General features: G+C 43.6%; 5 protein-coding genes, 2 long non-coding RNA genes and 1 pseudogene across 9 annotated transcripts; 5 read left to right on the plus strand and 3 right to left on the minus strand.

The window, feature by feature from the left end:
• Nucleotides 1-5298: 5298 nt before the first annotated feature.
• On the plus strand, nt 5299-10608 carry LOC109759693 (putative hydrolase C777.06c). Its single transcript, XM_020318523.4, has 10 exons — nt 5299-5634; nt 6908-7043; nt 7209-7336; nt 7579-7726; nt 7802-7907; nt 8393-8451; nt 9398-9433; nt 9534-9643; nt 9850-9917; nt 10127-10608. Exons 1-9 carry the CDS (start codon nt 5417-5419, stop codon nt 9905-9907), a joined length of 999 nt encoding a protein of 332 aa, XP_020174112.3. The 5' UTR covers nt 5299-5416; the 3' UTR covers nt 9908-9917; nt 10127-10608.
• An 11424-nt stretch (nt 10609-22032) lies between these two features.
• On the plus strand, nt 22033-24122 carry LOC109759692 (2-methyl-6-phytyl-1,4-hydroquinone methyltransferase 1, chloroplastic). Its single transcript, XM_020318522.4, has 3 exons — nt 22033-22741; nt 22905-23211; nt 23651-24122. The coding sequence occupies exons 1-3, from the start codon at nt 22152-22154 to the stop codon at nt 23804-23806; spliced, it is 1053 nt and encodes a 350-aa protein (XP_020174111.1). The 5' UTR covers nt 22033-22151; the 3' UTR covers nt 23807-24122.
• An 853-nt stretch (nt 24123-24975) lies between these two features.
• LOC109759690 (wall-associated receptor kinase 2-like) lies at nt 24976-28450 on the minus strand. The gene is made up of 2 exons (XM_073499722.1): nt 27535-28450; nt 24976-27349 (listed from the first exon to the last, which is right to left on the minus strand). The coding sequence occupies exons 1-2, from the start codon at nt 28448-28450 to the stop codon at nt 25902-25904; spliced, it is 2364 nt and encodes a 787-aa protein (XP_073355823.1). The 3' UTR covers nt 24976-25901.
• Nucleotides 27045-33092, plus strand: LOC109759691 (wall-associated receptor kinase 5). 3 transcript variants are annotated; one of them, XM_073499721.1, is made up of 5 exons: nt 27045-27153; nt 29298-29500; nt 30495-31340; nt 31426-31608; nt 31736-33092. In XM_073499721.1, exons 3-5 carry the CDS (start codon nt 30713-30715, stop codon nt 32887-32889), a joined length of 1965 nt encoding a protein of 654 aa, XP_073355822.1. In that variant the 5' UTR covers nt 27045-27153; nt 29298-29500; nt 30495-30712; the 3' UTR covers nt 32890-33092. The 3 variants fall into 3 exon arrangements, with proteins under 3 accessions (XP_073355822.1, XP_020174110.1, XP_020174109.1); XM_020318521.4 differs by lacking the exon at nt 27045-27153 and having other exon boundaries at nt 28693-29500; XM_020318520.4 differs by lacking the exons at nt 27045-27153; nt 29298-29500 and having other exon boundaries at nt 29510-31340.
• Nucleotides 33093-44286: 11194 nt separating this feature from the next.
• On the plus strand, nt 44287-50525 carry LOC109759687 (wall-associated receptor kinase 5-like; annotated as a pseudogene).
• A 3717-nt stretch (nt 50526-54242) lies between these two features.
• LOC123493847 (uncharacterized) lies at nt 54243-54756 on the plus strand. The gene is made up of 2 exons (XR_006663239.2): nt 54243-54479; nt 54559-54756. It is a non-coding gene; the product is annotated as an uncharacterized lncRNA (long non-coding RNA).
• A 110-nt stretch (nt 54757-54866) lies between these two features.
• Nucleotides 54867-56137, minus strand: LOC123493848 (uncharacterized). Its single transcript, XR_006663241.2, has 3 exons — nt 55906-56137; nt 55624-55827; nt 54867-55552 (listed from the first exon to the last, which is right to left on the minus strand). It is a non-coding gene; the product is annotated as an uncharacterized lncRNA (long non-coding RNA).
• Nucleotides 56138-59553: 3416 nt separating this feature from the next.
• On the minus strand, nt 59554-64845 carry LOC109759685 (protein FAR1-RELATED SEQUENCE 5-like). Its single transcript, XM_073499720.1, has 5 exons — nt 64563-64845; nt 62005-64115; nt 61747-61923; nt 61536-61637; nt 59554-61460 (listed from the first exon to the last, which is right to left on the minus strand). Exons 2-5 carry the CDS (start codon nt 64104-64106, stop codon nt 61436-61438), a joined length of 2406 nt encoding a protein of 801 aa, XP_073355821.1. The 5' UTR covers nt 64107-64115; nt 64563-64845; the 3' UTR covers nt 59554-61435.
• Nucleotides 64846-70302: the final 5457 nt, after the last annotated feature.

The raw sequence follows: 70302 nt of genomic DNA on the forward strand, positions 1-70302 counted from the left end.
TGTCACCTTAAGTATCCGTGGGTATGATTATACGATATGCATCACACAATCTCAGATTCATCTATTCAACCACACAAAGAACTTCAAAGAGTGCCCAAAGTTTCTACCGGAGAGTCAAGACAAAAACGTGTGCCAACCCCTATGCATAAGTTCACAATGTTACGGAACCCGCAAGTTGATCACCAAAACATACATCAAGTAGATCACGTGAATATCCCATTGTCATCATAGATAAGCACATGCAAGACATACATCAAGTGTTCTCAAATCCTTAAAGACTCAATCCGATAAGAGAACTTCAAAGGGAAAACTCAATCCATTACAAGAGAGTAGAGGGGGAGAAACATCATAAGATCCAACTATAATAGCAAAGCTCGCGATACATCAAGATCGTGCCAAATCAAGAACACAAGAGAGAGAGAGAGAGAGAGAGAGAGAGATCAAACACATAGCTACTGGTACATACCCTCAGCCCCGATGGTGAACTACTCCCTACTCGTCATGGAGAGCGCCGGGATGATGAAGATGGCCACCGGTGATGGATCCCCCCTCCGGCAGGGTGCCGGAACAGGGTCCCGATTGGTTTTTGGTGGCTACAGAGGCTTGCGGCGACGGAACTCCCGATCTATGTTATGTTTTGGGGGTTTCTGTATATATAAGAGGTTTTGGCGTCGGGAACAAGTCAGGGGGGTCTCCGAGGCGGCCACGAGGTAGGGGGCGCGCGCCCCACCCTCTTGGGTGCCTCGGGACTCTTCTGGCCCATCTCCGATACTCCGTGGGCTTCTTTTGGTCAAAAAATAATCTCCGTCTAGTTTCAGGTCAATTGGACTCCGTTTGGTATTCCTTTTCTGCAATACTCAAAAATAAGGAAAAAACAGAAACTGGCACTGGGCTCTAGGTTAATAGGTTAGTCCCAAAAATCATATAAAATAGCACATAAATGCATATAAAATATTCTAGATGGATAATGTAATAGCATGGAACAATCAAAAATTATAGATACGTTGGAGACGTATCAATCACCTTAATTTTGCTATGAAATATTAGTAAAAAATTATAGCATGGAACAATCAAATATTACAGTGAGAGAAAGAGAGAACTTTGCTATGAAATACAGCATAAGCCCATCGTTACGTGTTTGAAATTCAAAGTGCGTGTTGATGGAGGTGGAAGGGGATTGGGAGTACTAACCATATATATTGCTTGTGCACAATGGTTATGAGTTGATAAATAAGTTTGTATTGTACTTGCTGAAGTAGTGTGCAAATGAAGCTAAAGACAATATTCCGATTTTACATTGCAGGTGAAGTGAATTTCAATTATTTCAAATATTGCAGGCCATCTCTTTCTATACTGCGAAATATGATATAAATTATATGCATAATTAGAAGAAAAAAGTTTACATATGAAATTTGATATGAATTGTATTTGTAGGTGTAATCGAAAGAAATAAATCAAAAGCCCGTGGCAACGCACGGGCGTTCTACTAATGTACTTAATGACATAAGGAAAAGACTCAAGAGTTCACTCCATTTGGCATGCCTTTTATTCAACTTGGTTTGACCTTTAAGGTATTTAAGCGTCTCATGGTCGTCGTGTATGAAAAACTCACATGGTCAAAGGTAATGCTCCCAAACATGCTAGGCTCGAACCAAAGCATATAATTCTTTATCATAGATGAGGTAATTAAGTTGCGCCCCGGAAAGTTTCTCACTAAAATATGCAATTGGCGCTTTTCTTGCATCAATACGCCACCTATGCCATTACCACTTGCATAACAATGCACTTCAAAGGTTTCTCAAAATTTGGTAATCCAAGAATTGGGGCATGTGTAAGCAAAGATTTTAGCTCATGAAATGCGATATCTTGGCAGGGTTCCAAAAAAATGGTATGTTCTTTTTACTCAAAGCATGTAATGGTGAAGCAATAGTGCTAAAGTCTTTAACAAAGCGGCGATAAAATCCGGCTAGACCAAGGAAACTACGCGCTTAAGCTAAGTTGGTTAGTTGTGGCCAAGTTTTTGTAACATCAGCTTTAGAATCGTCAACTTCAACACCCTTAGAGCGGATGACAAAACCCAAGAAAACAAGCTTATCAACACCAAAAGTGCATTTTTCCATGTTCACATAAAGTCGCTCATTTCTAAGAATTTGCAATACTTTTCTAAGATGGGTGATATGATCTTCAAGAGATTGACTAAAGACAAGTATATCTAAAAGTATATCACAACAGAAATGCCAATGAGTTTCCGAAGAACATAGTGCATGACTCTCATAAAAGTGCAGGCGCTTGAGATAATCCTATAGGCATGACCAACCATTCATATAGACCAATTTTTTTTGAAAGCCGTTTTCATTCATCACCTTCTTGCATGCGAATTTGATAGTAGCCACTTTTAAGGTCAATTTTTTTAAAATGGTGGCTCCACTAAGTTCACCTAGCATGTCATCTAGGCGTGGACTTGGGTGACGATAACGAACAATGATAGCATTAATGGGACGACAATCAAAACACGTGCGATAACTATACCATCTTTCTTGGGCACAAGTATGACCGGAACATCACATGGACTTAAACTCTTGCGTACATACATGTTTCTATGAGGTGTTGCACTAGCCTTTGAATCTATTTGGTCTCGTCGGGGTTGACACAGTAAGGTGCCTTGTTCGTGAGGGGTGCATCGGGAATGAGGTCGATGCGGCATTCAATTCCGCGCAAAGGAGGTAGGCCCAGGGGTAGCTTGTCGGGGAACACATGCGCGAATTCCTGCAGTAGATGAGACAAAACCAAAGGAAGATGTTGTGAAGTATTAGTCCGCACCACGTACATCATCTTTCACGCAAATACAAAGTGAAGAACACTCGATGGGTGCTACTTGTGAGTTGCGTTGAGATTTTCCCCAAAGATGAAGGGTGGAGTAATATATAAAGCTCAACTCTTACTCGTTAGCCATCGAGTTCGAGCCGAGTCACAAGCTACTCGTTTAACTCATGAATTTAAAGTTTTAATTCTAGCCCAACCCTATCCTAACCATTATGGCGAAGATTTTCTTCCTTGGTTCTATACCACTTTTCATTTTGACCGTGTGACTGACAACTCCATCTCATAATTCACTAGTGCTTGAGGTTGGCTTCAACTATGAATTCTAGGAAAAGGAGTCATCATGTGCTACCAGGGACGGAGCCAGGAACCATTGAGGGGGGGGGGGGGGCAAACACTAATTTGAAGGGTGTATATGCATTTTTTTCCAGGAAATTTGAAGGGTATATTGGCAAAATTTTCAACCATGGGGTGGCCCCATCGCCCCTGGATCCTTTGCTGTGTACTATAAAAACGCCAAAAAAAGGACCGCAATATCTACAAACAAATGCTTAAATTGACATGCAATTTGAAAAGAAGTTGCCATGATTGAAAGTAAAAAATTGCCGTGTATCTAAAAAAAGCAAGCGATCTTTTTTGTTTTTGCCATCCACGTGATCCGAATCCAATGCCTGTGGGGATGTTTCCTAGAACCTCCTAACAAGAGAACACTCGTCGGTAATCATTTTCTAAAAAAATGTTGGAGATGCTTAGTTAGGTACCAAAAGTTGGCTCGCCAACGTTTCGACATGCCAGTGTTTAAAGCTTGTCAGAATTTCCCTAACATTTTGAGAGGTTGGCATAAGAGTATCTTCAGTCGCGCCTCCAACAGGCCCTACAGGCGATTTTTCCGTGCCGGCGACCAAAAATCGGCCCAGTCGCGTCCCATGAGCCCGTTTTTCGTCGGTTTGGGCCGAAATTGGCGCCGGCGGACCCAGGCCGAACCCGACACGCTGGGGGCGCCCGGGGGCACCGGGGCGAGCGATTTTGGTGCGAACGAGGATGGGCCCGCCAAGTCAGCGAGACGCAGCTTCGTCGTCCTCATCGCCTTGGTTCCTGCGGGAATCAATGCGAAGGCTGCCGCGCTGCCGCACCGGTCATTCTCCATTGATGCCTCACGGGTAGCACAGTGAAGGCGCCGCGACGCGCGTCCCGCCCTCTTCCGCCATGCGTCGCCCGGCATGCGGCCTCTCGCCGCCCCACTGCGGCTATAAAAGGCGACCTCCCCGCCGGTGGGCGCCACAGCTCGCATTTTCCCACTCTCCGGCGCACAAAGCAGCACTCTCCCCCCTTCCCGCCGATGAACAAATGGCCGAGAGGTTTCCAGGCAACGGCGCGGTGGCGAACGGCTTCGGCCGCCGCCATCTCCAAGAGCCGGAGGCGCACCTCCTCTACGAGGCCGAGTATCCGGCGCCCCCAGACATGTGAGTGTCGGGGGCGTGGAGGCTGAGCGCCGGTGGCGTCCCGGTGCCCAAAGGGGTGGCACGGCGGGCCGAGATCGCCCGCATCCGCTCGTCCCTGACGGAGGAGCAGCGGAACGAGCCGCGGTACGCCGCCGACAGCCACACGATGTGGTCCATGTACTTCGCGCGCCGCCGCGAGGAACAGATCGCCCTCGTCATCAACGAGGGTGCCCGGCCCTCCCCGCGTTCCCTCCGCCTGGTCCGACCGAAGCCCGAGCCGGGGCTGCTCCCCGTGAAGCCGGAGCATGTCGACATGGTGGCCCCCAACGACGAGTCCGCCCTCAGGTGGGCGAAGGAGGACTACGTCCGCGAGTAGGTGCGCCGCCAGCGCCGGGGTGTACGCGGAGGTCCAGGCCCGGCGCCGCGGGCGCGAGGAGGGCGGCGTCATCGTCCTCGACGGCGACGAGAAGGACGAGGCCGGGCCGTCCAGCGCCCCACCGCGTGTTGGCGACCCTGGCCAGGGCTGCAGCAGGGACGGTGGCGACACCGGCGAGGCGCACGACGACGACGACGGCGGCGGCGACGACGATTACACCCGCTTCTACAGGCTTCTCGGCACGTAGATGGCGGGCGGCGGACACGGGCGCAGTGGCTAGGCGTGGTTGGCGTAGTTTTAGGCGTAGTTTGCATGATTTTATGTTTTTTTTTACAAATTTCAATGAAATTTCGCCGACTTCGTGCCAAAATCGACGAGTTTGCAATAAATTGTACGGAATATCGCTGACCCCGCGGCGACCTGTGGGCCGACGACTGGGAACGAAGTCGCCCCACGCGCCAATCTGGCGCCGGTTCGCCTCCAGGCGGCTCTTTTTGGCGCCCTGGGGGGCCGAACGGCTGAAGATGCTCTAATAATTTGGTAACCAAATTGTTGGCTTTGCCCGAAACAATGGCAAAGCCAAAATTGATGTCAACCCAAACATATGCCCCAAATCCTTTCGTTAGGCGTTAAACCATCACTTTACAGGTGCTTTAGTGTAAAAAACCACTTACTAGCGTCCAAAGCAACTCCGCACCTCGTTCCCTTTCGCTCCCAGCCTTCCACACACCTTTCGTCTCGCCGCCGGCCGGGGTCCCGCTCCGGCTAACCCAGCCAAATGGCCGCCGCCGTCCCCAACGGCCACCCCTCCGCCGACGGCGACGATAGTCCCCCGTCCCCACCGCCGTCCTCGTCCTCGTCCTCGCTGGTGTTCCTGGGCACTGGCTGCTCCAGCGCCGTCCCCAACGCGCGGTGCCTGATCCAGCCCTCCGACCCGCCCTGCGCCGTCTGCTCCCAGTCCCTCTCCGTGCCCCCGGAGGTAAACCCCAACTACAGGTACCGCCCCCCCCCCCCCCCCCCCCCCCCCTCTTCCCCACTCTGCGCGTCGGCGGTGTCGAGATGCTGCTGCCGCCGTTCGGCGACGCGAGGGTGCCTGTGGTTTCTCGCCGATCGGCGCGAATCCGAAGGCTGGGTCGTTTCCGTCAATCTCGTACAGGATCAATCAATCATGCATTTCTCCGGGCGAGTAGGGTAGTTGTCGCCTGGATCTGGAACTTCTGCTAGTTTGGCGCCATCCGTAGGAAGCTGTGTTCCGTGCTTCAGTGCCGGACACCTCTGCTCTGCGTGATGTTTGTTCCCTATAAGCGGTGCATTCTCGTGGTATGTATTGGCAATTTTGAGGCATAGGAGCATTTTAGCAGTAACTGTTATCATGTGATTGAGAAAAAATGTTGGGATGTGCTGGACTCTATACATGGTAATGCTCTGAACTGTTTTCAGTTTGAATGGGACTGAGACTGAAGTATTGCCCTGTTGTGGTCCAATAACACTTGGCCTAGCCGAGGGGAAATATATGTTAGGATTTATGAACAAGTGGACTCGCAGGTTTACGACTTTGCATGCCAACATATAGTTATTTACCTGGTATTGTGTGTTTCATTCAAAGCTAGTAGTGAGTACAGCCTTTTCTTTCATACAGGGAATACATAAATTCGGTAGCATGGTACTAGATCAATGCTGTATTTAATGCTGGGAAATTAGTAACTTCAAAAATCAACTTACGTGGTAACATGATCTACTGATGAGATATGTTCAGCACCTAGAACAAGGGACACAAGTTCTACATGCTGCTTCGTGATGTCATGGAAGTAGGATCAGTGATTGGTCTGTTTGGTTTGGTGATATCTTGAAGAAATTTGTACTGTATATTCAAGATGCTACCTATCTCATGCAACAACCTCTAGTTTAAAATGTTTTTTTGGGAGATGAGGCACTTTGGTAGGATTATAAGCTAGCATTGCACAATCAGGCTCAATTGCTCATATACGCAATTTGATGTTCTTGTTCAATACGTTCTCTGTGACTAGATATATCGTCCTGGTTGATCTAGGCAGGATGCTACCAAAGTTATTTATGTATATTTGGAGCAAAGTCGATTCAACTTCTTTCGTTTGCCTTTCGAGATGAATGTAGCTGCTTTAATATACAATTGCTTGGCACACTTCTTTCCAAATATTTCCAAGTATTAATGCACTCGTGATAGTTCGTAGCTATAATCATGCTTATGTATGCATTTTCTGGGACTACATTGTCACTTGGTTTTGTGCAGGTGTAATACTTCTCTTCTGATTGATTATTGCCAAGATGAAGGTGCACACAAGTATATTATAATTGATGTTGGGAAGACATTCCGAGAACAAGTTCTGCGGTGGTTTGTTTGCCACAAAATCCCTTGCGTTGATTCTGTGAGTTCTTATTGTATTCTTGTTTCCTTTAGCTTATCTAATATGGTTTATTGGATGACCAAACTGCCAACTGTTAGATATCTGCAATAGTAAACAAAAAACTGCCATGGTTGTGTATGCATTGACATTTGACACCTTTAATTTACTATAATTTATTTATTACAGATTATTCTGACTCATGAGCACGCAGATGCAATCTTGGGACTTGATGATATTCGGGTTGTACAGCCATTTAGTCCTACAAATGATATTGATCCAACCCCTATTTATCTCTCACAATATGCCATGGACAGGTACTTAGCTCTTGCTGACATTTTAGACTTTCATGTTTGTCTATTGTTAGAGAGCCTTATCAATGGTACAAGCCATGTACTCTTTTAGTTCTGACACGCCATAATATATTACGCTGTGATTTATGCTACATTAACTATTTAGCTCTGTGTACTCTTTATACCATTTACCTTGATTTGTACTATCTAGTAGGGTCTTAAGTGAGAATTTGTACTATCAAACTCACATGCTTTGTTTGAAACAGCATTTCCCAAAAGTTTCCATACTTGGTCAAAAAGAAACTAAAGGAAGGCGAGGAGGTCAGGCGGGTTGCTCAACTTGACTGGAGAATAATTGAGAGTGATCTTCAGAAACCGTTTACTGCCTCGGGCCTACAGTTTGTTCCCTTGCCGGTAAGAAGTGCATTTTTCTATCTACTTTGTGTTTTCTTGCTTCGTCCCTCTCTCTTAGTTTTGTATATCTCTCAGGTGATCCATGGAGAGGACTACATATGTCTGGGTTTCCTTTTCGGAAGAAAATCTAAAGTTGCTTATATATCCGATGTTTCACGGTTTCCTCCTAGCACAGAAGATGGTATACTTTCCCCTCCTAATGCTACTCGACCAACTGTATTTTATAATCAGCTCTGTGCTGTCACAGTGCATGTGCTGATTGTTTGCATTTTGGAACAAAATTTTATCTCAACATGAGACCATTTGCACTATTCACTTAATATATATTTTTGAAATGAAATCCACTACAACCAACCTTTTTCGGGTGATCAGTAAATTCTCTTTGTGTGGTGTTCGCCATAACACATAAGTACCCATTATAGTGCAATCTTGATTTATGGACCTGTATATTTAAGCATGGAGTCTGTCAATTAAATATTTATCCATAAGTTTGGCATGAATGAATTGTGAGCTCTTTCTTTGCTATTTCGTCCTTCTTCCTCTGTTAGGGATGCATTATTTTCTTTGATGAAAGCTGTAATCTGGTGGATCCATTTGTGCCCTCTCTTACTTGTTTTCACTATCTAGAAACCTTCATTAAGGTGTTTATGTACACACGCTTTTCAGCAATTTCAAAGTCTGGAGGGGGTCAGCTAGATTTGCTCATCTTGGACTGCCTATACAGGGTTAGTTTCTTGAGTTCCTCAGTTATATACACATACTTTTTTCCTTTGGGTTGCTTATGTAATTTGGTTCTGGGCAAGAGATATGTTCTATCTTATTTCTCATTCTTGGCTGCTGAGTTTGTTAACCAATTCCTTCAATTTAACTGGCTTTGCTTGTTACACATTTCCCTTTTCATTTCTGTAAAACAAGGGAACTTTTATTAAATCCATCTTACTAGGGAGGCTGAGTAGTAAAGCAAGTATATCAATGCTGCTCATGTACCACCAGCTCAAAAATACCTAGTCAAAACTTTGCTGCCCCAAAAACAGAATATTGAGAGGCCATACATGATAACATGTATATATCAAGGATCTAACACCGTAAACTACCACGCCTTTTTCCTGATGCTTGAATTAACAAATATACGCGGGAAATCTCTGTTCTCTGACTCTAATGGGTGAGACCTATTTCATGGGCTACATAACTGTGTTTCAGATGTTGCAAACATGTAGTCAAATTGTTTGAAGTATGGCGCTAAATGTGCAACATGCTGATACTATTTGTATATTAAAAATAAAAAAAAAGTTTTGGTGCCCATAGGGGCGTGCACCCTTGTTTACGGAAAGAGTTTGTGTTGTTCTAAATGTTTCCAAAAGCATGTATTCATAAGATGCAAATGCCAAGGCTTGGACAATACCGTGATGCTGCTTTTATACGATAAGTAAAAATATACCACTGCTTCTCCTTGTGATTCATAATCTTTAGTTACTGTTGGAAGCAATCCTTCTCTCAATGATTAACTGTCAGTAATTGTAAAACCAGAGGTTGCTTAAGAGCATGTAATATGGTAAAACATCGTGCATTTGTTTACAAAGGGAGTATTACTTAGCCATTTGGTTTTTTCCTTCCAATGGATGACGTATGCACTGGTCTTGGGCTCTGACATTCTTCTCTCTGTGTGAACAGACTGGTTCTCATAACGTGCATCTTTGTTGGGATCAGGTTAGCTTCCTCTTGCGCAACTCAAGGAATTTGAATGTTCTCCTCCTTTTTCTTCTCAAATTTCTTGCTCTCCCTTTTTGGCTAATACTGTGCCATGCAGACACTAGATGCTATTAAGAGGATATGCCCCAAGAAGGCATTGCTCATTGGGTTGACTCATGAGATGGACCATCACAAGGACAACCAGACATTGGAAGAATGGTCGAGAAGGTAGGCATTCCTGCAGGATTGTTTCAGCCATTACATCCACAAGCTCATACCTCAAATAATGCGGCATGAACGACACAACTGTACTTGCACACTTTCATGAATATTACAAGCAATGCTGTCGTAAAACGTTCACTGCTCATTTCACTTTGCTGCACCTGTAAGTTCCTAAAGTGCATGCATGCTCATGGACTGTACTCTGCATGCAGAGAGGGGATTGATGTGCAGTTAGCTCGTGATGGCTTGCGTGTCTACATTGATCTGTAAACGTCTTAAGGTACGATTCTACGTACGTGTTTACTCAACACTTTCTTGAGATGTTTATTGACACATTGAGTATAAGTTTATAGGAATCGAACAGATTGCATGTTCATTATTACCCGCTTGTGGGACTCGCTTCTTTTCTGCTTACTGTACCTGCACAATTGTGTTACTGCTTTTTGTTCCACTTCACCCTCATGATTTTCCTCCTCATTTTTAATTCAGGACCATCGTCGAAGCGACCTGTACCATCAAGTTTGCAGTTGCTGTTACAGTTCAGCCCCTATTGAGAAGAAAATGGAGGAGACATCAAATGTTCGTGCATTCAAAATGATTGAATCATTTACAGACCGATTCTAAATTAATAACAAGCGAAGAAATCCCTTGCAGATTCTGTTTCCTTTTTTTTGGGTCGTCCCACGTTTGAATGTTCTCATTATATAGAGGCTTCCTACACCGGACACATCCTAGTGCAGACAGTACAACAAACAGTCGACCCATTCAAAGTTTAGAACACAGGAAAATAGAAAATCATAGGAATGTATCTTGGTTTCTCGTAGGAACCAAGACCATAGGTGGAGTTGTGAGACACAAAGAAAGGAAAAAAACATGAGGTAAGACCTCATGTTTGGTTCCCTCTGAAATTCAATTAATCTAAGGAAGAAGACGACCAATATGGGTTTTGATGCAGTATGTTTTTTCTGGTAGTTTTGTGTCCTGCTATGTTTTCATTGTACTTACTACTGCACCATTTTACTTGTTAACTACGTATCAGATATAAGATGACTTTTTGGTGTCTTTTCTCAAAAAGAAGTTTTTGTTGTTGTTTTATTTTATTTTTTCGAAACGATTTGTTGTTGTTTTATATAATAATCATTTCTTGAAAAAAATTACGCTCCCCCATTTGTTCCAAATGGGGCATCTATGTTCCTGGTTATCCTTTTGACCACATCAGCTGCGACATCAAAATTTCGAGAGTTGATTTTGTGGTTGTTCGGGCAGTTGGCCGTTTAATCTGTGTCTGATCCCAAGGGCATACCATACTGCCTCTTTCCATCTGGATTTCCTTTTTCTCGACCAACTCCGCCTCTTTCGAAACCGACCGTAGATGTCATTTGAAACAGAGAATTCGAATGAGGCGGTTCAATCTCTAACACGACGGCCTGTATATAAGTAATTGTACATTTTTCTTTTCTTTCAAAAATGCTCCAAAACTTTTAACCAAACCAACAATACAGACAGATGGTGTATTGCTGCCGCCGCGTCCCCATCGCCTGAGCTAGCCGGTTCTTTTTTACTGCGCATGGGAAGTCATCAAGGATGCGGTACTGTCAGACCATCGTCGTGGAGAAGAAACCTCAAAGTCATCGCCACTGAAAGATCCATAAATCCAAAATCATAATCTAAAAAGAAAAACTCACAAACCTTAGGGCGGCAGTAGAGGCCGGCAGGCCGCATCATTGTGAATTTGTGATGGAGAGGTGGATAGATGACCATTTTCATACGTCTATTGGAGCATTTCTTGAAGTTACAGTCAATCCTTGATACTTTCGGTTTTTTTTATTACCAATTGAGGGGAGGGTTGCCTTTGCATGGGAATTCTGGTGGGGGCCCATTTCTATAAACACCGACAAGCGACACGTACAATACCTGTATGTGTCGCCTGAGATGGGTGCCCCTATATCTCGCCTTCAGCGAGTCTAGGTTCTGACCCGCTAAAGGGGGCGATCGAGATGGACCGGCCCACGCTCGCAGGAGGCCACAACCTCTTCTTCTATCTTATTTTTACCTTTTTTTTGTTTTTTGGTTTATTTTTTGCACTTTTGTTTATAGTTTAAAATATATACAAAAAAACACTCTACAAAAGACATTTGGAAAATGTTGAACAAGTATTTAAAAAATGTTAATCAAGCATTCAGAAAATATTGAACATATATTTGAAAAATTTCGAATAACTATTTGAAATTTTTTGAACATCTATTTCCAAAAATGTTAATCAAGCATTTAGAAAATATTGAACAAATATTTGAAAAGTGTCGAACAAGTATTTGAAAAAAAAATTAATCAAGCATTCGGAAAATTGAACATGTATAGAAAAATTGTTAATCGTGTATTAAAAAATGATGAATTTTTTTATCATGTATATAAAAGTGTTGCTCAATATTTTGATTAAAATGTTGAACAAGTATTTGAAAAATGTTAATCAAATGTTTGGAAAATGTTAAATGTATATTGAAAAAATGTTGACCATGTATTAAAAAATGATAGAATTTTTTTATCATGTATATAAAAATGTTAATCATGCATTTGAAAAAATGTTGAACAAGTGTTTGAATAATGTTAAGCAGGTGTTTGGAAAACGTTAAATGTGCGTAGAAAAAATGTTGACCATGTATTCAAAATAAGTTAATCAAGCATTTAAAAAAATGTATAAAAAACTGTTGACCATGTGTTAAAAAATTGTTAATCTTGTATATAAAAATATTAATCAAGCATTTGGAAATTGTTAAAAATATGTAAAGAAACAATGTTTACCATGTATTGAAAAAATGTTAAACTTGTATTAGAAAAATGTTGTTGACATATACAAAAAATGCAGAATCAAAACCGAAAGAAACAGAGAAAACCAAAACAAAAAAGAAAAAAGAAAACAAATAAACCAAAGAAAGAAGGAAATGAAATAAAAACCGAAGAAACAAATGCAAAAAAATAAAAAGAAACGAGAAGAAAAAGGAAAATGAACAAAAGAAAATGAAAAGAAGAATATTTTTTTGGAAAAGAACCGAATAAAACAGAAAAACGGTGGAGAAATCGGCTCTTTTACCTTAAAGGAGATCGTGCCCTACAGTTCATCATGAACCAGACCCAGTGTCTATGGCAGTGTTGCTAGCTCCTGTCAAGGAGACCTGAAAATCTTTCAGCGAGAGCTGCTACCGTCTCGCTTAATGTGAGACATAGCTCTCGTGGACCGAGACACCACAAGGGATCAAACCCATCTGCCCGTTACCTTGCTCACCAATTTAAGTGTCATTGTTATGTTAATAGCTCAATTGGACAAAATGCTTAGTATCTCGCTTATCAAAGTTTTGTGGGCTGATCCGATAGACCGCCTCTAGTCCGACCACCCTATATATTCATTGCCCGGCAAGAATCCCATCACAGCCACCCATCACAACTCAACTCAATGCATGACCACTAGAGAGCATTGTCACTGAATTGAGGATTCCCACAGTCAATCCATTTTTTCCATTCAACGTTATGGAAGATACGACCTCCCTCATGATTAACCGTATGGTAGAACTATTTAGAAACATGCATGGGAGAAGCACTCAGGGCAAACTCCTTTTTTTTGCAGTGTTGGCATGTGTCATTCCATATTTCCGAATATCATTTATTATGAATATAATTTATTTAGACTAAACTTTTTTACTTATTTATAATCATATTTTTGAAACATAATCTTAATCACTACAACTTTGTATTATACTTCCACTATGTATGGTACATCCAAATATTAGGATTAATCATTTCTTCTATATCACTTTAATATAGTTAATGAAAAAATAATTATTTTGCTAAATTTGAAGAATATACTGCAAGGATTTTGACAGAACTATTTTCTTTTCGAGGCACACCTCTTTATCTATTTTTTGACTTAAATAAATTCTTCTAAATAAGAGAAAAAAATAACAAATACATAGGCTTTCACACTTTTTTTGTCTCACTTAGATGAATCACAAATATGTCTTGGTGTTTGTATCCATTAGAGTTTCCTTGAATATCATGCCAAATAGGTATAAATGTGACCGAGGTTTTTATAATGCATGATTGCCTAGTTTGTGCGCAAGTAAATAAAAGGGATAATTATCTACGCACTAAATAGAAAAATCTAGAATATGAAAAATATCTTTGAGTGGTTCTGTTGTGTTGCTTGTTTACTAGTTCTTCCACTGTTAAGTATGTCTTCCATGTTCTTGGGTCAACAATCAACTGGGATTCCATGCATACTTTGCACTTGGTAGATAGACAACATTTTGATGTGGAAAATCATGTGTGGCTAGACAACATTTTTGTATTTGTTGGCCCATCTACGATACATTTGAGTACCTTTGACACACAAAAGTTGGGTCCCATTAATGAGAGTTCGTAGCTGAGCATCCTTATTGTATTTCTCTAGAGTTGGCATTGTGTTGGAGGCTAGTCCATGTGCATTGGACCCAAGTATTGATGAATAAGTTTTCAATAGAGATTGTGTTTTCCATTGCGGATATAAGGCACACTATTCTCTTTTGGTCGTTTTCAAGTCCATATGTATATACCACTGTGTCTTATGTTAAGGACCGTGATAAACGTGTGACTGCATAAGTTGGGTGCAGATTTAATTTGGTACATATTGAAGGACCAACTATGTCAAGAATGGGGGGGGGGGGTAGATAAAGAAAATAGCTCCGAAGTAGCACTCAAACATGTGAATAAGCTCAGAAGTAACCAATGGCATAATGATGCGATGATGTGTCCTGAAGTTCACGCCCTTGGGAAAACGCTAATCCCTCCTTTAGCCTCTGCTAACAAAGTCTGAGATCAATCACTAGAGGTAGGTTTTTGAGGTGATTTCCAAACCTTGAGAAACTTCCCAGATAAAATCCACACCAGGGAGTTTTGAAAACTCTAATCTTTTAGGGCTCCCCACAAATTCAAGAGTAACAAGATGAGCAAGTTAATCAATTTTGTTTGGCTCAGTGGGATCATAGATCGGCTTCTCCTATTTCTTTCCCGAACTTTGTTTGAAGTCTAGGGCCATGGGGAAGGAGATCTCAAGATTTTTCAAGTTTTAATAACGGTGTATAGAGTAATAGTTAGTTCCTCCTCCATGAGGGAAGAAGGGTCCTTGTATGGGTGCTGTTGAAAGCACACCCATTATCCCTCAGTACGCACTGTTAGAAGGCTTTGGAATCCAACCAGAAGGGAAAATTAAACGACAAACTAAACATAACTAAAAAGGCTTAACACAAGAATCAAGAGAGCGACGACCAAGTGAAAAGCCTATTGTAAATCTGAACATCATCCAAACCGTGGCCTCTAATCCATGAATTAAAACTTTTCATCATGCTCCAATTGATCTGACCTCGAGATTTCTCATGCGCATACCTATACATGTTGAAGTCGCCCAGGTCCACCAATGGAAGATCAGGTGGTCCAGCAACATTGCTGACAGCCTCAAAGAAACTTGATCTCTCATGATTCAAATACGGAGCATAAACAACCGTACGTAGAAAGGAGCTGTTTGTTGATGTAGAGGTCATCTTCAGAGTGACATGAAACTTGTGCAGCGCTACCACTTGGCCGAGTACCACCCCAGGATCCCAGGCTACCAAAATACCCCCGGGCGCGCCTTCAGAGAGGGTGACAGCATGTTCCTTGAGGTTCAATGGCAAGAAAGTTCGCAGTTTGAAGGTAGAGACAGAAGGCAGCTTTGTTTCCTACAAGCAAACAACACTAGGGCAGCAAGAGATTATAGTATCGCGGACCAACGAGCACTTATCATCCTCGCCGAGTCCACGGACATTCCAATTCAGAATCTTCATATTAATGCAGTAAAGAACACACAGCCCAAAACAAGAGGACTAAAGAACATATTTAGAAACGGTGGCATGATCATGAAAATGCAGGCAATGCAAGACACTAAGATAGATATTCTGAAAGAGGAACATACAGACTCTTGACTGACTGACTGACCATAAGAACAGACCGACGCTGGAGAAGGACAGAACTGGCCTAACTAGTTGCCCAAGATAAAGCAAGTACAAAGGAGAACTGCAGAACACTAACCAACTCCGAAAGCTGGATCTCCTCTGCCACATTGAGATCGAAGGCCGCGGGGATGGCCACAGCCGCCACTCCCGTGCCCAAAGTGGGGGGAAGAGCTGCAGCGTGGCCTTGGGCAGGAGCTCGCCGGCTAGGGGCTCGCGCGGCGGCTCGCGGCAACTGCAGAGGACAGTGGCCACCTGGGGGAGCGCAGCACAGGCCCCGTGCTGGAGATCAGTGGAGACGACTGGTGAAGGTTGACTGCACAACAGGATCCCAGGCTCGGGTCATGGGATGCGGTGAAAAGGCCTGGAGCAGATGGGCCGGGCCACGAGGATCTGATGGGCTCGGTAGTGTTGCTGGGCTGGGAACTGGGCTTCCGCTGGGGAGACACCCGCTGTGAAAACAAGCGCGGGCCCAACTGCAGGAAGCAGCCCAACAGGCACATTTGCCTTGGGCGGGTGCCTGCACTCAACAGAAGGAAGCAATGGATGCGTGCGGGAGCAGAGCCCACCATCCAGCATTTTGGGCCAGAAGTTGAAGAAGAGGGAGCGAGAACTTTCCGCGTAAACACCCCCTTGGTGTAGTCGAAGCAAGGGAAGAAACCATCATCCATCGAGAGCAGGCAGACCGGGATCACACCCGTAGCCACCCTGCTGTTGTTGAGCTCCAGCTTGAAGGAGAAACTCAGGTCTTCTTCGTCGAAGGAGACCGAGACCCGCGGCGTGCGCACGTCCACCGCCCACAGCGACGAGTTGAGGCAGATCCGGACCTCATCTTCGTGCATGATTTGAACCTCAGTGGGCAAGGAAAAGGCGGCGCCTCTGATGAGCTTGGGCTTGGCCGCCAGCTTGAGCATGGCCACAAAGTCGCCCGGCAAAGCCATCTCTGGATGCAGGAAAGCACGGAAAGTGCGATCCGCCATGCCCTCCCCACCATCCACACGCCCGCGAGCCGAAGAGGACCCAGGATGGGACGGCATGCCCCCGCCGAGGTGGGAGAGGGGCAGGAGGGCGGGGATCGGTGGCGTCCCCGTCATGCTGACCAGGCGGGCGCGGCGTGACCGTGGGGGCACCAAGGGAGCGGGCAACGTCCCAGATTTCATTGATAATGACGTCAGCGTAGATGCCGTTGCCATCGACGTGGTGGAAAGTGATGTGGTGCAGGGCCTCCACTTTGACAAGGACGAAGATGCTAGAGAACTCGCTGCCATGGAGGCAGGCGTGCTCCAAACGGAAGAGGCTGGCGAAGCCGGCAATGCTCGCCGCCACCCCCCTCCGGTTCCACAACTCCAGGGGCACCTTCTCGAGCGAGAGGCTGACGACATGGCGGTAGGCGAAGCGGAAAGCGTTATGCCCCGTGTTATGCGGCAGGATCCAAACGGTGCGATCGCCCACCTCCAACGGGCTAGCACGCAAGGCAGCGACTTGCTTGGACTCACGCTGGAACATGACGAATGCCGTGCCAACAGTGGAGCCGGCAAACTGTATCGCGGTGATGCCAAGATGGTGCCGAAAAGACCTACGGAGCCAGGGTAGGAAGGAAGCCTTTGGAGGTGAGATAGTGACGAGGCACACGAGGGAGTTTTGGTCTAACACTAGGGGGTAGTGGACATCCAGGGAGGATGGGCGGCCATGCACAACCGGCTCCATGGCAGGGAAAGGTTGGAGAGCTAAGCTCGGAGGGGATGGATGAGATGTGAAAGGAGAGGAACAGGTTTGTGTGAGAGAGGACGCCTCCCCAGTACCCGTACTTAAAGGCGCAGGGGCATGGCGAAGCGGAGAGCGAAGGAACCTATTGCTGCATCGAAAACGAGTGTGGCCAACCAAACAGCATAGCCAACAGACCACCGGATCCCTGCAATCCCGTCGCCGGTGGCTATAGGAAAGGCATCGGAAGCAGCGACGGTGCAGGTCTTTAGGCTTTCCAAACCGCAGGCGGGGATACGGTTCAGCTTTCGAGAGATTAGCGGCAGCAGAAACAGTGCAGGGAGAGAGAAACACATCTCTGTAGGGGGTGTAGCTAGGAGCGGGCAGCGGCGTAGGCTGGGAGCCACAACAGGCAGCTGGAGCGTCGCCAACATTAACAGGGGAAACCGCGTGCAGACCGGCTAACGGTTGGCCAACAGCAGGCGGCATCAGCGTAATGCAAGGGGCTGAGGGGGATAAGCGCGGGGCTAATTGATTGCTGGATGGCGCGACCCCGCATGCGGCAGAGCGTCCGTCATGCAAACGGATCGCGAGATCCCCGGAATCCAGGGCACGCGGGTCCGTGGCAGTCCCGTCATGTTCGTCTGGATCGGGTACTTGTTAATGCAGCCTGGAATCTCAGTTTCTTGCAATCAACTGCTTCTTGCATACCCACAACGACATCTGATCATGCACCTATTCTTGTGTCCTTCTCTACGGACATGGTCAAAAGCAAGTTGTTCCGCATGGAGAATCACTGGCTGGAAATGGAAGAAACTAGGAATATCATCACTGAGGCCTGGGCTAGAGGTACACGAGATATCTGCTCCTCCGCCTCTCTCATCAGCTTTAAAATGAGGCGAGTACGTGCTGCCTTGCGACATTGGTGTCGTACGAAACCTAGCCTGCGGGTTCTTTTGGATAACAACAAGCATGTCGTCTCTTATATAAATGCTGTCAAAGAGAGGAGGTCACTCTCTGCTGTTGAGGCTGTGCTCAGAGTTTTTGCTTCTGCCAAGGCCGAGCAGTTGATCCTCTGGCAGACTGCGGTTTGGCAGCATAGAGCCAAGGTACAGTGGTGCGTCTCTGGGGACGAGAACACCTAGTTCTTTCACGCAGCGGCCAATTGTCAAGCTCATCGCAATAAGGTTAAAGTCATCGTTCAGGATGGTGTGGAGCATTTTGAGAATAGTCAGAAATTAAGTTTGGCTACGGATTACTTTAAGGCAATCTTGGGTCAGCCTGCTTCCTCTGTGAGCACTGTTGATGTTAGCTCTCTATATACTCCGCTTGACCTGTCTGAGCTTGCAGAAGAGTTTTCCTGGGCAGAAATACTGCAGGCCGTCAACTGCTCACTAAATAACAGAAGTCCGGGCCCCGATGGCTTTACCAATGAGTTTTACAAAGCTTTTAAGCTGCTGCGAAAGGATGATCTTCTCAGGTTTTTTGGTGATTTCCATAGAAATGAGGTGGATCTTGCTGGCATCAATTCTGCTTTCATCACTTTGCTGCCTAAAAAGGACACGCCCCTGGAACTGCGAGGCTTCAGTCCCATTTCTCTTGTGCATAGTATGCCAAAGCTGGTCTCTAAGGTTCTGGCAAGTCGGCTGAAAATATGGATTCCCACCTTGATCCATTCCCTGCAGTCTGGCTTCTTGTGGGGCCGATCGATCATCGAGAACTTTGCTTTAGCCGCCAAAATGATTCAATATGCCCATAAAAGAAAACTGCCAGTCATTGCTCTAAAGTTGGATTTTCACAAAGCTTTTGACAGTGCCAGCTGGTGCTGCTTACGGAAAATTCTTGAAGCTAGAGGATTTCCTCAAGTGTGGATGAGCTGGATTCACACGCTCTTGTCAACTGGAAGCTCTAGGGTTCTTCTCAATGGTGAGCTGGGTGCCCCCATTCTGGCAAAGAGAGGTTTTCGGCAAGGGGATTCTCTATCCCCGTACCTCTTCATCCTTGTCGCTGATGTGCTTCAGAGGATGTGTTGCCAACTATTTCAAGATGGCTCTTTGTTGCACCCCCTTGGTTCAGACAATTTTTCCCGGTTCTGCAATATGCGGATGACACACTGATACTTTTTCAAGGCAATACACAGCAAGCGGCAGTAATCAAGTCAGCCCTCACGACTTTCTCCGAGTTTTCTGGGCTCACTATAAATTTTCACAAGAGCACTCTCGTACCTGTCTCCATGGACCCGAGCACAGCCTCCGCTATTGCCCAGATCATAGGCTGCCTCTCTCTCTGCACAAAATCACACATGGTATGCTACTGCCAGTCATTCACAAGGTTGATCGTCGTCTTTCCGGCTGGTTAGCTACTTTCTTATCCTTAGGGGGGAAGGTTGACCCTCATTAACTCGGTGCTTGCTGGCATTCCAAGTTATTTCATGTCTTGCCTTGCCTGGCCCATGGAGTCTCTTGGAAAGTTGGAAAGTCTCTTGCGAGCTTTCTTCTGGCAGGGCAAGAACAAGGTTAAAGGTGGCCAATGCTTAGTAGCTTGGGATAAGGTTTCATTACCTCGTATTAATGGTGGTTTGGGTATACGCCAGCTTCAAGCTCACAACCAAGCTATGACGTGCAAATTTGTCTCCAAGGTCCTAGAAAGCTCTGATATACCATGTTATAAATGGTTCGCCACACATTACTGCCGGGCTGCTCTTCCTCAGGGTGCCAGTAGCAGAGACACGGTCATTTGGAAAGGCTCCAAGGATCTCATTCCTACGATCATTAATTCCTCTAGGTGTGTATTGGGATCTGGAACAATGGTCTCCTTCTGGAAGGATCAGTGGCTTGGAGAGGGCCGTTTATATCTGATGTTCCCCGTGATGTATTCCTTCACGATATATCCAACTTGCTCAGTGTGCTCGCAGCATTCCAATGGCTCGTGGGCAGTACAGCTCCATCTGAACCTCTCCCAAACTGCTTCGGCTGAGTTGATGGCCCTGCATGAACTGCTGTCAGATGTGGCTTCGAATTTACTGCATGAAGACAAGCGCATCTCTTCTTTGGGCTCCTGTCAGCTTAGTACAATATATTTCTACAGTCTGCTCACCTTCTGCGGGGTTTTGACAACTCTTGACACCTGGGTTTGGGATTCTTTGACCCCCCTCAAATATAGGATCTTCCTTTGGCTTGCTTTCCGAGGGCGTCTCAACACTAGAGATAATATGGTAAAGAAGGGATGGTCTGTGGTTGCTCCGTTTGCACATTGCGATGCCTGCCCTGCTGTTGAGTCGGTCGACCACCTGGTGCTACGATGTGCTTCAACCTCCGTTTTATGGGGCAAATTAGCGCTCGACACTTTGGCTTGCTCAACTCCTGACATTCTAACTTTTGTAGAGCAAGCACAACATCAACTTAGCTTCAAACGCCAATGGAACGTTGCTTTCGCGGCTTGTACTTCTCCCCCCTCTTTTCTTCTCTTCCTGTACTGAAAATGCTTGTGCCTTGCACCTTGGTGCACCGGCCAAGTCTCGCTTTGTAACGGTTACCTCATCAGGCTTTAGCCTGTTTTGAAATATAAGGTCGGCAGTCAGCCACCTTCTTTGTTTCAAAAAAAAAAGAAAGAGCGACGATAGCTCCTTGGTCTAGGCTTCACTAGTACTGTTTTGGTGATAGATTGCGTCATTCTATTAACACGCACAATGACGTTCCAAAAATCTTCACCTCCCATCGTACAATTGGTATTAAGTGTAGGACCATAGCTCTATTTATACTCGCGAGATTAAGCCATTTGGTCATGATCCTTGGTTTTTATTACAAAAAACTAGTGTAAGAGCTCCAGCGGTTTTCTTTCTCTTTCAAAGGCGTTTTAGTTCCTCAAATTATTTTAGCGTATTTTACAGACAAATCATATGTTGGGTGTGACTGGAGTTTTTTTTAACACAGTACGGACGCAAGAACTTATACGTACGCGTATACACTCACCCTATGAACACACACGTACACCCTATCCCTATGAGCACCTTCGAGAAAATGAGCCAACATATCATCTTGAGATTTACGAAGCCACTGTAAGCGCCTCGTCGTTGACGGGAACGTCTCCTCCCACCGAAAGTGTATCGTCGAAAATCCTGAAATAAATCCAAAAAAAACGCGAAGGACTTGAATCCTGACGGAACTGAGGATAGCACTGTCCCTCTAACCATCCAACCATAGGTTGGTTCGCGGCGTATCTTGAGTTTAACTCTACACATACAAAAGCCAACATTAAGAACACGATCCCGAACCCCTCAAAAAAAAAAAAAACATGATCCCGACATAAGATTTCGAAAACCTAGGTCTAGATCGGTGCTTGACCTGGATCGGCTCGCCCACGGTTCAAACCAAACACATCCTAAATGGGATGACTACAGAGAGAATGATTTTGACTTCTAAAGTTTGCTATTCATAGATTTTCTCTTTGCGACTTCCTCTCTTGACACCGGAGTAACTATCATGAGCGACTGATTTTCCAAAAAAGAAACTATCACGAGCGACTGAAGATCAGTTCATGTCATGTCATAGATTTCTGGATGAGTTTGGGTTTTGACGTGGACCCACTTTCATAGACACTGGCCTGCACATCTGGCGCACGTGTCGCCACGAGGGACGAAGGACGCCGCGTCCACCCACCACTCATCCCCCCCGTGACCTCGCTCGCCAATCGCCACTCCCCCACCGCCCCATCATCCGTTTCCTTCTGCTCCCCTCCACTCCTCGACGCGGCGGCGGCGGCGGCGGCGTCTCACCTCCACCCCACTCCCTCCCGCAATGGCGATGGCCTCCGCGCACGCGCCGAGCGGCGCCGGGAGCCTGGCGCCGCGCGGGGCGCCGAGGCTGCGCGCGCCGGCCGGGCTGGGCTACCTCGGCCTCGGCCCCTCCAGGCCGGCCCTCCGCCCCGTCGCCCTCGCGAGGCGCGCCGCCCCCTCGGGCGCGCGGTCCCCGCTGCTCAGGTGCGCCGCGGCCTCCTCGCCCCCGGTCGCGCGGCCCGCCTCGGCGCCGCGCTTCATCCAGCACAAGAAGGAGGCCTTCTGGTTCTACCGCTTCCTCTCCATCGTCTACGACCACGTCATCAACCCGGGCCACTGGACCGAGGACATGCGCGACGACGCGCTCGAGCCCGCCGACCTCCACAGCCGCAAGCTCAAGGTCGTCGACGTCGGCGGCGGCACCGGCTTCACCACGCTCGGCATCGTCAGGCACGTCGACCCCGCCAACGTCACGCTGCTCGACCAGTCGCCCCACCAGCTCGACAAGGCCAGGCAGAAGGAGGCGCTCAAGGGGGTCCAGATCATGGAGGGCGACGCCGAGGACCTCCCCTTCCCCACTGACACCTTCGACCGATACGTCTCCGCCGGCAGGTAATCTTACCAAGCTCCTCTTCCTCTGCTCTGCTATGCCATGCTTATACCAACGCTGTTTGTTAATTGTTGTGGTAGCGCAACTCTATCTGACAAATTACTCTGTACTATGATATGCTGAATTTTGTGTCCTGTCATGACCGGCGATTTTTCTGGCATCCAGCATTGAGTACTGGCCTGACCCGCAGCGAGGAATCAAGGAGGCCTACAGGGTCCTCAGGCTCGGCGGGAAAGCTTGTTTGATCGGCCCTGTGCATCCAACCTTTTGGCTGTCTCGCTTTTTCGCTGATATGTGGATGCTGTTCCCCACTGAAGAGGAGTACATCGAATGGTTCACAAAGGCAGGGTTCAAGGATGTTCAGCTGAAGAGGATTGGACCAAAATGGTACCGTGGTGTCCGTAGGCATGGCCTGATCATGGGGTGCTCTGTGACGGGCGTCAAGAGAGAAAGCGGGGACTCCCCTTTACAGGCAAGTTTTTTTGCTAAAAATGGCTTGCAGATTCACATTTTCAAGTCTCCCTACATTTTGATATGCTTTGTCAAGATGGGTCTGGTCGCGGCAACTTCTACTTCCCCTGCAGTAGACTGGACCTCTAAGTAGTTAAACTAGATTAAGCATTTTTTATCAAACAGTTACTACTGTTTCCTTTTCATAGATAAATCATATGCAAAGACATGATAGTTTTTTTTTTTTTGCATTTCATAATTTTTTGGACCTTCTTATGACTACTCACGTGTTGCCACCTGGTTATCCACAAGTATACAAAGTAGCAGTCAGAAAGGGATAACTTTCTGCATGTTTGAGAGTGGATACTGGACCTTCGTATTGTTTGCATTTAGATACTTTTCTTCATGTTTTTGTATGGTTCTATATTAAGAGGTTTTCATCTCTTTTTCATTTCTCACAGCTTGGTCCGAAGGCTGAAGACGTCAGCAAGCCCGTGAATCCTATCACCTTTTTCTTCCGCTTCCTCATGGGAACAATATGTGCCGCGTACTATGTTCTGGTGCCTATTTACATGTGGATAAAGGACCAGATTGTGCCCAAAGGCATGCCGATCTAAGGGAGGGGAATTGAGCTGCAGCGAAGAGAGGATAGCCAATATCTGAATTAGGCTTCTCTATATTAGGCACTTCACATCTGTTTTTGTTTACCTTTTATATTTCCTGTTGTCGTGTATTTACTTTACTTTGGGTCTTGTTATGTGGAGAAATAATATTTATGACTTGGATTAAACGCGTCAGAGCTCTTGAGCGTGAAATGGCTCATTTGTAGCAGGTCATTGTTTCACAAATAGAATGTATCTGTAATATTTCTCCACCGTATGCTGACTTGCTAAGTGGTAGACAAAAATGATACATAAGCTGAATTCCTATTTATTTGTTGCATCTCGCCATCTGCTATGTCGTCGATATGTGCATGTATACCTGATTTCTCTGGTAACTCAGGTGTATAAGGACGATGGTTTTGTTGATCATGTGCTCTCTAATATTTACTTGACCAATATATTACGTCATCCACTCAAGTTGTGAATAGCCTCACCATACACATGTTTGATCAGGTTGGTTGCTTTTCCGCAGTTCAAGCAATCCTTTCCATTTCCCGAAATGTCATTCTTTTGCTTTATGCTAATGTTATGATGTTATGACTTATAACACTTGTTGTCAGGAGGATATTCCTAAGAAAATTTAGATGCTAACATTTGAGAGCATATTTGAATATTTGAATAGCTTGACATGGAGCTAATGCCGTCTTAGGATAATCATGATATATTTGGCACATGCTGACTTATCTGAGGGGTACCTGTACTCACTCACGTGTTATAATTTGTATGTGCAGGGAGTTGATACCTGTTCAGTTGGCTCTTCATGACTTGCACATCTACATTTGATCTATATATGTAATAAGGTACGTGATCAAATAAGCTATGTGACCCTGTGCATTTTTTCATTTATCAAAATAGATACATGGATTGCCCTCTGCATAATTGACCCTAGTTAGTCTTAGAAACAGCTGTACCATATTGGAGTATGATTCTAGAACCTTTCTCTGTTTGCTTTTTTTTTGGCTTTGTTATATTTCCTTCAGTCGAGATGCCTGGGTAGGCTAGATGCGTGTAGTTGTTTTCCTGCAGTCTAGATGGCAGTAGTCTATTAGGCGCCTTATTAGGTATGCCGGGTTTTCTCTTCCTTGAGTTATTGTGATTCTATCATCGATGAAAAAGATGAGCTCCCTGTGAAGATTTGTGTTCAGTTGTTATCTTCTTCAGCCCCAGTCCTCGACCCAAAACTGTACGTGATATATGCCGCATCAACGAAGTCCACTTACGGGTGGTTAAAAGCACCTTGGGCTCAGTGATATCATGCTTTCTGGACTACAATACATTTCCTGGGTTCTGCAGATCCAACCTTCAGCTCAGCATCACCAATGAGCAAAGCGGGGCTTCATCCTTGGACACCTACCAGGCTATTTACCTGAATAGACCTCCAGCCTATGTACTTTTCCTGCTGGCCTCAGCTATAGAGCTCCAGCCTGGTGACCAGCAGCTGTCATTGTCTATTGCAGCTGGCTTAGGTGCAGATGAGCAGATGATTTCGCCTGGTGGTTAATAATTTCTTAATTCTAAAGAGTAATTTGCGGGGCATGTGTGTAATATGCCAAGACTATTCTGGAGATCAACCCAATCATGCCCAAATGCCTTAAAACGTATGCACTCAATATGCACTAAATATTTTATATGAACCAGTGAGTAAAATTGAAGCTGGTAGATTTCTAAGAAATTGTACTAGAAATAGACAAAATCCATGACTGTTGATGAACTATGTGTACACACAGCAGCATAATTACAGAGCTGTCCTAGAAATCATGAGATAACCATTATACATAAAGAAACAGATACAGTGATAAAGCTGCTGCCTTGTGACCATGAGGTCACGGGTTCAAGTCCTGGAAACAGCCTCTTGCAGAAATGTAGGGAAAGGCTGCGTACAATAGACCCAAAGTGGTCGGACCCTTCCCCAGACCCTGCGCAAGCGGGAGCTACATGCACTGGGGCTGCCCTTTAAACAGATACAGTGATAATGAAAGATGTGACTAGTGTTTCACAAGAAAGTACATTCACTGTTACCCCAGCAGGCCAAGAAAGATACATACAGTAGTCATCTTGCACGATCCACATCAAGGACCAATTTGGCTGTGTTGGTGCTCTGGTATTTCATTTCGTCAGAAGCTATAGACATTGATGATTCTCCATCAGGGTATTGCGTCCTCATAGGATTTGGTGTGGTGACTTGCTGCATCTGGATTCTCCTCAACATTTGCAAACGCTCTGCTACTTCCTTCATTGTTGGCCTCTCATCTCCTCTTGGGTTCAAACAATGCATGACGAGTTCAGCTAGTTTCTCGAGCACCACCGTAACTTCATCTTCTATTATATCATCATCCAGTATATCGCGGAGCTTCTTCTGGTGAAACGTCATGATGAAGGCATGCGATAGCGCTTTCTGTTCATTAAGATTATCAATGAATATAGCCTTCTTTCTTGTTAGTAGCTCTAGAAGAACAACCCCAAAACTGTAGACATCACTTCTGTCAGTAAGGTGATGACTGACAAAAGACTCAGGGTCAAGGTACCCAAGAGTTCCTTGGATAAACATGATGAAATCATCTTTGTCTATGGGCTTCAGTGCCGATGCTCCAAAATCTGCAACTTTTGCATTGTATTCATTATCCAAAAGTATATTGAGTGATTTGACATCCCCATGCAGAATTGTGCGAGAAGTTGATGAATGGATGTAAGCAAGGGCCTCTGCTGATTGTGTAGCAATCTTCAGTCGAAGATCCAATGGGATTATTGATTTATGATCATTGCTATGAAGGAACTCAAAGAGGGTACCATTGGATACAAACTCATACACCAACATTGGAACGTCTACCTCCAAGCAGCAACCGAGTAACCTCACGATGTTCCTATGGTTAATCTGTGACAATATTATTATCTCATTTACAAATTCTTCTCTGCAGTCGTCGTTGATTACTTTGGACTTCTTTATGGCAACTTCTTTGCCATCACCTAAAGTTCCTCTGTAAACCATTCCATGACCCCCACAACCAAGAACTCGATCGTTGCTGTAGTTTTCTGTGGCTTTCTTTACCTCTTTCTCTGTAAGTATATGAAAGGTGTCCACTTGCCTTGACCTCATCTCATCATATAATTTCAGACCTCCATTTTGTTTAAAATACTCGTCCTTCTCCTTCCTGTGCTTTCTTCTTTGAAATTTCATGGCCAACAGGCATGCCAATGCTATCACCACAACTGAGGAAACACTGAGGCCTGCAGAATGATTATGATGCTTCAACTCATCAAAAGCATGTAAATGCACCTTGGATAAAGAAAGAGTATACCCTCGGGTATGTTGCTTACCGATAACCACCTGTTCAGCTTGGGTTAGCACAGGTCGACATCCAGAATTTTTGCCATCTGATTTTTTTCCTATCCCGCATTTGCATACATAACCTCCTGGTATGTTGCGACATACCCCATTTCTGCATGGGTATAATTCTGTATACTTGGAGTTTTGCTTATGCAGCTTGCACTCATCTATGTCTGAAGAGAATTATAAATTTAATATATAGTGGCATAAAGCCATAATTAAACCAAAACTTAAAATATATTAAGGAAGCTAAAGATTTTTTTAAGAAGGAACAAAAATCTACTGAAATATGCTTGCAGTGACAGTTGCTTATCCTGATTTCTAAAATTAAGAGAAATTCCATTAGTAAATAATTCACCTTGACAGCCTCTGGGGAGATAAGGATTGCCCTCATATCCTTCAGAACAGTTGCACATGTAGCCTGGGCCATTGGTTGCACCCACACAATAGCTGTTTGAACTGACACATGCATAACCCATTAGCGCCGTTGCTCCATCCTTTGGGCAGGAGCCATTTCTGATGGCCCAGTCAGAAATAACAGGGACACCTCTCTTGGCTCTCTTGTTGATGAACCCAAGATGCCCGACAAGGTCCTGCTGCCTGAAGCTGTACCATCCAACCTCTGCAAGCATCGCGTAGAAGCATGGGTTGAATGTCCATACACTGCTCTGGTTGATGATCAAGAGCGCCGCAAAGTCGGTGAGGTTTGGGGTGATGGTGGTTTCGCAGCAGCCCTTCCCAGTGCACGGCGCACCGTTGGACGTGCTGTTGATGCCCTGGCAGTAGGAGTAGCAGCCGGCCACATACAGGTCTGGGTTGCTGTGCAGGTAGCCACCAATGATACCCATGGTGTTGCAGCCGATGACCATGAAGCGGTTGCGCGTGGTCGAGGGGATGAATGGCGTACCCACCAAGTTGAAGCCGCTGGTGTAGTTGTCCATGACTGTGGTGTTCGATGTGAAGCAGTTGTAGCTGACGGGGCCGTAAACGCGCATCTCAGCGCGCTCCAGGGAGATGTCAATGATCTCTGATAATCCCGAAGGGTCACCAATCATTGGTCGTGGGGGTTGGAAGGTGCTGTTACAGGTGACGGTGAAGTAGCTGTTCAAGCTAGCTGCGGCGCAGCCATTGCCGATGCCAAAGGGGTAGGGGATTGACACGTTGCCACACTTGTCAGGGCACCCTGGCAACGCTATGGAGATCCCGGAAGAGGTTGCAGATAGTGCCACCACTTGGAAGGCGATGAGCATCAGGAGGACGGATGCTTCTTTCATGGTTGGGAACTTGGTGATTACTTCCCGCAGAACTGCCTTTCTAACTTAGCCAATGCTACCTCATTTCCCTTCTATCTCACTGTGTACCCTAGGCTTGATAGACCATATGGATCCTCAGGTTGGTGCTTATGTATGAGATACTATTTACAGTTGATTTGTATAATTGTTGATTAACTATTTCATGGGTGACAACGGCGCACACTTAGCTGTGTTTGAGAAAAATAAACTATTTCGTGGGTGAGATCAGCGTTGAATGGGATACTTTTACCTGAATTTTGTATTGTTTGAGTGTTCAAACTTGGAAAACGCAGTGCATACTAAGAAACATAAATATAGTTTGTTTAGTCGTTTGTAGTGAGAAGTGTCTGAGTGAAAGAAAGTGATACCACAGTTGATTATATTTTGGATAAATCTTGTCACCCATTGTACTGTTTAGTATTCAAAGTTGAAAATCACAATGCATATAATTTTTTTGTTTAGTTCTCTCACGCGTTTCTGTTGAAGGTTTCTCTGAAATTGAGTAAAGGATGATGAGTTCACTTATAATTTGGAAAAGTCTTCACCCGTTTATAGGTTATTATGCCAGTCAAAGCATAGCTCTTAGTTTACTGTCCCACATGTGAATGCATGTCATATCTGTTTGGTCAGATACCGTAGTTTGGAACTTTCTTCTACATAACAAACTAGATGGAAGCACTAGTCGGTCAGCTTGAAAAGTCAGGATAAGCTTATCCAGCAATAGTTTGAAGTGCATAACTAGGCTGAAATCTGAAAATATTTTGACTGTTCAACCGTTTATCTCCATTCACAGTTTTCACAGGCATTAGGTTCTATGCTGTTGTGGCAGGGAGTAAATGATGATCCGTGCGCAAATGCACTGAAGTGATACCCTGGAGCTTGAATGGTGAACCCCCCTGGCCTGAAAAAATGGACTGTTTACACACATGCTGACGAGTGTGAGCCTAGCTTCAGTTCGGTTGGGACTTGGAAGCCGAATAGGCATGCATGCATCAGACCTGGTCCCAGACTATCCTATCTAGCTCCAAACAGGTACTAAACGGTCCTCATAAGCTAATGTTAGTAAAATTTGGAGCATGTGGTTTCTTCACAGTTTCTGGGAATCGAACTGGTCAAGGTGTCTAATTTATAATTCTTGCATAAGAAAATTCGTCTTGAAGACTTTAGAGCTATAACGTGTAGAGCTATACAACGTATGCTATTCTACTTCTGAAAACACACACACACATATATATATATTCTAACATGTAGCTACGTTACGTGGGGTTTACCCTAGTTATATGATTGGCATGATCCGAGTTAACTAGATAATTCTTACCTCAGTAGTAATAATAATCAAAACTAGACCTTTTTTATGGCATAAACAGATACATAATACCAGTAATTCAGTATTATGGTATTCTGCTACAACTTCTATCCAGATGTGCTTAATTGGGACGGCTAAGACAAAGTTCTACCTCCTGTCGTTTTAGCCCGTTGTACATCACTGCATGCATCTAAGTAGTAAATTCTGACATCTAACAAGAGAAGTATTCACATTAGGCTGAGGCTTTGACTCACTATTTAAGGGAAAAATGGCAACACCTTGCACATAGACTTTACTTGGGGTGAGGTCAATACTTGACTAGGACAAACCACCACCTACTACCTAGCTAGTCAAACCATTTTAACATACATACACCAGCTCATCTCGAAAAAACAAAAGAAGAAGGTTGGCCATATCAACCATCATACTGCAACGTGGATTTAGACTTTTACTTGATCGGAATTCACCTTTGAATACTTGAGTTGATGTGACTGTATCTGTTGTATAGGCTGAGTCTGATTGCGTAGTATGCTAAGGCGCAATTTATCTCATAAAAGGAGAAGCATAGGCCTCAGCACACTCAACACAATCGCCAAATTAAGCAAGTGATGGCGTGAGCCATGCATCTAACCTTGCAGCAGCAAACACCAACTCTGGTTGTAATGCTTTACCTGAAACTAATTGTAGTCTTCCTGGCGATGGCATTGGCTAAACCTGCAGGTGGTGCCATATCCCTGGCGCTCCCAGGCTGCCCTGACAGGTGCGGTGATGTGCCCATCCCTTACCCCTTTGGCATTGGCGCACAGTGTGCCGCGGTCAGCCTCAGCAGCTTCTTCAATCTTGACTGCAAAAACACCTCCCACCCGCTGCAGCCGACGGTTGGGGGGCCAGCCGATGTGGCCGTCAACGTTGCTGATATTTCGCTGGAGCGCGGCGAGATGAGGGTGTTCATCCCTGTTAGCTACATCTGCTTCACATCAAGTGCAACCGTATCGGCGAGCAATAACGACACCGTGGGGTTCGGCCTGGAGGACACGCCGTTCCTCCCATCCCCTGGGCGCAACCGCTTTACGGTTATTGGCTGCAATACCCTGGGTCTTGTTGGTGGTTTCCGCGGAGGCACGAGCCAGTACCTCGCTGGCTGCTACTCCTACTGCGATGGTGCCAGTGGTGCGTCAGACGATGGAGCACCATGCACTGGGACAGGCTGCTGTGAGGCATCCATCCCGACCAACCTCACCGCCTTCAATGTGGCGTTTCCGATTAACAGTAGCAGTGTGTGGGGATTCAATCCATGCTTCTATGCCATGGTCGCCGAGGTCGGATGGTACAGGTTCCAGCGCCGTGACCTCGCTGGCGAGCTTGGGTTCATCAACAACAGGGCAAAGGATGGTGCACCTGTCATCGTGAACTGGGCGGTTAGGAACGGATCATGCCTGGAGCAAAGAAACCACGCATGTGCCAGTGCAAACAGTTACTGCGAGAGTGCGAGCAATGGACCTGGGTACTTGTGCCATTGCTCCCCTGGGTACGAGGGTAATGCCTACCTCAACAACGGTTGTCAAGGTAACTACTGTACTTGTAGGTCATACATATCAAGCAGTTTGACTTATCTGATTGCGTGCAACGGTTTTGTTGATACCATGTTCAGATATAGATGAATGCATGCTGCGTGAGCAGGACCCCAAATACGAAGAGTTGTATCCTTGCAGGAAGGGAGTCTGTCTTAACACTCTGGGAGGCTATGATTGTAAATGCAAGAAAAGAACCAAGTCTGATGGCACAAATTTCGGATGTCGACCTCTGTATTCTCGAGATGAACAGCTATTAATAGGCAAGTTCAACTCTCGTTTGTTTTGTTTTGTCTAACTTACAGATTCATATATTTCTGCTTGATTTGATGAGTTGAAACATCTCAATATCAATTTCACATGCCTAAATAAAATTATATGATTTTGCAGGCCTGAGCGTTTCTGCCGTTGTGATAATATCCTCGGCATGCCTTTTGGCTTTGCAATTACAAAGGAAAAAGCACAGGAAGGAGAAAGACGAGTATTTCAAGCAAAATGGAGGGCTCATGTTATATGATGAGATGAGGTCAAGGCAGGTCGATACTGTCCGCATACTCACTCAAAAGGAGATCAAGATAGCCACTGACAACTACAACGAAGACCGAGTTCTTGGATGTGGCGGCCATGGAATGGTCTACAAGGGTACTTTGGATGACCTCAGAGAGGTTGCTATAAAGAAGTCCAAAGTGATCAATGATGATTGCAGGGACGAGTTTGTAAATGAGATCATAATCTTGTCGCAGATCAACCACCGGAACATCGTGAGGTTATTAGGCTGTTGCCTGGATATAGATGTCCCAGTGTTGGTATATGAGTTCGTCTCCAACGGGACACTATATGAGTTTCTTCATGGCAGTGCTGATCACAATCTGTCACCAATTCCACTGGACCTTCGCCTGAAGATCGCCACACAATCAGCAGAAGCTCTTGCTTACCTGCACTCATCGACATCCCGCACAATTTTGCACGGGGATGTCAAATCCGCCAACATTCTGCTCGACGATCAGCGCCACCCCAAGGTTGCAGACTTCGGAGCATCGGCGCTCAAGTCCATGGACGAAAGCGAGTTCATCATGCTCGTCCAGGGAACCCTCGGCTACCTCGACCCCGAGAGCTTCATCAGCCATGTCCTCACCGACAAGAGTGATGTGTACAGCTTTGGTGTCGTTCTCCTCGAGCTGATGACGAGGAAGAGGGCTCTCTATGCCGATAGCTCCTCCAAAGAGAAGAGATCCTTGTCCCATAGTTTTCTCCTGATGTTCCACCAGAACATGCACCTGAAGATGCTGGACTCTGAGATCGCAGAGGATGCCGCCGCTATGGTGGTCGTTGAGAAGCTCGCGGCCCTCGCCGTGCACTGCCTGAGCGCGAGAGGAGACGACAGGCCGACGATGAAGGAAGTCGCGGAGCGGCTGCAGGTGCTGTGGAGGATCCAGATGCGTCAGGCCGGTGATGGTGACAATGATGATGGCTTCGGTGGAGGATCCCTGTCGCCGGTGGTTCTTCCTTGGGCCGAGGTGACAGATGGGAGCTTGGAGACGTGAGAACTGGCGCTGGGCGTTTGTGTTCTTGTATCGTTCGTAACAGTTTGGGTGTTTGTGGGATTTGTATGGTGTGTTTATGTGATATTAGCAAAAGGACCCGAAACGGAAGAAAAAAAAATCATAATCTGGCCATGATTACATTTTGCTGCATCACCGAGATACACTATCACTCTCAGTTTCATGAATCATGAACTTTTTTAAAACTTGTGAACATATTTGAAATTGTGAACATTTTTTAAATTCATGAACGCTTTTACAGATTTTTGAACATTTCTAAAATCAAGTACTTCATCCGTTCCTAATATTTGTGTTTCTAGAGATTTCAACAAGTGACTACATACGAAGCAAAATGAGTGAATCTGCACTCTAAAATATGTCTATATACATTCGGACGTGGTAGTCCATTTGAAACCTTTAAAAAGACAAATATTTAGGAATGGAGGGAGTACTTTTTTGAATTCATGAACATTTTATATTATTTGTAAGCATTTTAAAACAATTGTGAACATTTTTAAAACCATTTTATTGAGAACATTTTTAGAATGAACGAACATTGTCTTAAAAATTGGTGGAACAATTTTTAAAATTCACGAACATTTATTGATTTAACGAACATTTTTTTGATTTAACGTACATTTTTTGAAATGCATGATCATTTTCTGAATCAGCTAACATTTAATGAATGAATAAATTATTTTGTAAGTCATGAACAGTTTTTGAATTTTAGGATATATTTTTCCATTCATGAACACATTTTGAATTCTTGTTTAAATTCATTAACAATTTTCAATACATGAACCTGTTTAAAAATCATGAACATTTTTTGATTTTCTAAAGATTTGTTTTCATAGTTTGGAACGTTTTTTGAATAAGCAATTTTTTTTATAAAATCACAAACATTTTTGGAATCCACAAACATTTTATGATTTATTAAAAATATTATTTCAAAATTCTCATTTGTTTTAATTTTTGAAACTTTTTTAAGTCCCAAATCGTGTAAAGTAAAGAAAGAAATGGAAAAGAAAAAGGAAAATAAAAAACAAAATTATAAAAAGACCGCCTGGACATGGGCCGGCCCAAAACGGGCGCGCTGCGTCTTCTCCTAGCGCAGATCACATGAGGTCCTTACTGCATGGGTCGGCCTAGGGAGGGATTCCCTGGTGTGAAATATATTTTTTATCACTTATATGTGGCATTGGTGGATACTATTTGCAACTTTGGGGGCAATTTCCATGACGTACCGCAAGAAGCAATACCCCCTTTGTTATTAGGTATAGCTAATTAAACATGCTGTGAGTAGGAGGGTCAGTTACTTGAAAAATCCTATTCTAACTTATTAGATGGATCCTTGCAAAAAAATCATATTAGATAAATTTTACAGTTAAAAAAAGGTTCTATAGTTGCAAACTTACAAATTTTAAAGAAAATAGTTTTTAAATTACAATCCTACAATTTTTTTATGAAATTCTTTAAATTAAAGTGACCCTGAAAAATGTGCTTCAGGAATTACGTCAATCAACATCTCTAGCGTCAAGTCAAAAGACGCTTTGATGAAACTGTTGGAGCGGCTTCGATCTGGCATGACGTGATGGCGGGGATGGGTTGCTCTTGGAGTGCGGCGGTGATGATTTGTTGCGGATATGTGAAAGACGGTGGAGGATCCGGCCGTCTGTTGAAGAGCGGGTTGATCTTGGCCTCGGATCCAGCGTTGAGCAGGAGGGCTCCTCCGGCCGATGTTCCTTGTCGGGCTAAATCTAGCCTTTCGGGGTTGGTGTTTATCACGGCTCGTTAACGCCTCCTGACTAGGGGTTTCTTCAGTGCTAAGATGTGGACACATTTTTGGTGCTCTTCTTCGGCGACGGCAAAGGTAGTGGGTGCTTGGTAGTTTTGCCAAGGGCGGTATGCAGTAGAACAACCGGTTGTATCCTCCTTGTTTTATGTGTTTCAGTTCAGTATCATTATTTTTATGAGTACAAGTAATGTATGCTTATTGGTGTACATATTAAAAATGAAAACTAGGGGTAGTTACATAAAAAGTCATACTCCTTTTTTGACGGATCCTTGCAAAAAAGAAATTTTATTAGATTACATCTAAGATGCTTGCGAATAGGCTTAAGAAAATACTTCCGGAGGTTATTTCACCAACTCAAAGTGCCTTTGTTCCCGGTAGACTTATTGCGGATAATGTCTTAGTTGCTTATGAATGTTTTCGTTCAATAAAGAAAAGGACCCATGGGTCTAATGGTTACTGTGCTGTGAAGTTAGACATGAACAAAGCTTATGATCGTGTGGAATGGGGCTTTCTGGAAAAGGTAATGCTGAAAATGGGATTCCATGAGCTCTGGGTGAACATGATCATGGAATGTGTCTCCTCAGTTACTTACAGAGTAAGATTTAATAATACTGAAACGGAGGAATTCACACCCACCCGAGGTTTAAGACAAGGGGATCCCCTATCCCCTTATTTATTTTTGATCTGTTCGGAAGGCTTGTCTAGCCTATTATCTCATGAAGAGGAAGTTGGGGGTCTTGAAGGAATTCGAGTATGTAGGAATGCACCATCTATTTTTCACTTATTATTTGCTGATGACTCTCTGATCTTGATGAAAGCTGATGTGCACAATGCAAGTACTTTGAGAAGGGTTCTAGAAACATATTGTCTTAGCTCTAGACAGATTGTAAGTAATGCAAAGTCTAGTATCTTTTTCAGCCCCAATACTAGTGTGACTACCAGAGAGGATTGCTATGTCTGTTTTCAAACTGCCAAAGGGAATTTGCAAGCCAATCACTGATGAAATATCTGGCTTCTGGTGGGGAGATACTGATGATGAGAACAAAATGCATTTGTTTGCGTGGTGGAAGTTGTGCATCCCGAAGCAAAAGGGGGGATTGGGGTTTAGGGACCTTCATAGTTTTAATCTTGCTATGTTAGCAAAACAGTGTTGGCGACTTCTCCAGAACCCGGACTCTTTGTGTGCTCAGGTCCTTAGCGCTAAATATTATCCAGATGGAAATTTGCTGAAAGCTGGTCCAAAAAAGGGATCGTCCTATACATGGCAAAGTATCGCGGCAGACATACAGACGTTCCAAATAGGATGTATATGGAGAGTTGGATCCGGGTCCCAAATTAATATTTGGTGTGACCCGTGGATACCAACTAGTGCATCACGAAAGGTAATCACACCAAGGGGGATGAATATACTGTCAAAAGTGGACGATCTCATTGATCCATACACTAGCAGGTGGGATGAGGAGCTTCTTCGTGATTGTTTCTCGCCGGTGGATGGTGCAAAGGATACTACAAATCCCTCTTCATTCTCAGTTCACCGAAGACTTTGTCGCATGGAATTTTACAAGGTTGGGAACCTTCTCTGTTCGGTCTGCCTATTACAGGGAGTTAGATCATCAATTTGGGTCGCGTCTTACGAGGCCGGACGAACAGAGTAACATTCAGATAAATGGAGTTTGGAAAGAAGCATGGAAACTGAAAGTTCCGGGTAAAGTCAAACACTTCACATGGAAAGTGCTTCGTGGGGTGCTACCATGCCTTGGGGTTTTGGCGACGCGACACATACCTGTGGTGCCCAATGCCCACGGTGCACTATTGGTGAAGAAAACATTCAACATACTCTCTTTGGGTGTCGGGGTGTTGGAGAGGTTTGGGCTCATTTAGGCCTATTGGACACAGTCCAGAAAGCTATATCTGAAGACAGGTCTGGGTCAATTACTATGAAAATCCTACTGAAGAATACATCGATAATACAGGGACTCCCGGTAGCTGAACTGACTCCGGTTGCTGCTTGGTTTCTCTGGTGGCAGCGGCGCCAAATTATAAAAGGGATTGGGATCAAAAAACGGAGAGAACAGCCTTGTCAATCCGGGTCCTGGCAACAAATTACTTCAGATCATTGACACCCAAACTGCCAGCTAGGCCAGGCGATCATATGTGGAAGAAGCCTGTTCATGACATGGTTAAGGTGAATGTTGACGCATCTTTTCACGTCGACACATTGTTAGGAGCGACTGGAGCAATTATTTGTGATGAACATGGCGACTTCATTGCTGCTGCTTCTTGGTTTATACCCAATGTACGAGATATGGACGCTGCTGAACTTCTTGCTATACGAAATGGAATGTATCTTCTTGCCAATATGTGATGTATGAGAGCAGAGGTTGAATCAGATTGCACCTTTGCCGTGGAATCAGTTCAGCTAATGAATAATTATCAAGGACCAGATGTTACAGTTGTTGCTGAATGTAAGCAACTCTCCATCGACTTTGCAAAGATCAACTTCAAGCATTGTTTCAGAGAAGCAAACCAAGTGGCTGATGAGTTAGCAAAACAGTCTTTTAGATCAAATTCTTCTAGTTCCTGGGATGCTATCATCCCTGACTTTATTTCTCACTATCTTGTAAATGGTATGACATTTATTTGAGAAATAAAGTCTGATTATGCTAAAAAAAACTACAGTTATAAACTTTTTTAAAAATTGATTTATTTCAAAAATATCCTAAAGAATTTCTATAAAATTCTATGAAACTCCTAAAAAAAAGTGGCCCTGAAAAATCGTGCTTCAAGAGTTACGTCAATCAACATCTATGGCGGCAAGTAAAAATACGCTTTGAGAAGTCGTCGCTGTCTTCCGCCCATGCGCCGGAGTCTCCGGTCGTCGGCGGATGCGCGAGGCGCCGCCGTTAAGGGAGGATACTTGCTGCCGCCGAGGCAGCGACTGGAGGGGGCCCAGCTCGAAGGGCGAGCCAGCAGCGGCGGCTCCTCGGAGACGCCGCTGCTGAATTTGGGCGCCTCATATGTTCGATGCGTCGGCCGGCTCCGTCGCGAGTAGCGCCGCCATAGGCGCGGAGGACCCATGCGTTCTTGGGCCTTTGCGCTGGCCAAAATGGCGGCGTCGTCTGGCGTTTGGATCGGCGAAGGGAGGTGCCAAGAAAAGATCGACGGCGCACTGTTCAGTCGGCGGCGTGGGATGATGTGCATTCCGGTAAAGTTTATCTCCCCATGAATGTTCACTTGGTCATGATGCTCGCATTGGATTAGAATCTACTAGGTGCTACATCTTCACCTTGATATAAGAACCTAGGTGAATCTAGGTTATATCAGTGTTAAGCCATTAACTGGCAGACTTGCCTGAATGCTGTTTCTTTTGTAGTGTTCAAAGTTAGAAATTGAAATGTATAGCAAGAAATTAACGCTACTTTGCCTAATTTTTTTTGTATCGAGAAGTTTCTCTGAAATTGAAAGAAAATATATGATATGAGTTTCTTATGATCTGGAGAAATCTTCATCAGTTTGTATTTATTTAATATCCAGTGAAAAATCACATTGTGCTGATTTTTTTTATTAGCTTGCTCACGCGTTACGCTTATTGATTGACAGTTTCTCTGAATTAGAAAAAAGGCAACATAGTTGCTTATAATCTGGAAGAGTTTTCACCAGTTCATAGGTTTATTCATTTACTGTTTAAAGTATAACTCTTAATTACCTTATCGTCCCACATGTGAACGCATGCCATATGCTTGATGAGACACTTTAGTTTGGACTTTGGAACTTTCTTCTGCAACAGCAAACTAGATGGAATCGCTAGTTGGTCAACTTGTAAAGTCAAATAAGCTTAGCCAGCACAATTTGAAGTCCATAACTTGGCTGGAATCCGAAATATTTTTTTACTGATCAATCTTTCATCTTATTTACAGTTATATCACATGCATTATTCTATACTAGTAGAACGCCCGTGCGTTGCCACGGGCCTTTCAAATTTTCTTTTTCAATTGCACATATATGAATACAATGCACATCTCTTTGTGTCTACTACCCTCCATCTCTCTCCCCCACCTTCTCTCAGTCTCACCCTGTCTCTTTTCTCTCTCACACACAAACCCCTTTCCCTCGACTCAAAACTTAATTTTTGGCTCAGCTCAATTTTGCTCAGTGTTAACGTTCGGCAGCTACAGTAAACATCCTAGAAGCTTAAACATTAAATTGAAATTTTAACCTTTATACAGGCTAACATAACTTTTTGAACTTCTGGATCACACAAATTAATGATTATAATCTGTACAACAAACAAAAATGACTTCACATTGTAAACTTTTTAATCCATGGCTAGACTTACATGAACACCATGGCGTTAGTTCTGATACTTATTCTTGCCTATATTATACTTTTGTTATTTCTAGAGAAGATATCCACAACTAATAAGTAAAGATTTTAAGAAAAAAATATCAAAATCACCGCATCATGGAATTGACATATACAGATGGACCATGGGAAAAATAGTACTAAAAGACATGTAAGCAAGAATTTTTTAGAGGTTGATCATTGCATCGTGACAAGAGCTAACCTTGCCTAGACCGGCAAGACTCAAAGCAACAAGCCATAGATGTTTGGTTCACGCCTGACACTTCCCCTGTAGGTGCCGCCACCTAGCGTCCAAGCTTGCTTTCTTCACCTTTACTTTGTTCATGCCACCCCCCAATCCAATCAACAGATGAGTTGATTGCCCATCCGGCCACTTCTCTGTTTCCTGTCAAGCAACCATGGACGGTGTGTTGGAAAAACATCATAGAACATGTAAGCATCACATCATTGGCATAGACCCTACAATTAAAAAATTTAGTCTAAAAAGAAAATAGATGTTTTAAGACTACTTTCAAGATAAGAACTCTTAAATTCATCATAAAAAGGAATGATTGACTGGTTTTAATACTGCACGCGCAACCATGTGTGCATATGATTAAAGCACATGAGAGAAAATATCTCTTTGGACAAAAAACTTATATAGAACATCCCATGGTAGATGACTGATAAAAAGGAACAAACAAACCAATGAACTCCGATCTCATGAGAAGAAATAAAAAAACAACCATTTCTAAATTGTAAAAGAAACTAACACTCCCGGTAAAAGAAACTAAAAGTTGCTGACAAGCATTACATGTATATAGAACAAAGATTTATTCACTCTAAATTTTACAGAAATTTGGCTCTTGAAGGAGGATGCTTTTTAGAACTTATTACCGGCCAACTAAATAACAATGCATTAAATAGCACACCGCCTATATCCGCCACACATGTGTTGGCACGGAATAACAAAAAAAATAGCATATGCAATTTTGCACTGATCAAACAAATTTGGCATAATTCGGATATGTGTATTGAATATGATGTCATGCATATTTTAATATTTAACATTTTGATGCTAAGACAAACAAATCTTTCATTTCTTACACTATCTGATTATAGATAACAACTACTCCTTTGCAAAGATGGAATGTGAAAAATAATGTGTGCCCTCTAACATGTAAGAAATAGCAACACTAAAATCACAATCTGAAGTTGCAAAGACACTTCAGAACAATGACTTGCGTGAAAACCACACACACATATTTACTCTTGATGATCAGGATATGGTAGCACATACCTTTCTCGTCTCCATACACTTCAGAAACTCTGCTCTCGAGGAAAAGTAATTATGCCAATAGCATTCTACGTTTTTTGTACAAATTAGGCAATGGACATAAAGTGAATTTCCACCAAAGAAGGGAAGCACAATGCAATTAATGCCAATAATAAGCAATATATGCCCCCTCTACAACTTAGACGGGCAGGAACAAATTTTCTACCAAAGACGGGAGGCCCAATCTCATACTCACTATGCAACACTAAAGGTCATTAGTGTTCACCACAAGAGTTGATAACATTCCATCACTCTAAAGATCATTTAGTTTATAACTGGCAACAGCGATGCCAACACCAGTAGCCTTCCCTGTGAAAGACGTACTCCCTCCGTTCCAAAATAGATGACCCAACTTTGTATCAAAGTTAGTACAAAGTTGGGTCATCTATTTTGAACGGAGGGAGTAACATTTTGTGAAGTGACTCAAGTATCTCGTTAATCGTGCAAACAACATTATTCCTTGCAAGAATTAAATATCAAGTTGCGAAATTTGTATTATCACGTTTGAATACTCAAGGCACATTATGTTACTGACATGGCTAGATAATTACCTAGTTATCTCAACCTTAGCACAAAAATCAACGTAAGCAGTTTTGAAACAATATGTACTAAATCATTAAACCAAGAATATATATTTCATTTTGCAAAATAATAGACTTCAACTACATTTATCAATAAATGACCCATGGCTTAACCAAGCTTTGTGGTAGTGTTGGAACCTGCATCGCAAACATGTGCATGGTAACAGCCCTCATTCAATGCAGGATATTGCAACAAAATAGAAGCAGATGCAAAGGTGCAACGACAATAACTATCAGGCATCACGTTCATTTCTTGCCCCGTGTTCGGCCAAAGTCAATGCATTCCTAAGATTTTTCAGACAACTTGCATATGACGCCTTATAATTTTCTAGACTATATCCCATATATAATCAACTTTACTCTATCTCATATGTACCTTCTAACATGTATGAAATTGTATAGCAAATCACAACCTGGATAAGGAAGTCATCGAGTACCAATAAATTGATAGAAACATGTGCATTTAGTATTTTTAATTTTAAGAAAAGTTATCTAAAAATAAGGTACATCTCATGTATAGCAGGCACTACTTCACTGCAAGTCTGCAATATGCTACAAATACACATAGTGCGCAATTGGTATTCAATATCAAGAAAACAGGAAATCTTAAAACTGCTCTGTACACATACTGATTATGATCAACATCAGCTATATAGCTCATTGTAGAATGCAGTCTTGTTAAATCTGGAAGTAAGTCATGTGTATGCATTTAAGAGCATAATCTTAAGGGCTTGAATTAAAAAAAGGGGGGCAAAGACAGATTAATTGCCTCTGATCCATAACATATACATAGCAGCTGCCAGCCAACTCTTGTTGATCCTATCTAATACATGGACCTATTCGCCATTGAATAAGCCTACTGAATTAGCCGACCTCTCAAGCCACGCTGGCATTACAAGCATGGTTATACTGTCATAGTAAAACCACCTTGAAGCATTTCAGCAAACAATGCAATGGTTTCAGAATAAAATGTGTTTGGCCTAAAATGGGAGCACCTCTAGGCCAAGATTGAGCAACACAATCTTGTACCACTAAAATGCAGAACACGAAAATAGCTACAAAGTAAACTTGAGCATGCTGCACTTACCAAAAGCTAGTTGTCTACAGAGTCAAAATTGAATGGATGAAGCCTTATCATCGGGGTTGGGGAGTCGCGAGTCGCCTTATCATCACGATGGGGGAATCGCCGCGCAAGCAGCAAGCACGACCCCCATGCCACAGCCTGGACGATCATGGTTGGTGATGCGGCGGTCGCGACCAGCGCCACAAGCCCACAACTGACTATTGGCATGGCTCCCTCTCTTGCAGCGGGAGCAGTTTCTTGTGCTCCCCGTCACCTCTCTCAGCTTCATATGCCTCCTCCTCCTCTTCCGCTGATGCATTATATTGTATGTCACTGTTTTATGTTTCTGGAAAAAAACTGGAATTGAACTTTAGTTTTCGCTTCCCAATTGCATAAGTAAATGTACTGGCAAATCCAACAGAATAATAAGGGAGTAAACCATTTGTAGAATAAACTCTAGATCTAACAATATGGGAGATAGCCTTCATGTATGCATGTCATTATTCTCTCGCTTTTCTAAATGATGAGAGAAGCGCCAAATATGATGTCTAGGAAATGCGAGCTAGCTAAAGGATACAAGTCCAAAATCAAAACCAAGCTAGCTAATTAATGGCCTTTAAAAAACTAATGGTCTTTAACAAACCAAGCTAGTAAATAATTATGCAGTTGGCATGGATCAGTACAAGTTAAATTACAAGCAGCAACACCAATGGGATTACGGATCACCAGAAGCAACCATGCACAAACAAACACAAGAAAGCCCATAATTATGACAAAAACTGAAAGTTAAGGCCAGCCAAGTTCTATACGGAAAGGAGAGTCCAAAAGTTAAGTTTGGCGGTGCTAATTTCAGTATCTACATAGAACAAAGTCTTTAACAAAAAATCATAAATGAATTTAAGATGGTGGGAGGATTTTGGATAGTTGGCCTCATCGGAAATAGATGCATTCGGTTGTGCTTGAGGCAGATACGATAGTAAGATAGCGAATAAATCACAATGTTATTCAGGTATGAATTCTTAGGAATTCGATGCCACGTTAGAATTAACATATTTGCATCTATATTTGTAACATCTACTTGCAGACTGGTCGTCGAGTGGCTCAGGTTGTAGGCTGTAGGCATAGAGGTACAAAGATTTTGACAATGAGTAAACATATTGTCTGCATTTATTCAGAAAGCCATGCATTTGGACATAACAACTTGAGTTTGGTGGAAAACATACCTGATTTTTTCACAGCTTTGCTCAAGTCATCCGGTCACTGTCGTCGGACCTCACAAGGCATAACAATAGTTCCCTTGTGCCAACCCTGCAGCCCATTAGTCAGAAACACATCTTGTCTGTTTATCCTCTCCTTCAGCTACATCATCACCGATGTCACACCATTCATTCCCATTGTTCTTGATCTCCATAGCCACAACTACTACCACTGCCGAGCCAGAACCATGCTTGGAGAAAAGAAGAACCAAACAACACCGATGTTGCGATGAACCAGACTCTTGCCATAGATCAACATTGACGAGCATACAAAATGATTTAAAATTTCCTCACAAAAATATAGAACATGGAAGCAAATTGCGGATATAGAAGAAAATAAGGCAACATGTGGAATGGAAACTGGCCTCACCATGACACATGTCACTTTCACGATCCTTTCCAAACAGTGTATCCGTTGTCTTGGGAGAGGTCCCGATCAAGCGTTGGTAGCTGAAAATTTGAAAACAGAGCCCGAAGATTCAGATCAATAAAAATTACAGTGTCGCTGCTTACATAGCCTAGCACCCCTGTAATGGGAGAAATAGAAGTCTTCCAACAGAAAACTATGGCATAAAAGGAATATTCCCCAATGTGGCATAAAAGGAAGCGTGTAAATGACAATAGAGTAGACAAACGAAGTTATAGGACTAAGATGAGAAAAACCCCCTACTTGCCCATCCAATATACAATGATCAGTAGACAACATCGGGCTCATTTTATTACTACAACAACCTTGGCTGTTCCCGTACAAACGCAACATAAGCATAGATATTACCCCGACTATTTTGAGCAGGACATAACATATACCATCAGTGGGCAACCGGGCATCACAGATCAGCATTGAGAAGCCAATAATAGTCTGCAACATTCGATAACAAAATGAAGAGCCCATCGCAATGCACAATTACTCACAACAAAGAAAATTATTCGTGATTACAAAGTAACAACGAGCTGCTAATTTGGGGCAACACATCCAATTCCAAGCTGAACAACACAAGGTGTTACCATAGTACAATTTCGCACTGGAGATGGGACACCCACCCCTTGTTGTGTCCAACGAGGCACAAAGGGAAGGTGAATCTGCCGCTGCCACAACTCTAATCGACGTGTGGTTCCTGGTTCAGCTTTGGATTAATCTCCCCAGGTTTCAGAGAACTGAATGAGCTACATAGATGGACTAACAGCTAAATGAAACAATATTTAGTCTCTATATAGTGGAATATGATCTTGCAAATGGTGAACTGAATCTAGCTATAATGGACCAGTAATATACTACATGGAGCATAAATCTACATGTCGGTAGTTATAGTATCATTACTCAGTTTGAAAATGAAAATTTGTTTCCAGCATGGGTATGAAGCATGCATACCCGTGCACAATCAAGGATTGAAGTCCAAATCTCAGCATGTTCCATGTCACCTGAACATCACCGTATCCCCAATTAATCAAAAATATTGTTACTCCTGGTTGCCGTGAAATTTCTGCAACAAAGAGGGGTCAATTCAGTACAAAGAAGATAAAAGAGAGAAGGGAGACGTAGTGTTGTTGAGCTCTACCGACATAAGACACAGAAGCTAGCACCGGCCGGTTTTTGCTACACGCCCGAGCTGGATGACCTCCCCAAGCTGTTACCATGTGAGATCCAGACATCGGCATCGCCGACGCCATCACCGCATCACGCCGCGACTTCAGCCCGCCAGTCATATGCCTCCTCCGGCCACCGCCGCAAAACCACCCCAGCGCATAGAAGCCCACGCCCTCAGGTCGCTGCCCCCTGTGGTTTTGTAGCGCTAGAGAGACGACGAGAACATCATGCTTAGGGAGAGAGGGATGGATTCTACCTGATTTGCCGCCGCCGCCAATGATGCCACCACCCGCCGCCGACGTTTCAAAAGAGAGAGATGAACGAGAGGACCGGGAGGGGGTAGGTTTGCTCGACTTGAAGGGGAGCCGTGCGACCGTCGCCACTGTCTTGATCCTTCTCTGGATCCCGTAGGCGTCCTGGCGGCGATGGAACCCTAGAGTTGTGTTCGAGAGGAGAGAGCTGCGAGACCACGAGAGGGAGAGGGGCAGGGGGCATGATTTCCTTGGGATCGAAGACGGGGCGGCGGCAAGGGTCAGTGGCAGGGAGATCGGAGACGGGGCGGCGGCAAGGGTCGGCGGCAGGGAGATCAGAGACGGGGCGGCGGCGAAGGGATGTTGTACATGGTGGAGGGGGGACGGGAATGGAGAGGAGCGGGTTTTTTGTTCGTTCGCACGGGGGAAGCGAAGACGAAAAAAACCGGTTGAAAAAAAACCAGTCGAAAAAAACCCAGACGAAAGTGGGGGGACTATTCAACCAACTCGTCCATTAGGAGTAGAGATTATTGTCGCACTAAGAAACAATGATCCATGAGCTGAAGTGATTGATACTTGGAGGTTGGATTGTGAAGTGCTTCCTGGCCTGAAAATGGACTGCTTACATGCATAATGTCTGTCCGATTAGAAGTCAAATATTCATGCGACCATCAGCCTGGCTGCAGGCCATCACATCTAGGTACAAACAGGTATTGAAAGGTCCTGAAATAAACTAATAGGAGTTGAATTGGTAGGATTTAATTTTGATCACAATCCCTGAGGATTGAACTGGTAAAGGTGTCTAATTTATATTTCCCCACAAAAATATGAACAAGGGCCTATAAATTCTCACACTGATAGAGATTATACAATATTACTTTTTGTGGTAGCTTTCAATAATTACTGTAGCTGCATAAGAAATTCGCATTGACGATTTGAGAACAATGAAAGTAGGTTTTATCGTGTAGAGCTATGCAACCAATGCTATTCTATGTAGGTAGGTAATAGGTGGTGTTTACCTAAGTGGTATGACGTACATGATAGGAGATGACTAGATATATTTGTGTGCAAACAGATATGCACAGAATCAGTAATTTGGTAAAAGTAGACTTCACACTGGGTGGGATTAATAGTTGACTAGGACAAACCACCACCTACTACCTGGCTAGTTAATTGTTTGGGCAGACATACATCAGCTCGTTCCAAAACAAGAAGAGAAAAAAATGGTTGGGTATATCAATCATTATATTTCAACTTGTATTGGCATTGTATTTTCTTTTATAGGAGCCGTCTGCATCATGTGCCAAGTCAAATTGCTTCTAACAAGATAAAAGCTCGGGTGATCGGCTGCCCTACAGAACCTCGCCAAATCAAGCAAGCTAGCCATGCATCCAACCTCGCAGCAACAAGCATCAACACTAGTCCTAGTATCCTTCCTGAAACTAATTGTCTTCTTCTTGGAGATGGGATTGGCACCCGCTGTGGGTGGCGTGTGTTAAGCTTCATGCACTAGCCAATGCAACCAAAAGTCCGAACTGATGGAAAGGGCTAGTGCAGTCCACATATAATGTAACAGCGCCGTGTCGCTGGCGCTGCCAGGCTGCCCCGAGAAATGCGGCGATGTGGCGATCCCTTACCCTTTTGGCATCGGCGCGCAATGCGCTGCAGTCAGCCTCAACAGCTTCTTCAACCTCGACTGCAAAAACACCTCTCACCAGCTACAGCCGATGGTGGGGGGCCCAGGCGACGTGGCTATCAGCGTCGCCGACATCTCGCTGGAGCTTGGAGAGATACGGGTGCTCATCCCCGTCAGTTACATCTGCTTTACATCAAGTGTCGAATCGGCAACCACCACTGTGCTGTTCAGCCTGCGCGACACGCCATTCCTCCCATCCCCAGGGCGCAACCGCTTCACGGTCATTGGCTGCGACACCCTTGGGCTCGTTGGCGGTGTCCATGGGGACATGATCCAGTATCTCGCCGGTTGCTACTCCTACTACGAAGGCATCAGTAGTGCATCAGACGACGGATCACCGTGCACCGGGACAGGCTGTTGCGAGGCATCCATCCCAACCAACCTCACCGCCTTGAATGTGACGTTCCCAATTAACAGTAGCAGCGTATGGGGATTCAACCCATGCTTCTATGCCATGGTTGCTGAGGTTGGGTGGTACAGCTTCCGGCGCCGTGACCTCATTGGCCAGCTTGGGTTCGCCACCGAGAGGGCAAAGAACGGTGCACCTTTCATCGCGAACTGGGCAGTCAGGAACGGATCGTGCCTGGAGCCAAGAAACTATGCATGTGTCAGTACGAATAGCTACTGCGACAATACAAGCAATGGGCATGGGTACTTGTGCAAGTGCTCCCTGGGTTATGAGGGCAACGCCTACATCAACAATGGCTGTCAAGGTAACTACTGGTGGAATACTTGTGGGTCATATATAGCAAGCAGTTTGACTTATCTGATGTTTAATTGTTTTCTTGATGCCATCTTCAGATATAGATGAATGCATGCTGCGTGAGCAGAACCCCAAGTACAAAGAGTTGTATCCTTGCAGGAATGGTATCTGTCGCAACACTCAGGGGGGCTATAACTGTAAATGCAAGGGAGGAACAAAATCTGATGGTACAAATTTTGGATGTCGACCTCGTCATACTCGAGACGAACAGATGGCTATAGGCAAGTTCACTGTCATTTGTTTTATTTTATCTGACAAAAGATTGATATGTTTCTTTTAAATTTGATGAGTTGGGGCAACTCAATTTCATGTGCTTAAATAACTCGTAGACCTGTATGACCACAACAAAATTAACTTAATAGAAGTACATGATTTTGCAGGCCTAAGTGTTTCCGCCGCTGTGATGATATCGTTGGCATGCTTTTTGGCTATGCAATTACAAAGGAAAAGGCACAAGAAGGAGAAAGATGAGTATTTCAAACAAAATGGAGGGCTCAAGTTGTATGATGAGATGAGATCAAGGCAGGTCGATACTGTTCGCGTACTCACTGAAAAAGAGATCAAGATAGCCACTGACAACTACAATGAAGATCGAGTTCTTGGATGTGGCGGCCATGGGATGGTCTACAGGGGTACTTTGGATGACCATAGAGAGGTCGCCATAAAAAAGTCCAAAGTGATCAACGATAATTGCAGGGATGAGTTTGTAAATGAGATCATAATCTTGTCGCAGATCAACCACCGGAACATCGTGAGGTTACTTGGCTGTTGCCTGGATATATATATCCCAATGTTGGTCTATGAGTTTGTTTCCAACGGGACGCTGTATGAGCTTCTTCATGGTTCATGGTAGTGCTGATCACAATCTTTCACCAATTCCTCTGGACCTTCGCCTGAAGATTGCCACCCAATCAGCAGAAGCTCTTGCGTACTTGCACTCATCGACATCTCGCACGATCCTACACGGCGATGTCAAATCTGCCAACATTCTGTTGGATGATCAGCGCGATGCCAAGGTTGCAGACTTTGGGGCATCGGCGCTCAAGTCCATGGATGAAAGTGAGTTCATCATGCTTGTCCAGGGAACCCTTGGCTATCTCGACCCTGAGAGCTTCATCAGCCACCTCCTCACTGACAAGAGCGATGTCTACAGCTTTGGGGTCGTTCTCCTTGAGCTGTTGACGAGAAAGAAAGCTCTGTACACCGATGACAACTCCAGCGAGAAGAGATCATTGTCCCATAATATTCTCCTTATGTTTCGCCAAAACAAGCACCAAACAATGCTGGATTCTGAGATAACAGATGATGCTGCGGCCATGGTGATCGTCGAGAAGCTTACCACCCTCACCGTTCACTGCCTGAGCGTGAGAGGGGAAGACAGACCAACGATGAAGGAAGTCGCGGAGCGGCTGCGGGTGCTTTGGAGACACCAGATACATGCTTCCAGTGCTGGCGAAAATGGTTGCGACTTTGATAGCAACTATGGAAGATGGCCGTCGTCTGTAATTCTTCCTTTGGACGAGATGACAGACGGGAGCTTGGAGATGTGCAAACTGGTGCCGGACATATAGGTGTTTTGTCGTCTGTACACTTCATTCCTGTGTCTGAGAGATGTAATTACAGAAAAATATTTATTTTTGAACTTATTTATAGCTTTGGACAATATACGTGCAGATCATATACTTTACTCAAGTACAAAGAAACGGTGAAGCTGGAGACATGAATTCAGGTATACTACTCCGTGTTCTTTTTCTAAATGTAAACGAAAATCAACTAATTAGCAAAAGAATACAAGGAAAATAATATATGATCTGCTGTTAAAAAGAATAATGGGCTTCTTTTCTAATATAGGTGTAGCTTTTCTTCTTCATCGTCTTCCTTTTCATTTTATGACAGTAATACAGGTGTAGCTAGGAGTACATATACATGTGTCTGTGTGCAGCTTCGACGAAAAATATGCACTGACTGTTTGCTGAACTTTTGGTCTTGCTTGTGCTAATTTCGTTCCTGCATGCATCAGTACTTCTTAAGATGGCTCAGATTGCTTTTAGATTACTTCCAACTTTTACTCTGAATCTTGCCGTGCATGCATGGGAATGTGGTTCAGCTGGTAAGATTCTGTTGAAGTCTGAACCGCTGCAACGATCATTTTGTGCTTGTTCTGTTAAGATGTAATAAAGTGAGTTAGCAGATGGTCCTTTTTCTTTCTTTCTTTTTTGAATAAAATCTATGATGATCCTTTCCCCAGATGATCCACAATGCAGATGATCTTGTGATGGTTTGATCTGCAGTATCTACGTGTACTTCTGTTTGTCGTGGTCATCATTATCATCTGCATATTCTGTGTTTTGCACCATGGGTTATGCAGATCAGCAGTTGTCATACTGAAAATATTTGATACCCCCCTTTTGGTTTCGACTCATGAACCTAGGGTGATCGTCGTGTTTGTGTTCTGTTAAGACGTACATTGGATTGGATGGTCCTGTGATGGCTTGACCTGCAGGTTCTTTGTTACTTCAGTTTGGTGTGGCCACCACTGTGTCAATTTGGCTCCATCGATTTTTTTTCTTCAGATCATATGCGAGGGATTAATTTGCTAGGTTCTTGATTTTCTTGCTGGATGGTGACATGTTTTGTGGTGTCGACAGTTTCAGAATTTTGATCGATAGGTTCTTCATATGCTCAGAACAAATTAAACAGTGATTGCCACACATTCTTAACGCAGCTAGCTGGGCATGTAGACTCGGCTAGTCCAACAACATCTGGTCAAGTGTTGCTTTTTAGAGCAAAGCTAATTCGTGCAAGCGAGCGTGCTCTTGCCAAATTAAAGGAAAAGAAGGAAAAACCATTTACTTGCCAAATTAAAAAAAAAGGAAAAGCCACAGAAAATGGTTCGGGTTTGTTGTCCTCATTTAGAAATTAGAAAAGGTGGGGAAGGAGAGAGAGCTCACTAGAGGATGATGATGCCACCACATGAAACATGTGGGGATGTAAGCAATCCAAACAATTCAAAAAAAAAAGAGGACGATGATGCCTTGAAAACTTGTGGGGATGGATAGCACATGATGCCTTTACCACTTTATGCCTTGGGGAAAATTTATGGGGTTGGATAGCACATGATGCCTCACCACTTTATGCCTTGGGGAAAATTTATGGGGTTGGATAGCATATGATGCCTCACCACTTTATGCCCTCGCGCGCGTACCTCGTGCTCACGCTAGCCACCGTCGTCCACTTTGTCCTTATGATGGCTGCCGAGTCCCACAACATTGTCATGATCTACTGGACCATCTTCTTCATGGCGGGCGACTACGCCAGCTTCCTGGCCCTCATGTTGGGAGGTGAGGAAGATTGAGGACCCATTAGTTCAGCTCTTTAGATGAGGCACCCATGACTGACTGACGAGTAGTATACGTAGGCATTGATAAGTGGTTCTAGGAGAGCTTATGCTGTGATGATCGATCGAGTGCCGTGTGTGTGTGTGAATCTAGTAGCTACTAGCTAGTTTACTGTATTCTGTTAACTGGGTAGATATCCCTTAGCACATCATTGACTAGTACTAGTTATTTGCGTAGTAATGTGGGGCGCATAATTAGCCTATTGTGGCCGTCTGATCAAGATACAGTATGGAGCGACTGTTGACCAACTGGATCTAGTATGTTCCACCGTTTGGTTTCGAGTCCTGAAATATGGCAGAGCGCCTGCCTTTTATTGTAAAAAAGAATAGAGATGTAAACTGGACGATCCTGTGATGATTTGATCTGCAAGCTGTTTCTTTGTGTGCTTCAGTTTGGTATATGCTCACCAACTGTGTACATGCATGATTCATCAACTTCATAATATATACTGGTTTTAGTCAGTAATCTCGCTCTCATGCATGCATGAATGTGTTTTTAAGACAAGGAAAGGAAGTGCAGAGAAAAACGTCCATTGCTCAAAAAGAATCCTGAATAACAGGTTTACACATGTATGTTCTTCCATGTACTAGTATTATTCAAGCTCTGAATTCCAGACAACAAAGCACACGTGTTCAAGTACAGGAATATGGACTGTTACACACAAACCGCACCCCTGACAGTTCTTCAACTCAGTGCACTACACGCTACACATGCATACATCAGCCGCATGGATCTATTTTCCATGTCCCAACAACTATCTATTTTGACAATTTATTCGTTGCCCTGGCATCTCAGCAATCAGATGTTTAGTGCAGCAGCAACAGATTGTATCACTATGAATTTGCCATCTTATGCACACATTTAAATTAAAAGTTTGGTGGGCGCGTTTATAAGAAAAATGTTCAACATTCACAAAATTAAATATTTTTAAAAAATAGATAACTTATTAAAAAAATTCACAGTTTCAGACAAATGTTTCACATACATGTTATGATGACATTTCGAGTGAAATTTCAGATCATTTTATTCTTTATTCAGTAACATCTCAATTTATTTCAGGAAATTCTCAAATGAAATTTAAAATTTAAATGAATTTGAATTTTACTCTGGTCATGATTTGATAAATTTGAATTCATTTTCACTAAAAGCACAATATATACTAAAAATTCCTACATTAATTAGAAAATGCTAGCCCTCAATCCGGTGGACCTATTAAAGCTATTAATCCACGGTCGTTCAATCTACGTAACATAACTATATGGTAAGTTCATAGGGGGGGTTCAGATGAGATGATCTTGCTTATTTATTTTTTTGAATAATCTATGATGATCCTTTCCCCAGATGATCTAATTGCAAATGATCTTGTGATGGTTTGATTTGCAGGATCTCCATGTACTTCGTTTTGTTTTGCTCATCGTCATTGTCATCTGCATTTTCTATGAATTGCACCACGGATTATGCAGCGCAAATTTCATATAGGTGATCAAGCTAACTGAAAATATTTGTTGTTCCCCTTTTAGTCTTGACTGATTAACCTATGGCGATCTCTTGTTTGTGTTCTGTTCAGACATACTAGATTGGATGATCCTGTGATGGTTTGGCCTGCAGGTTCTTTGTTACTCCAGTTTCGTATATGGTCACCACTGTGTCAATTTGGCTCCATCGATTTATTTTTCTTCAGATCATATGCGAGGGGTTAACTCGCTAGGTTCCTGATTTTCTTTTTGAATGTTGACATGATTCATGTGTTGGGAGTTTCAGACTTTTGATCGACCGGTTTTTCATATGCTCGGAACAAATTAAAAAGCGACTGTCACACCGACTAGCTGGTATGTAGGCTCAGCTAGTCCAACAACATCTGATCAATTGTTGGTCTTAGAGCAAAGCTAAAGCAAATTCAGGTAGACGAGTTGGTCTCTTACCTTTTCAAAGTAAAGAAAAAGAAGGAAAAACAATAGAACATGGTTCGCGTTTGTTGTCCTCATCTAGGAATTAAGAAAAGTGTAGAGAGAGAGAGAGAGAGAGAGAGAGACGATGCCTTGAAAACATGCACGGTTGGATTGCACATGATTCCTCACCACTTTTATTTTGGGGAAACTTGCGTGGTTGGACAACACATGATGTCTCGCCACTTTATACCTTAGTGAAGGCATGTCATTATCGTCACAAACCATTTTTTTTCGAAAATGATAACATAGGGCGCTTCCTATTCGGTGCGTAGGCTATCGCCGAGCATGGGCGCGCGTAACACCCCCCCCCCCCCCCTCTCCCGGCGCGCTGGATGTCGTATGGGCTGGCCCATTTTACGTTTTTTTTTCCTTCTTTCCTTATTTTCTTTTTTCCTTTTTTGGTTTTTCCCTTTTTCTTTTCTCTTGTTTTTTCATGTGTTTTTGCGAATTTCCCTTTTCAAATTCGCGAACATTTTTTTGTTCATCCTATTCAAAAACAGTTCATCAACTAAAAAATGTTCATCAATTGAAAAATTGTTCATCGAATTCGTTTTTGTTCATCGGGAATTATTAAATGTTCAACAATATTCAAAATTTGTTCATTGTATTCAAAATTTGTTCTTCAATACCTACATTTGTTCATTGGTTTAAAAAATGTTCATCAAATTCAAAATTAGTTCATCCAGTTTTTTTTCTAAAAAATTGTTCATCTAACTCAAAAAATGCGCATCATATTCAAAATTGTTCACCATAATTTTACAAATGTTCATCAATATCCAAATTAACTAGCATTTTTTGAATTCACAAACATTTTTCAAATTCATGAACATTATTCGAATTCAGGGACAGTTTTCGGCTCCTCCAAAATTTTCCAAAAAATCCCATTTTTTTAATTTTGGAACTATTTCAAAATCCAAAATTATTAAAATAAGAGAAAAGGAATAAAAAAACAAAAAACAAAGAGACATTTTACGGTGCATCCGATGAATTTTGGCCGTTCATTTTTCTGTATGGATGGCCCAGATATGGAAATACTACTCCAGATTTCTGGTAGTATATTTTGCGATCAGGGGTAGTTTCGGTAGTTCACTGTTTAACGAAAACGCGGGTTGGTTCCCCCGAAAAACAAGTGAAGGGCATTAGTGGAATTTAACGTGATCATTTGTTTTTTCAATAGCCATCGTTGCCCTTCCTCGCCCGCAGTCTGACGGCCCACGCACAGAACCGAATGAAAGGTGAAAGGAAAAGGGCGACCAATGGCGGCGCTATGGCGACAGGACGACGGCGAACCCCGGTCGCCGTGAGTACCCTCCGCGCAATATTTGCGGGCGGTATGGTTTGGCGCCCCGCCGTACTCGGAGGAGCCAGCACCGCGGGCGCCGCCCCTCCCCGGTTTCCTAGGCGGCTGTGGTCGGCGGCTAAATGTCCCCGCCGCCCGTGTTCCCCTCCTAAGCTGCGGGATGTGGAGCGGGTCGCCGAGGGGGAGGACTAAGGCGAGACGACGCCGGCATGCCCCGTCGCCGTCAAGGCCCTACGCGCCGCCGACCAGTGCCGTACAGATCTGTCGCGGCCGATGCAGGTACTCGCATCCGACCCATCGATCCATTGGCCCCCATTTCTTTTGTCGAGTTCCTAAGCTAGCTTGTCCATCGTAAAAGCTGATCCAGCCATGGTCCTCGCCTAGGAGGAGGACGAGTTTCATCACACCAGCAGTAGTTCAGGTCCATGCTCATCCTCTCTGCTCATCTTGTGTCGTTGTTCAAATTCAGAAATCAACACTAGCTTGTATAGCAGCAAGTCCGAAAGTAGCTCATGTACACAATGATTTTTTTTGTATGTGATATTAGTGCAGAGCATGTGCAGTTTCAGATTCCACAGAGAGCATGTTTCAGTTTCAGATTAAGTCATAGTCATATGAACAGACATTCCAGTTCAGACACCTGTTAAACACTCAGAGGTTAGGCAATGGCTAGTTCCCAAGTTGGTGGCCAAGTTGGCTCATCCTTTGACATTTTGTAACGGGGTAAGCAAACAGGACAGCATTTGCCTATCGTTCATTGGCATAATACAGAACTGAAACCCCAGGTTTAAAAAGGATGTGTTGCTTCCAAGGACACAAGTAGCAAGGAAATTGCGACCGGTAGTGTAAAGCCACTTAGAAATTTGGTTTTTGAAGCACATCCTATAAACCAAAGGGAATTGCATCATTAAACAAAGAATACAAGATTTTGTGCATGAAAGACTTTAATTAAAAATTAATGTAGATATTCAATGCAGATAAAAGTAGTAAATGTACGGCAATTTGCCGTATATATGAAGTAGCACAACCAAAAAAATTGTTTGATACATCTCCGCTGTATAGATAAAGTAATAAAATTGAAAACGGTGTGGAAACCGTCTACGGGGCAAAAACCACACCACGCCCAATCCTATTAACTCTACCCTAAGTCCAGCAGCACACAACTATAGTGCGGAACCATCGTCTCCTGAGACATCTCCGCTGTCGTTGTGTCCGTCGTCACCTCCGAGGTCGAGGTCTTCTAAATCATCTTCTAAATCAACTGCTGGTATGGCCTTCCGAACTTTCAACTCATTGTGAGGTGAATTGATCAAGGCAGCAGCAAGCCATCTTCTGAACTGTCTTATGTCATCCTGCATAGGAGGTAGACGTTAGGACCCTTTGTATATGTGAAAGTTAAGTTAGATAGGGAAGATGTAGTTACCTGGTTGAATATTGCCGACAATCTCACTCCGGTCCAATATTGGATGAATTTCAACACCCAGAGAGCACAGGAACAGCCATCTGTTTGCTGTGGCACTTCATAGTCTTTGATAGGCCACGAAGCCACTTGAGTGTCCGGCCATCTACTTCCTTGCATTCCATTTTCCATCACTGCTATATCAATATGTGTTTCCATTCCAAGAAGCTGCAAGTAACATATCACTCAATTTAGTACCGTATTCGTATAAACTGTAAGTTATATAAAATGTTGTTAGAGCCTCACCGCAGCAATTACTTCTTTCCGGTTGTTGCGTGATTGGAGTGAGTCCAGAATTTGAATCTCCCTCTTTTGGGAGTTGACAACAGCCAGGAACCAGTGGTTCTTGGGAATATTTGAAGGTAGGAAAATCTGCGTGCAAAATTTGTAAGTGGTTTGAAGTGCCTAAAAATAAAATTTCTTATTATTATAACAGAAGGGTGGATGTTGTTACCATGTCATGTTTAAGGTAGTTATCTCCCCATTTAGTGCTTGATTTGCCGCTTAAAACATCCAAGGTACAATTCGGGACTGTGCCATCTCTCTTCAGGATGTTGACGATGGTCGACCTTTCGACATACACGGTACCATGATCTCGTACACCTTCTAGTCCGTCCAGACGTAGGAGTTCGATTGCCGCATCGAGCACCTAAGAAAGAAGATATTAGTTCAATTGGAAAACATATAAATAATCAAAGATACCATATTGCGTTAGCACTTACATCGTCATCCACCCAAGCTGCAAAGGAGGAATGATCTGGTGTTGTAAGGCATTTAAGATACTTCTGCGTTAGAAGTATGTCCTTGAACTTCACCAACTTGGCGGTCTCTGGAGTACTGTTTACATAATCTGCTACTATATTCTGTGTAACTCGATCTGTTTCTGCCTGAAAATTGATCAAGTCCTCCTTGAGTTGTTTTAGCTGCTGGCTGTTGCTTTTCCCGGGATTCATCTTCTTATTCTGTGTGTACTCTGTTGAGATAGAGCTCTTTTCTTTCTGAGCGCGGGGGTGTAAAATTCGTATTCCTCGCTCTGAAGGAGTGAGGACTTCTTTTTCTTCCGGCCGTCATGTCTGACACGCCTCCCTATGGAGTCCATGGCATCCATGGACGTAGGCTTGACCTTCTGTGATATTTGACTTAAGGTTAGGAATATGGGTTGAGAAAAACGTTTGTTAGCAATTTGGTTCAGACATGTGATGCTGACCTCAGATTCGGAGGGTAAGTTCTTGCTATCGTCTCTTTCAGTCTTTGACTTCTGGGGGTGTACATATGTTCTCTTCACCTTCTGCAATATTGTCATCAAGTTAAGAATATGGTTGAAATAAAACCTTTGCTAGCAATATGGTTCAGACATGTGATGCTGACCTCAGATTGGGAGGGTAAGTTCTTGCTGTCACTCCTAAAACGCTTACCAAATGAGTCCACAGCGTCATCTCTGTCTGTTTTTCCTTTGTGGGGGTCCACAGGTGTTTTCTTTACCTTCTGTACAGATGAACAAGTTAGCAGTAAGTATGGTTGACAAAAAAACATTGTACCAAGATGGAATTCATACCTCAAATTCCCCAGCAAGGTTCCTGCTGGGGTTGCTGTAGACACACTTTGGCACTTCATTTGTACTAGCAGCAACATTCTTTGAGGTTTTCTAAAAATAAAAAATGGTTAGCATACATTCTCTGACATGAAGACAGTTAGAAATGTTGTGACATACCTTGATATTATTATCAACTCTCTGACCCTCATTAAAGTCCTTCTGTCCTACGCCAAATCGATAATCCTATTAATGGAAAAAATGTTAGTCATGCACGAAGGATGAATTACAAAAAAAACAAATGCATACATTGAATGCACAGATGAAGTCCTCCAAACGCATGCTGTTTTGCTTCTGGCGCCTTTGTACTCCGTCCAGTTGTGCGGAAATCTCTGAATATTGCTGAGACACTATTGCTTTCATCTCTCCCACCTGGGCGAGTACGCGGCCTAGTGTCCCATCGACCTACAAGTTAAGATAAATAAGAACTGATTGTTTCATAAAATTATTTGTACAAACAAATAGTTTCAGCCTAAGAAACGAGTAGTATCATTGTACAAGTTACATAGGACGTACCTCAAAAGCAGACTTTGTATGTTGATGTGAAACCTTGCGCACTGGCTTCCAAGGGCGCCTGAGGTCCTCAACCATCTGCAATTTTTTTATATTATGAGCAATTTTGCAAAAACTGAGCAGATGACAACTAGTAACAGTAAGCATATACCTGTCCTACTCCTACGTAGTTCTGCGATATTATTTTGTCCACCTTTCCAGCCTTTGCTTCGTCCAGTATTGGATCAATGGTTTATCTCGTTGAAGATAGGAAATGGTGCAATCAATATGGTCGACTCGGAATTTCTCATAGAACCAAGTCTGCAAGAGAATTAAAAAGAATACATAAGTGACCAATTAAAGAATATCATAGGAAATAATGAGTTCGTACTACCTGCAGTAGTGGGAGGTTCCCCTCCAAGTTTGCGGCACCGTTCACAAACTTCCTCACACTTGACATTAAGTGGTCGAGAGATAGTTTAGCATAATTTATGGAGTTTATAGTATGTATGTCCACAACAATTCCCAAATATTTGGGATCAACATAGGGTTGTGTCGTTGGGCAAACCAACTTGCCAATGGTGTACAAGACGTAAGGCTTCACAAACCGTGGCCTCTCTTCGCCGATCATCTTCTTACGAAGACCTGAAAAGGTTGTTTGTCAAGAATTGTAAGTATTGTAATTATGAAATTTGTTCCATTATCAAACGAAAAAATAGTTCTGAAAATATCATATACCTTTCAAGGTCAGTTTGTTATCTTCAGGATCTTTTAAATCAAGCCATAGGTCCTGCACTTCTTTGAACGGAGGAGGGACATAGTCCCTCCCCATGCTAGGCAGGCCTGTGATGTGTTCTACGTCTTGCAAGGTTATTCTCATAGGTACCCCGCGTATTACAAACGCGTCAACTTGTGAATCGTATGTGCTAGCAATCGTAACTTTCTAGAATCCTCCAAAATTTTCCTATCAAAAATAACACCTCCTTAAAATATTTTGCATGCAATCCCGTAGGGCGTGCATGCCTCATCTCCTTCCGTTGCTAACGATAGCTACTTTTCTTTTTTCTGGAAAGAAAACAAAATCGCTGGTCGGTTATCTATTTCTGTTAGACTACGCATATGTATCATTTATCTCCCCACGAAGGGGCCCCACCTCCCTTCCAATCACGCCCTCAGAAAAAAGCGTTCGCTACACATATTAACACGACGAATAACGTTCTCATATAATGTGCAGCATTGCTATACAGACGACAGTACGTAGACGATTATTGAACGACAATCCATTTAAACCGTCCATGCATGGCAACAGTTGTCTGCAAACCGCTGGATGGACCATCGTGCAAGGGTCGTTCACCCTATATGTCGTGTGTACAACAGTTTCGTATAATGTGTTCACCTCCATTACAAATTTTCATGGCCGCATTATTTGGGCACGGATGCCCGGACCCACGCAAGTATGAGCTAGTATGAGTTGTTCGGACCCACATGATGCCAAATGTCAGTACGAGTCGTCCGAACCCACAAGTGTCAGTACGGCAACAACATGGCAAGCACACATGCCAATTTTCATTCACATCTACCATTTTATGCAATTTCTATGGTTTTCCGATGAAAAAACCATAAAATACTGGCCGGTCGTGACGCAACGTGTGTTTGGTGTCTGAATTCGTTCATTTTTTGCATGGGAGCCTTCCATGGGCATTCCCACATCATGCCAAATTTTGGAATCATGTTGTGCATGGCAAGAGATACACCATGTGGAAACGTGCTGCTTCGGTTAGGACGAAAGGCCAAGTCTGAAAGTGTTTTTTTTCAGATCCACCAAACGGACCCAAATTTTGTACACACGCACACAACAACATGGCAAGCACACATGCCAATTTTCATTCACATCTACCATTTTATGCAATTTCTATGGTTTTTCGATGAAAAAACCATAAAATACTGGCCGGTCGTGACGCAACGTGTGTTTGGTGTCTGAATTCGTTCATTTTTTGCATGGGAGCCTCCCATGGGCATTCCCACATCATGCCAAATTTTGGAATCATGTCGTGTATGGCAAGAGATACACCATGTGGAAACGAGCTGCTTCGGTTAGGACGAGAGGCCAAGTCTGAAAGTGTTTTTTTTTCAAATCCACCAAACGGACCCAAATTTTTTACACACGCACACAACAACATGGCAAGCACATATGCCAATTTTCATTCACATATACCATTTTATGCAATTTCTATGGTTTTCCGATGAAAAAACCATAAAATACTGGCCGGTCGTGACGCAACGTGTGTTTGTTTGGTGTCTGAATTCGTTCATTTTTTGCATGGGAGCCTCCCATGGGCATTCCCACATCATGCCAAATTTTGGAATCATGTCGTGTATGGCAAGAGATACACCATGTGGAAACGAGCTGCTTCGGTTAGGACGAGAGGCCAAGTCTGAAAGTGTTTTTTTTTCAAATCCACCAAACGGACCCAAATTTTTTACACACGCACACAACAACATGGCAAGCACATATGCCAATTTTCATTCACATCTACCATTTTATGCAATTTCTATGGTTTTTCGATGAAAAAACCATAAAATACTGGCCGGTCGTGACGCAACGTGTGTTTGGTGTCTGAATTCGTTCATTTTTTGCATGGGAGCCTCCCATGGGCATTCCCACATCATGCCAAATTTTGGAATCATGTCGTGTATGGCAAGAGATACACCATGTGGAAACGAGCTGCTTCGGTTAGGACGAGAGGCCAAGTCTGAAAGTGTTTTTTTTTCAAATCCACCAAACGGACCCAAATTTTTTACACACGCACACAACAACATGGCAAGCACATATGCCAATTTTCATTCACATATACCATTTTATGCAATTTCTATGGTTTTCCGATGAAAAAACCATAAAATACTGGCCGGTCGTGACGCAACGTGTGTTTGTTTGGTGTCTGAATTCGTTCATTTTTTGCATGGGAGCCTCCCATGGGCATTCCCACATCATGCCAAATTTTGAAATCATGTCGTGTATGGCAAGAGATACACCATGTGGAAACGAGCTGCTTCGGTTAGGACGAGAGGCCAAGTCTGAAAGTGTTTTTTTTTTCAAATCCACCAAACGGACCCAAATTTTTTACACACGCACACAACAACATGGCAAGCACATATGCCAATTTTCATTCACATCTACCATTTTATGCAATTTCTATGGTTTTTCGATGAAAAAACCATAAAATACTGGCCGGTCGTGACGCAACGTGTGTTTTCTTGCTCTTACTGACTCATGATGCACTTATGGTCCATCAGAAAGCGTCCGAACATTCAGATCAATTATGGAAACATGATCAATCAATTCCATGTATAACGTACGACTGGCACGGCCATGCATGACCGCTGTGAGAAGGATTAGCACGAGAGAAACTGCAAGTATGTTCATTCACACAAACACAAAGAGAAGATGGCACGTACGTAGTCATGCAGTACGATAACAACAAGAGTCAACACTGATGCATCTTGTAAATTCCAAACTCATAAACGGGAAAATGTAGCGTGCATGTACATCTCATTCAAAGTACAAATATAACTCTGATGATAAATTCCGTAGTAAAAAACTGAATGTATAACACTTGTGACCAACAATTCGATAGAATAATGGCAAACAGAAAGTGGCTTCATTGTCATCTTTTCTTTGTCCCCCTTGTCTGTCTACTTAGACTTTCCAGCCGTTTTCCTGTACAAACTCAAATAAATTAACATGGTATCGACACAGGGTTCAACATGTACTTCTGAAAATGCATAAACTTACTTGAAAGGTCTTTTGTTCTTAGCACACACTTCGTCATTGTTCTCTTTTCTCTTTGTCCCCCGAGTCATCATACTAACTTCAGTCACCTTTGCTGAAGCTTTCCTGTGTAGTGCAAAACATTGTTTAAATTGCACATATTAGCATGCTTCAACAACAGTTCGACTTGCACAAGTACAGTAGACAAGATACATGATTTTTTTTTAAAACTTACTTCACCGGTTTCCTCTTCTTAGCACGATCCTCTTCTTCTGCCGCCTCTTCTTCTTCTTCTTCTTCTTCTTCTTCTTCTTCTTCTCCTTCTCCTTCTCCTCCTTCTTCTTCTCCTGCTTCTTCTACAGTATTGTTCACTTTTTTCTTCCTCCCCCTACTCAACTGACCATGAACTTTCCTGCAAAAAGTAAACCATATTGACAGGCTGCAACCAAGAAATGAACATATGCAGTACACATCAAAATGACCAAACACTTACTTCAATGTTTTCTTTTTTGCTTGCAAATTCTCCAGGAATGGCTTCAACCTCTTATTCGATTCTTTGGCTGGTCTGCCTTTGGGATTTATTATTGGTTTAGGGTCTTGGACTTGATCTGTAAACCATTGCCGCGCCCCAGAAAAATAAGCCGGCATAGGAACAAATGATGGCGTGCCAGTATTCCCATCATTTTTGTTGCCCTCGTCCAATATGCTCCTCAGGTACTCCATCACCTTTTCTGACTGCATTTCACTAGCTGAGGCCGTGAATAAAGCCTCACTAGCCATATTGCGCAGTTCATGGTACTTATCCATCTGTTCTGACCATACATGTGTATTGGCACTCCTCACAGAACCGAAAGCAGGCTTGGCTTGCATTGTCCATCTAGCCTTCACACAACATGCGGGGATGGTGCATATCCCATTGTACTTCAAAACGCAAAATATATGAGCACATGGAAAATCCTCGCTTTCCATCTTCCTACATCCACAATATGCACTTTCCATCTTAGATCCATCAAAAATACATGTGACATGGAACCTAACGTGCACCGACTCTTTGCGAGCAACTCCATAGCTAACCAAACCAGTGTCCTCTTCCACCTCAAGAACATTCCATCTTGATAAGTTGACAATCTCGTCCTTTACCTTACTGAACATAACAGGGGTATAAATAGATGAGGCACTTATCTCAAGTGGATCGGCAGTCAATCTAGTGAAGGAGATTGTGTGCGAAGCTACAACGTCCAATGCTGCTTCATTCCTACGCAAAACTGACACACAGTGTTCAACGTGTTGCACGAGATCAACGAGTTTCATTCTCCTATTCAGGTGCACATGAAGCCTCGAGTTTAGAGACTCACTCCTCTGATTGCTCAACATCCCTAGGAAATACCTTCCCTTGTTATATGCTACAGACCACTTTTCTCTCAGCTCGTACATCCTGTGAATCCATGCATCTTTCTTTTTCCTTGTGATTCTGAATCTCTTCTTATAAGCCAACCAGCGTCTCTCAAACTCATGAACCTCCATGGCATAGTAAATAAATTTCCTAAATTCCTTAAGCTTTTCCTTTCGGAGGTGAAGCACCATATTCTGCTCGATATGCCAGCTGCACAGACGGTGATATGTGCTAGGCCAGACTGATGATATGTCTTTGGCCATTGAAACGTCGCCGTCTGTGATCGCTGAAATGGGATGCTTCTGGTGCATTGCCTCCAAAAAAACCTGAAGCAGCCACTCATATGAGTCAGCCGACTCGTCGGATACAAGACCAACCCCAAACACGACTGTGCTGCGGTGATGGTTCAGCCCCACAAATGGAACAAACGGCAACCTATATTTGTTTGACCGGTATGTGCTGTCAAACACCACCACACCACCAAATGCAACATAGTCCAAGCGAGATTGGGCGTCTGCCCAGAATATGTTCTGCAGATGCCCATCACTGTCTGTGGTGTATCTGTAAAAAAAATCTGGGTCTTTCATCTGTTGTGCTGTCATGTAGTTCAGCATAAATTGAGCATCGCTACCTTCTATCTTTTTCTTCTTCTCCAACGCGACATGGTTATACAGATCGCGAGATATAAATCCAACCTTGCCCAAACCACCAGCCTGCTTCTCCATCACATCCATTATCTGATGTGTGCGAAGTCCACCAACCGAGTACTCAATGACATCCGCCTTCTGTGGATCGGTCATGCCACGATGAGACCACAAGAAAGGTGACAACTCAGGATTTATGAATGGATGGCTATGTTGGTCAACAAAATTCTTTACAAACCACAACGCAGTGCTTGCTTGAAGCTCAACCTGCAAAAGAGCAGGACAACCACACCGAGAGAGTGCCCTTGGCGTCCTTTTCTTGTCGGTTTCATCAAAGTGCTTTACGTCACGATATCCTTGTTTGCAACACACAAACGTCCTCCGGTATGCATTTTCCTTGTTTCCCTTATATTTCAGATCGCCCTTTCTAACACCAAACCCTTTGTTCTTCGCATACCCTAAGTAGAACTTGTACGCTTTGTTCTCACTTTTAAATGTCTGCCTGACCATCGAGTCGTACTCCATAAATTCATCTATCGAGATGCCTTCGCCAGCCATGCCGATATCCTGCCATAAGAAACAGCAAAACCTGTTACATATTTACATGAAAGAAAATACGCTGCAACTAAAACATATTAATTATACATTGTCAACGATTATCATCTGTAACTGAACCAATAATCTCTGACATCCTTACTAATTTTCTGAGCAGCCAAGAATCCTACTGGCCATAGTATTTAACCCATCGTTTTCATGTTCTAAGAAATCTGTATTATGTTCTTGTTAGAAGTAACATGCATCCCACAATATCAAACTCATAATCTGAGAGTTCTCACACACACTACTATTCCTTGCTAGGAAAAATGAGAAGAACTAGGAACCTCTCACACACTACTAATCCAGCATCCACACGGACAGAAAACCCAGCAGCCATTTTCGGATTCGTATTGCGTGCACAGCCAGCATCCATGTGCGCCCAGCTATGGTGTTTGGGGAGCATCAGAGGCAACGTACCTATGCGAGGGATCTCAACCACGACGCGCGGAGGAACCGATCTCGGGCGCCGTCCGAAGATCCTTCGATGGAGAGAGAGGGCCGCCGGGCGGCGCGGGCCGGCTGCGCCGTTGAAGATCTTGGGGCCCCGTCCAAGATCTTGCGGCGGCGCCCGCAGGGCGGGAGACGGAGCGGCCGCCCCAGTGCGACTCAGGAAACGGCGACCGATGGGCGGGGGAAGGAGCGACCGCAGGGCGGGAGAAGGAGAGGCGGCCCCTGTGCGACTCAGGCGACGGCTGCCGGGCAGAGAGGCGGCGGCAGAAAAATGAAGAACGCACGAGAAGTGAAACCTACGAACTAAGATAGGGCAATTCTATTCCAGCTGTGATTACTTACGTTATTAATCACAGCAATTACCCATATTATTAATTAATAACATTATCATTAAGAAAGGACTAATCTACCCTTACAACCAATTACTAAAATGTCCTCAAGAGAAAAAAACAGGGATCAATAATGACCATTGGATCAACTATATACTACGCACTATTTACAGGAGTATGATGCACCGTAAAATGTCTCAAAACAAAATAGGGGCGCCCCGCCGCCACTCATGGGCCGACCCAAATCGGCGCGCGCGGGGGGGGGGGAGGGGTGCGCACTGTGACCATGTTTGTTAGAACGTCAAACGTCACTAACTTTGACCAAGTTTGCATGAAATATATTTTCATATTTTCTTTATTTAATATCAATATGTTGATATATTTTTTTATAAACTTGGTCAAACATAAAAATGTTATATTATAGAACTGACGGAGTATAAGATTATTTTTGTGATATTTTTTTATCTACTTCGCTTGGCTCCCCCTATACCCCAATCATGGCTCCGCCCCTGGCTGCAGGTTCTTTGTTACTTCAGTTTGGTATATGGTCACCACTGTACGTCAGTTTAGCTCCATCGATTTATTTTTGTTCAGATCATATGCCAGGGGTTAACTCGCTAGGTTCATGATTTTCTTGTTGAATCTTGACATGATTCATGTGTTGAGAGTTTGAGACTTTTGATCCATCGGTTTTCATATGCTCAGAACAAATTAAACAGTGATTGTTACACTTTCTTAACGCAACTAGCTGACTATGTAGGCTCAGCTAGTTCAGCAACATCTGATCAATTGTTGGTTTTAGAGCAAAGCTACGAGTTGGTCTCTTACTTGTCAAAGTAAAGAAAAAGAAGGAAAAGCAACAGAAAATGGTTCGGGTTTGTTGTCCTAGTCTAGGAATTAAGAAATGTGTGTGTGTGGAGAGAGAGAGAGAGAAGCGACGTCCTGAAAACTTGCATGGTTGGACTGGACAACACATTATGCCTCGCGACTTTATACCTTAGTGAAGGCATCTCATCATCGTCACCAACCTTTTTTTCTAACAAGGATCAAGATGAATTTTGTAGATCTTTGAAGCCCCATCTTCCATTCTAGCATGTGTGTGTTGAGCTCATGGAGGTATTTCTTTTTTTACATCCAACTGCAAAGAAAGAAATTGTGTGTGAAGCTGAGGCTCGACACGTCGTGGGTGCTAGGGCGGGCCCACGCGGCATTGCTTTGCTTCGCCTCGGATTCTTAAAAAGCTCCAACACGACCCTCTCTAGCACGTTGCTCGCATAGCATAGGCAGCAGCGAAGCACCTCCACCTCTGACCAGCGACAGTGAGTCCCTTTAATGGCGCCAGCGAAGCACAATGCACCGTGTCAATTTGGCTTCATTGATTTGTTTTCTTCAGATCTAATGTGAGGGGTTAATTCACTAGTTTCTTCATTTTGTTGCTGGTTGTCTGACATGCTAAATGTGTTGAGAGTTTCAGACTTTTGGTCGACCGGCTTTTTCATATGCTCAGAACAAATTAAGCAGTGACTATCCCACTTTTGTAGTGCAACTAGCTGGCCATGCATGTAGGCTCGGCTAGTAAAACAAAATTGTTGCTTTTAGAGCAAAACAAATTCCTGTAGCCGAGCAGGTCTCTTACTTGGGGAAGTAAAAAAAAAAGAGACCAACAGAAAATGGTTCGGGCTTGTTATCCTTGTCTAGGAACTAGGAAAAATGTATAGAGAAAGAGCTCAAAAGACTGATACCTTAAAAACTTGTGGGGTTGGATATCACATGATGCCTCATCACTTTATACCGTAGTAAAAACATGCGGGGTTGGATAGCACATGATGCCTCATTACTTTATGCCTTAGTAAAAACTTGTAAGGTTGAGTAGTACATGATGCATCACTATTTTATACCTTAATAAAAACTTACGGGGTTAGATAACACATGATGCCCACCACTTTATTCCTTAGTGAAAGCATGTCACCAATTGTCATCAACTTTTTTGTTCTTTTAACAAGGATCAAGTTGAATTGTGTAGACTTTTGAAGCCCCACCTCTCATTCTAGCTTGAGAAAGCTAAATAAGCTTGTGAATGGGCTTGTAGGAAAAATGAATCGATGACGGTTCAAAAATTTACCGCAAAGTTGACACTATAACTGCTAACAAAATCCAAGCATAAAAATAGAAATAAAATTCAAACGAATTCTAGCTGATCAAATTGTTGGATGAGGCGTCCAGGCTCCCCTCCAACACGACCCTCTGCAGCACGTCGGTCGCACAGGGAGCAGGGAAGCACCTCCCACCACCGACGGTGAGTCGATCACCCCCCTCCCCCTGTTCCCGGCCATCTTGCTAACTTCGTTTCTAGCTCGTCGGAACTAGCTACTCCTCCGTCTCCGTATCGAATGTTGCTGAAACTTTTTTCCTGTTGAAATGAATCAAGATGAGACTGAAAATTCAACTCATAGTGTGCTCTTGTCCTACGACCTACCTAACTTCAGCTTGGATCCATGGACTCCCCGCGAAAAAAGGCTGGATCCACCACGGACGGCCACGGCGAGAGACCTCATCTGCTGCCTGCAGTGAGTGTGACCAAGAAGGCGACGGCCTCTCGCACGAGCACGACTCTGTTCCCGGATGCTGTCCGGTTGGTCGGCATTTGGGCGCTCTGCACCGCCTGCCTCCTCCTCGGCTCCTTCACGCTCTCCTGCGCACTCGGCCACTACTACGTCCCCGGCGACCAGGTATTAACTACGACCCGTCTACGTACTAGCCCTACACCTACCAATGGATCGATCATGCGCCAAGTTCGTGTTCGTCTGCAGTGCGTCGAGGGCGACGTCTGGATCTGGATTATGTGCGCTGCGCTTCAGGCGGCCGCGGCGGCGCTGGCGCTGCTGCTCCCAGGCCGCCACCGCCGGGTCCGCCGTGCCCTCGGGTACCTCGCGCTGGCGGCCGCCATCGTTGGCCACTGTATGTTAGTCACGAGCGCAGTCGGCTTGGCCCTCGCCCTCAACCCTGAGCCATACCTCATTTACCTCTACGCCATGGTCAGCTGCACCGTGACCATCGTCTTCTTGGTGGCGGGCGACCTCGTCAGCTTCCTGGCCCTCCTCCTGGCCCTGGGAGGTGAGGACTGAGGACCGAGGAGCAGTACAGTACGTAGGCAGCCGATTAGTTCAGCTCACTCATGATGAAACGCTGATGACTAGTTCTAGCTATGGAATTATATACGGTGTGATGATCGACCAAGTGTCATGTGTGTGAATCTAGTAATGTACTGTACTCTGTTAACTGGATATATATCCCTTATCACCTTTGATGTATTGTAGCGGTCATTTAGTTTCTGTGATGTTAAGATGTGAACTTGACTGAGCTGCTGTTAATGTCTACTTCAGTTTGGTACTAGTACATGGTTACCACTGTGTGCATGATTGATCAACTTCATGATATATGCTGGTTTTAGCCTGTAATCTCGCTCGCTTACATGCATGCATGTGTTTTTCAGACAAGGAAGGAAATTAAGTGCAGAGGAAAATGTTCAGATTAGATGCATGTACACTACACACCAGCCCTGCTACGCATTTTGGCTGCACAAAGATCAAAGTTGCTTATGCCTATTGTTTACAAGTGCTAATTCTGTTATATATGCAGTGCCATTTCGCACATGTTTGAGTTGCAGAATCATACATGTATGTTCTTCCATGTTTACTATTCAAGCTCTGAATTTCAGGCAGCAAAGCACACATGTCCAAGTACAGGCATTTGCCCCCACAAAAAAAAAAAGTACCGGAATTTGCACCGTTGCACTCAAACTGCATCTATATGACAGTTCTGGAACTCAGAGGGCTACACACATCCTGGACCCTTACATTACGAAGCAACCAAGATGACAAAAGAACACGCTAGAACGGAGGGAAATTTTTGCTCTATGGGTGTATATACACCCTATATGAAAAAAAGGTAATTAAATAAAGAGTCAAAAAATCTGAAAATATTTTTAGAATAAACTTGACCATCCATTGTATTGGTAAAAGAAATACCACATAAAGAAAACCCCCGTTGACTTCTTTTAGAAAAAAAACAAAGTTTTCGGCCAAAATAGTGTGAATAGTGACCTATATAGCAAATAATTTTTGTTCGTTTTGCCCTGAAGTCAACGCTCAGTTTTTCTTCGTGAAAATTTATATACTAGTACAAAAGAAAGTCAAGTTTATTCTTAGAAAAACTTCTAAACATTTTTTACTTTGATTTTAATTATTCTTTTTCTCCATATGAGGTGTATATACACCCAGGAACCAAAGGGGATTTCCCACACTGGAGCATGCTACACATGCATACATCAGCCGCATGGATCTATTTTTCATGTCCCAACTATCTAATTTGACAATTTATTTGTTGCTCTCTTATCTCAGCAATTAGATGTTTAGTGCAGCAGCAACAATTTGTATTATTATGAATTTGTGATTTTCTATACACATTTAAATAAAAAATTTGGTTGGTGTATTTATATAAATAAATGCTCTACCTTTCACCAAATTATAGATTTTAAAAAAATAGATAACTTAGTTTTAAAAAATCACAATTTCAGAAAAAATGTTTCACATAAATGTAATAATGCAATTTACAGTGAAATTTCTGATCATTTTATTCTTTATTCAGTAACATTTCAAATTATTTCAGATTTTTTTCAAATGAAATTCAAAATTTAAACGAATTTTAATTTTATTCTAGTCATGATTTGGTAAATTTGAATGGAATTTCAGTAATTCAATCATGAATTAATGATTCCGTTAATTTGTAATGAATTCTACTACCTCTGTCTCAAAATATAAGACATTTTTGTACATGAAAGTCTTATATTTTGAGACGAAGCAGTGTAGCCTACAAAAAGTCTTATATTTTGAGACGGAGGAGTTCAGCCTATAAACATGTCTTATATTTTAAGATGGAGTGAGTAGCATCTATTAGTATATATTTTGGGAGGACTTTGGGAGGACTCAGAGTCGAACTGCATGTTGTATGGCTTGGGTCGGGACCAGAGGCCGTTTTAGACGCTGTTAAGCGTGATTGTACTTTGATTGAGTAATACCAGAGTTATTTTTGAAAAAAAGTAGCGCAAACTCAAATTACCAAAGCTACTAGCAGTGACAAGTGGTGAAATTAGCAGAGGTGGGTTGGCATCTGAGAACCGAGACATGCATTTCTACTACTTAGAGTAATGTTTTTTTTCCCCTTTTGCGGGGCTGCCATCATGCCATGCATAGAGTTCTTCGAAGACAACTAGTTTTGGTGTGATGATTGAGCAACGACCGCTTTGATAGACGGCAAAAATTTGTACTGCAGTTTGCGCGGCTTTTTTCAAATGAAAGCGCATGGCTAAACAATAAGGC

The sequence above is a fragment of the Aegilops tauschii genome, chromosome 5 (genome assembly GCF_002575655.3).
Source record: "Aegilops tauschii subsp. strangulata cultivar AL8/78 chromosome 5, Aet v6.0, whole genome shotgun sequence".
NCBI classification, from domain to species: domain Eukaryota; kingdom Viridiplantae; phylum Streptophyta; class Magnoliopsida; order Poales; family Poaceae; genus Aegilops; species Aegilops tauschii.

What these genes read in the sequence shown, in the direction of transcription:
- LOC109759693 (XM_020318523.4), top strand. Translation starts at nt 5,417, where the DNA reads ATGGCCGCCGCCGTCCCCAACGGCCACCCCTCCGCCGACGGCGACGAT. An exon ending in GAGGTAAACCCCAACTACAG is followed by an intron (nt 5,635 to 6,907) that starts GTACCGCCCCCC and finishes GGTTTTGTGCAG; the next exon opens with GTGTAATACTTCTCTTCTGA. An exon ending in TCTTGGACTGCCTATACAGG is followed by an intron (nt 8,452 to 9,397) that starts GTTAGTTTCTTG and finishes CTGTGTGAACAG; the next exon opens with ACTGGTTCTCATAACGTGCA.
- LOC109759692 (XM_020318522.4), top strand. Translation starts at nt 22,152, where the DNA reads ATGGCGATGGCCTCCGCGCACGCGCCGAGCGGCGCCGGGAGCCTGGCG. An exon ending in CGATACGTCTCCGCCGGCAG is followed by an intron (nt 22,742 to 22,904) that starts GTAATCTTACCA and finishes TCTGGCATCCAG; the next exon opens with CATTGAGTACTGGCCTGACC. An exon ending in GCGGGGACTCCCCTTTACAG is followed by an intron (nt 23,212 to 23,650) that starts GCAAGTTTTTTT and finishes CATTTCTCACAG; the next exon opens with CTTGGTCCGAAGGCTGAAGA.
- LOC109759690 (XM_073499722.1), bottom strand. Translation starts at nt 28,450, where the DNA reads ATGAAAGAAGCATCCGTCCTCCTGATGCTCATCGCCTTCCAAGTGGTG. An exon ending in TCTCCCCAGAGGCTGTCAAG is followed by an intron (nt 27,350 to 27,534) that starts GTGAATTATTTA and finishes AATTCTCTTCAG; the next exon opens with ACATAGATGAGTGCAAGCTG.
- LOC109759691 (XM_020318520.4), top strand. Translation starts at nt 30,395, where the DNA reads ATGCATCTAACCTTGCAGCAGCAAACACCAACTCTGGTTGTAATGCTT. An exon ending in CCTCAACAACGGTTGTCAAG is followed by an intron (nt 31,341 to 31,425) that starts GTAACTACTGTA and finishes TACCATGTTCAG; the next exon opens with ATATAGATGAATGCATGCTG. An exon ending in AGATGAACAGCTATTAATAG is followed by an intron (nt 31,609 to 31,735) that starts GCAAGTTCAACT and finishes ATGATTTTGCAG; the next exon opens with GCCTGAGCGTTTCTGCCGTT.
- LOC109759685 (XM_073499720.1), bottom strand. Translation starts at nt 64,106, where the DNA reads ATGGCTGGCGAAGGCATCTCGATAGATGAATTTATGGAGTACGACTCG. An exon ending in GCAAAAAAGAAAACATTGAA is followed by an intron (nt 61,924 to 62,004) that starts GTAAGTGTTTGG and finishes TACTTTTTGCAG; the next exon opens with GAAAGTTCATGGTCAGTTGA. An exon ending in AAGAAGAGGAAACCGGTGAA is followed by an intron (nt 61,638 to 61,746) that starts GTAAGTTTTAAA and finishes TGCACTACACAG; the next exon opens with GAAAGCTTCAGCAAAGGTGA.